At 55.5% G+C, this 51,101-nt stretch overlaps 8 protein-coding genes across 8 annotated transcripts; 5 read left to right on the forward strand and 3 right to left on the reverse strand.

Annotated features, from left to right (window-relative positions):
* Positions 1-2,710: 2,710 nt before the first annotated feature.
* Positions 2,711-17,537, forward strand: NCLIV_023390 (conserved hypothetical protein; the record flags this gene model as incomplete). Its single annotated transcript, XM_003882534.1, has 9 exons — positions 2,711-5,233; positions 5,656-7,885; positions 8,366-9,088; positions 9,389-14,044; positions 14,392-15,053; positions 15,439-15,558; positions 16,396-16,502; positions 16,775-16,946; positions 17,454-17,537. 9 exons carry the CDS (start codon positions 2,711-2,713, stop codon positions 17,535-17,537), a joined length of 11,277 nt encoding a protein of 3,758 aa, XP_003882583.1.
* A 3,503-nt stretch (positions 17,538-21,040) lies between these two features.
* Positions 21,041-25,546, forward strand: NCLIV_023400 (hypothetical protein; the record flags this gene model as incomplete). Its single annotated transcript, XM_003882535.1, has 9 exons — positions 21,041-21,392; positions 21,641-21,796; positions 22,225-22,322; positions 22,816-23,027; positions 23,643-23,792; positions 23,947-24,082; positions 24,544-24,652; positions 24,950-25,127; positions 25,492-25,546. The coding sequence occupies 9 exons, from the start codon at positions 21,041-21,043 to the stop codon at positions 25,544-25,546; spliced, it is 1,446 nt and encodes a 481-aa protein (XP_003882584.1).
* Positions 25,547-28,160: 2,614 nt separating this feature from the next.
* On the reverse strand, positions 28,161-29,369 carry NCLIV_023410 (conserved hypothetical protein; the record flags this gene model as incomplete). The annotated part of the gene is made up of 1 exon (XM_003882536.1): positions 28,161-29,369. The coding sequence occupies one exon, from the start codon at positions 29,367-29,369 to the stop codon at positions 28,161-28,163; it is 1,209 nt and encodes a 402-aa protein (XP_003882585.1).
* A 3,176-nt stretch (positions 29,370-32,545) lies between these two features.
* On the forward strand, positions 32,546-33,766 carry NCLIV_023420 (conserved hypothetical protein; the record flags this gene model as incomplete). The annotated part of the gene is made up of 1 exon (XM_003882537.1): positions 32,546-33,766. One exon carries the CDS (start codon positions 32,546-32,548, stop codon positions 33,764-33,766), a length of 1,221 nt encoding a protein of 406 aa, XP_003882586.1.
* Positions 33,767-35,631: 1,865 nt separating this feature from the next.
* On the reverse strand, positions 35,632-36,558 carry NCLIV_023430 (putative WD domain, G-beta repeat-containing protein; the record flags this gene model as incomplete). Its single annotated transcript, XM_003882538.1, has 1 exon — positions 35,632-36,558. One exon carries the CDS (start codon positions 36,556-36,558, stop codon positions 35,632-35,634), a length of 927 nt encoding a protein of 308 aa, XP_003882587.1.
* A 2,788-nt stretch (positions 36,559-39,346) lies between these two features.
* NCLIV_0234 (glutamine amidotransferase, SNO family domain-containing protein) lies at positions 39,347-43,506 on the forward strand (the record flags this gene model as incomplete). Its single annotated transcript, XM_003882539.1, has 7 exons — positions 39,347-39,460; positions 39,901-39,999; positions 40,823-40,877; positions 41,309-41,463; positions 42,161-42,274; positions 42,712-42,766; positions 43,259-43,506. 7 exons carry the CDS (start codon positions 39,347-39,349, stop codon positions 43,504-43,506), a joined length of 840 nt encoding a protein of 279 aa, XP_003882588.1.
* A 2,592-nt stretch (positions 43,507-46,098) lies between these two features.
* On the reverse strand, positions 46,099-48,842 carry NCLIV_023450 (conserved hypothetical protein; the record flags this gene model as incomplete). The annotated part of the gene is made up of 2 exons (XM_003882540.1): positions 46,099-46,697; positions 47,024-48,842. The coding sequence occupies 2 exons, from the start codon at positions 48,840-48,842 to the stop codon at positions 46,099-46,101; spliced, it is 2,418 nt and encodes an 805-aa protein (XP_003882589.1).
* A 1,852-nt stretch (positions 48,843-50,694) lies between these two features.
* Positions 50,695-50,784, forward strand: NCLIV_023460 (hypothetical protein; the record flags this gene model as incomplete). Its single annotated transcript, XM_003882541.1, has 1 exon — positions 50,695-50,784. The coding sequence occupies one exon, from the start codon at positions 50,695-50,697 to the stop codon at positions 50,782-50,784; it is 90 nt and encodes a 29-aa protein (XP_003882590.1).
* Positions 50,785-51,101: the final 317 nt, after the last annotated feature.

Here is a 51,101-nt window from a genome sequence, read left to right on the forward strand (position 1 = left end):
GGTAAAAAGGAAGAAGGGCGTTTTCTCACAGACTGGGCGCGTATACACACGGGGTTCGCCCGACCTGCACTACACCAGCGCTGTGCAACGGAGTGAGATTGCTCGGGTGGAGAGCGCAACGCACAACATCAAAAACGAATAGAAAGCGCGTGGTCGATTTTTTTGGACGGGTGTGCATGTTCCCGCGCTCTATATTGGAGAAGATTGCCAACGTATGCGTTTTTGTTGGCCGATGCGAAGGTGGCTTTACCCGGTGTCTTTAGCCTGATTTCCTTCGCCATGCGGACCATTTTCCCTGCTTTCCGCTCCTGGTGAGGTGACCCAAAAGCGCGGCGTATGGGACGAGTCTGTGGACCGAGAGTGGGATGTGCTGAATGGAAGTGTTGCGAGGACGGGCGCCGACGACGCGGGATGATGGAACAACCTGTACCTGTGGCTGAGTGCGAGCGCGTCGGAAAACGGCAAAAAATCCGCAAGTGGTGAAATTGAGAGTGTTCTGCCGTCGACCGTATACTACGTATTTCGCCCCCGTGCCGTTTTTCGTGTTTCTGCGATTCAGGCCTACCGCTGAATCCGCTTTGGACTGCGTATGCCTGTTGCCGGATCGTCCACGGCTTTTTTGTACAGACATAGTTTCCTCGTTTTCTCGGTCGCGTTTCAGGAAAGAAATCGGAGGGGCCGAGAAAGAAAACCTCGCAGACAGAAGGGAGAAAAAAACTGCCGAGGCCGCAGCTGGAAAACTGGCGGGCCGAATTCCCTCGCGTCCGTTCCCCCGTCTTCTCTGACAGGAACGACTTTTTCAGTGTCTTGTTTTTCCTCGTGTCGCTTTCACGACCGACCTCAACAAAAATTCCCCTCCCAAGTTACACTGAATACGCTCGTGAGTTTTCCGGCTCCTGTTTTTCTGCCTCGGGCACGTTGCGCAACAGAAAAAGGAAGGCGCGGAATGTGCGGGCCCTGAAACTTCGAGGTTCCGGAACTGTGGCGATTTTACTCTAGATGAATAAAAGTAAATACTCCTCCGTGAGGTCTTTTCAATCGGAACTTAAAGCCATCGGCGGACTTTGTAGTCCCCCTCGTCTTCTTTTCCTTCGTACTTGTTCCCTTCTGCTCGCTCCGCGTCTACTCTCTGCCTAGTTTTTGCCGAAATTCCCCGTTGGCGTCTCTCAAGCTGCAAGAACCCCATAACGGTCCTCATTTTCTCTCTGCTCAGCCTCCGTCTTTTCGTTCCTCACACTCTGATGGAGTTTGTTTTCTTCCCGTCTTCGTCCCAATCCTTTTTGTTCGTCTAAACGCGTTTGCCGTTGTTTGTGGCGCTGCTCTCGTGCATCGTACACGAGTACACAAATTACATATTCGCGCAAACGGACGTGTGCATCTGTCAGGGAGAGGAAAAGGGGAAATGGGTCGGAAAGGAGATGCATTCTCGAGCTGAAACCTTCGCCTTCCGCCCAAAAGAACGTGTCAACGAACGGTGCTGGGGCGAAGCGAACGAGAGGGCAAGTAGCACTCAGGAAAGCACCGATCTGGAGGAGCAGCTCACTCCTCTGCCGTGGTGGCAGATCCACTTCCACCTGAAGGCAATTTCCGTGTCCCGTCCTCCCTTTTCAGACGGCAGCCTCCTCTTGTTTTTGTAGCGTTTTAACGTAGGCTGTGCCACTGTTCCGAATTTTGTCGTCGGCCTTTCTTCGCGCACACACACAACGGCCAGTGTGCCAGGTATACGTACAGCTCACTGAACACTCCGTTTCCTCGTCTGCCGACTTCGGTTAGCGAGAAGTTCTCTTCCGCCTTCGCGGGTGTTCACGCGAAAACATCTCCCCCAGGCCGCCCGAGGGATGTGCGAGAGCCCCTGAGAAAAGCGTCCAGGGACCAGATGCGGGAGACCGCGGCACCGATGGCCCCTCGTTTCTGCGCCTCTCTTGTTTCGAGTCCTCGAGGGATCGATTTTTCGCGCTGGCGTTGTTTGTTGTGCATGTCCCGTTGTTTTTTCAGCTTTTGTTCTTTTCATTCGTCTCTTTGTTTGGCTGTCAATCCTCAGTGGCGCTGGAGCACCTCGCACCCTTTGCGTCTTCTGTGAGGCCTGTGGGCCCACAGAGAGAGGCGGACAGGAACCGGAGAGTTGTTTGCGTCTTTCTTGTCGCGGACGCCTCACCCGCGACGGAGTCTTTCCTGTATTTCCTTGTCTCCTCTCTGCGGGGTTGTTTTCTCGACTCCACCACGACATTGTCTCTCACAGTCTTTAAACGAAAGCCTTCCTCGGGCCGTCCTCCCGCCACCTTAGAGTTTTGTGTTCGTTTCGCGGACAGACATGCAGTTTGCCTGTGCGCCAGACGTGTCCTTGCATTTGCAGATTCCTCGCTTGGCGAGGTTCGCGATCAGTTAATCTTGCGGTCTCTGTAGCTTGTGCGTGGACGTTCCTATCTTTCCGCGCACACCCACGCACAGCCTTGTCGCATCAAAGGCTCGCTCATCGCGCGTCGTTTCCTTGCCTCACTTTTCCTTCCTCGTCCCCCGTCTGCGACAAAAAGGAGCTTGTCTCTTCTTTTTTCCTCGCTGCATCCACACTTTTGTGCGTCTTGGCCCCTGCGGCGTCCCTCGCCTCTTTCAACTTCGCCCTAGCCCAGAAGGGACACGCACCTCAACCGGCGCGTCTACTAGTCTGCGCAGCCCTCCTCGTGTTCACCGCCTCCCGCTTCGCGTCCTCCCGATGCCGGCGCCTTCGCGGTCGCCGCGGGTGGTGTACTCGGCCTCTCCCGCCGATCGAGAGGCCGCAGAGACCAGCCTGCAGTTTGGCCCCGTAGGCTCGAGTGCAGTGAAGACCCGAACCCCCGCCGCGATGCGCGGTGGACGCCGAGTGGTTCGGCTGTTGCCCACCCTTCCTTTTTCGCGTCCCGTATGTGCGCCGGCGGATCCGTGGTCGCCAGGCATTTCGCCGCGTTGGTCGAGTTCGTCGTTCACGTCTATAGCAGCCCCGCCGGAGGGCGCAAGACCCGACGAACCGCGCTCCAGCAGACCGGGCCGGAGCGGCTCCAGGGCGCGTCCCGCCGTCGCGGCGCCCGCTCAGCCTGTGCATGCGGGCGCGCCGCTTCCTCCACCGGGGCAGCCCCAGGACAGGCCTTCGAGTCCCGGCTCTTGGCACGCCTCGCCGGTCGCGGATTTTTCACCGCTGAACACGCCTCTGGCGGAGTCGCGCGCCTCGTCCACGCCTGGGGAGACCCGCCCGAGCCCCGACGGCTCGCGGCAGTTTCAGTACCAGCCAGTGCAGGCGAATGCGCCCGATCCGTTTGCGCGCGTTCGCCGCTCCAACTCGAGTTTGTCCTCTCTCGAAGACGGCCGGAGTGTGGGCAGTGCTTTGACGCGGAAATCGGACAAAACAACTGCGACGGTCCACGACCCGCCGGCCGACGACGACGGGTTCCACAGGATCTTCTCCAGTGAAGGTCCGCCCAGCACGTCGAACGGCAGCAACACTTCCTCCCGACGCGACACAGGCGCCGCGGGATCCGGAGACGCAGTGTCAGCTTCGGCGCGGAGACGGGAAGACCCGACGACTGGACCGATCGGACAGGTGGCAAGTGACGGGGAGGCCGGCGCCGCGGAGAGGGCTGGCTCCTCGTTGCTCGGGAGGTTGCCGGGGACGTCCGAGAAGGGTGATGGAAACCGGTCCTCTTCTCTGCCTTCTCGGCGACTGAGAAGCGGCGAGCGGGCCGGAGGGCGCGAGGGAAGTCCACGAGACAGACACGACGCGCCGGTCGAGTCGTTTCTCGGCGGCGCCCCTGCGGCACATCCGGCCAAGAAGAGGCGCGAGGGTGGGGGGACAGAGGAGACGCTTCCGGGGGGCGAGAACCTGTTGACGGACGGAGATGACTCTTCCTCGCCCAGTGCGGCGCCGTCGGATAAGCAGGCGAAAGCAGGCGACAACGGCGGGTTCAGGAGCTACGGATGGCTTCCGACGTACTTCCGGAAGAGCCGGAAGCGGCGTCTCGTCCTACTCTTGCTCGTCCTCCTTTTGCTTCTCCTGGCGATTGGGCTGCCCGTGCTGTTTTGCCTGGTCGCGCCCCGGATCGTGGCGGAGCAAGTCAGGGCGTCGAAGGTTCGCGTTCTCTCGACGAGCATCGAGAACCCCGATCCGTCTGGATTCCTCGCGACGATCGTTTTTGAGTTTCTCTCCTCGAGTCCAGTCACAGCGCACGTCGACGACTTGCCTCTCGACATCTCCTGGCGAGACCAGCCCGTGGGCCGGATGACGGTTCCGCGCTTCACCTTGGAGCCTTCGACGCGACACGTCGCCTTCTCGGCGGACTTCCGCGTCACCGACCTCGCCAACTGGAACGCGTTTGTCATGGCCATGCTCCGCGAGGGGAAGAGCGAGTGGCGGATTGCAGGCAGCGCGGAGATCCACGCGCTTGGGCTGACTTTCCGGAACATCCCCTTCGACAAAACCGTCGCGATCGACGGCCCGCCGCTCCCCGTCGCGGCTTCTCAGCGGCAGGTCGCCCGCGGGTTCCGAGTCGCGGAGATGGATTTGACGAGCAGCGACGCGGAGCGACTCCGCGTGCGCGCGACGGTCGTCTTCGACAACACTAGCACCTCGTCGATCAACTCTCTGGGGGAGATCCAGTTCCTCATGTTCTTCAAGGACACGCCCATAGGGTTGCTGCGGTCTCGCGGCCCCGTCCTCCTGCGGCGCGGGATCAACACCTACGTGTTTGACGCGGAACTGCATCCCGCAGTTCTTCCCATCGCCCGCGAAATCGGCCTTCGCCTCGGCGGCAGTCCGGAAACGCATGCCGCGACGCTCGCCAAGCAGTCTGGCCTCGACGCCGTGGACAGGTTCTACGACACCCGCAGCTCGGAGCACGCCCCGTCTCCGGAGGAGGTTGCGCGCTTCCGGAGCGCCCTGTCCGAGATGATGTCGGCGTCTCTCTCGGGGTCTGCCGTCCACGTCAAGACCGTCGGCGTTTTCACCACGCAGCCGCTGTTCGCTGCGGCGGTTCGCGCTCTGGCTGTCGAGACACCTGTCGACAATCTGTTTGGCGACGATGGCGGTGCGCCGCGGGGCCGGTCCGTGGAGACCAGCGGCAGAAACGGCTTGGTGAAGGAAATGCGCTTCGACCACTTCGATATCAGCGCGGAGTCCCAAGTCGAGAACCGCGCACGGGTTGCCGCGAAGGTCACCGTCCGATTCGTGAACCCTCTGGGGCACAACTCGCCCCTCGAGATCCGGAAGGTGAGAGAACGGGAGCGAGGAAAAGAGGGCCGGGGACGCACTGTTTGGTGGGGCCGAGCAGGAAAGGCCACGCAGCAGCGCTCCCGGGCGCACGTCGAAGGAACGGGGACAGGCAAAAGGAGGAAAGAGACTTGCAGGAAACCCCACAAAAAAGTGAAAGAAACGAGGGAAATGGACAGGGGGAAGGAAGGAAGGTTAGGAAACACCGAGGTAGGCGACCTACGAAGACAGTCTGAGGGACGCAAGTCGACGAAGCCGCGACAGCCGCTCGACAAGAGAGGACACCACGGTTTACAAACGAAAGAGTGGAGCTGGCGAGTAGTTTGCCGCTACTTGTTTCAACCTTGATTCCTGCGTAGATGTGTCTGACTCTCACCTTGCGTTCACGCGTCGCGGATCCGGGCGTCTGTGTGCACTCGCAGGTGTCTCTGAGTGCGTCGCTGCGCCGAGGCGGTCTCCAGGGGACTCCGATGGGCGTGATCAACGGGCTGATGCGGGCCACTGGCCCCCCCCGGAGGGTGGACCGTCCAGAGATTCCCTTGAATCGCGAAGAAGGCTCTTCTTCAGCCGAGACCAGCGACGGCGTCTGGGAATCCCAGGAGGCTCGGCCGGAAGAAAGGGCGGACGTGGCCGCAGTCGAACGCGAAGAGAAGCTCGTGAACTACCCTGAAGCGGTCCGTGCGGAGGAAGAGGAGCCTGGCGCGCGCACGTTCCTCGCACGCTCCGACACCTACTCGCGGCGGGCTCCGGCGGAGTCGTCTCCGGATGAGGGCGCCGCCCCACGCGCGCTTTCGGCGTCCCGCGAGAAGCCGGTCCTGGTCAACTCCTCCGTGATGGACGTTTCCTTCGAGATGGAGGGTACGATTGATCTCGAGGACGACGGCGTGCCGTTTTCAGCTTTTATTCGGGAAATGGTGTCGGAGCCTTCGCCGTTCGTCGTCCTCGCCTTCACGGAGTCGGACGTGGAAATCCAAGCCATGACGGCGGTCGGGCCGCTCTCCCTGACGAAACTGCCTCTCGACCAGACACTGCAGATGGCGTCGATGGGCGACATGCGGAATGTGGAAATCGAGAGTTTCGAGGTTACTGGCGAAGTCCCTGGTGCGTGGCTGATCTCGACCGTGGTCATTTTCCCCTCCAAAGCGCCGACCTCGGTGTACCTCGGCGACTTGGGGCTGAACTTGAGTTTCCGCGGAGTCTCGATCGGCAGCGTGGTTGCGCGGAATGTCCACATCGCACAGGGCGCGAACAAGCTAACATTCACTGGGCGCCTGCAGCCGCCCCACGACGCCACAGAGACGCTTTCGGAGTTTTTCTCCAGCGCCATCTCGTCCCCAGCGCGAAACGCCTCGAACGCCGCCGAGTCTTTAGGGCCGAACGACGCGCTGGGGCGAACCACAACGCGGCCAGAATCCGCAGGAGTCCCCGTGATGGAGGTTGTGGTCACGGCTACGGCCAGGCGTCTCCTGGACTCTCTCGAGGCAGCCGAGCAGGAGAGAAGGGGCGAAGGAGACGCCGAGGCCGGCTCTGACTCGGGCGCGAACCGGGCGAGAAAGCCACTGAAGTGGGTCCAAGAGGGCCTCGAGGGAGTCACCATGGAAGTCCCCGTTCCCCAGGTCGGCACAACGGCCGATCTCGTCCGGTCCGTTAACCTAGCTGGTTTGCGCATGTCCCTCGACGCCGAGGAGGGGTCGCGCAGCCTCGACGAGGCCGTTCCGATGCGCGGCTACATCGAACTGTTCCTGAACAACCCGCTGGGGCGACACCTGCCTCTCAGGTTGTCTGCCGTCTCCCTGAGCGTCGCGCTCGTCGTCGCGCTCCCGAGCGAGGCGAGTTGGGTTCCCACGCCGAGCGGGCTCTACCGGCCGGTTGTCGCCGCAGGAGGGGCTGGCCGGCAAGGCGAGGAGGCGGAGACTGTGGGGAGCGAGAGTCCGTCAAGCGGCAGGGTCGCCACGTCGAACGCGCCGCACAAGACCCGACGCATGACCGTTGGGCGCCTCTCGACAGAGCTCCGAGACCTCCGATCCGAAGCGGTCGGGCACTTGTTCTCGGAAGGAGCGGAGGGGCGTCCTTCCCTGTCGGCTTCGCCCTCAGCTTCGGGAGTCGACGCCTCCGTTTTGCGTCTCCTCTTGCCGCTGGAAGTTCCCCTCGAGCTCGCAGGGGATGGCACGGCCTTTGCGGAGTTTGTCGGCGCGTTTTTGGAGCGCGAGCAAGTTGAGGTGTTTGTCACGGGGCAAGCAGAGTGCACAGTACAGACGGGATTTGGAGACGTCAAGATTCGGAACGTCGACCTCGAATCCGCCATGCCGCTCGAGGGCCTCAACGGGCTGAAGGGGTCAAAACTGCGCAAATTCCAAGTCCTCGGCTTCGGGCCCCTACGCCCCTTCCTCTTGGGCGAGACGGAGACAGCGGAGACGGGAGAGACAGCGGAGGCGCCAAGTCGACGCCCAGGCCTCAGAGACGACATGCGCCTCGAAAGCGAAGAAAAAGGACTCCTTCTCGCCGTCTCTGTGCAAATGCGAAACCCGTCAGAAGCGACCGTCGACATGGGAAGCATTGAACTCGAAATCCTCCACCTCGGGACCGCGGTGGGTCGCATGCGCGGAACGCACATCTCACTCGTCCCCGGAGAGAACTTCCTCGATCTCGTTGGTAAGCGGAGATAGCAGGAGAGAGACCCACGCGCATCCATGCATATTCATCCATGCATATTTATATATATCTGTGTTTCTGTGTCTCTGTCTATATGTAGATATCGATGTTTAACTGTCTATATATGTACATATGCGAATATCGATTTGTGTCTTTGGCAAGTGGAACGGGAATCTATTTCGGAACACCAGCAGGCAGCTTTCTGCAGCTGGAGATCGGCGAATTCACGGTGGACCACGGATCCCCGCGGAGACGTCTCGACGCACCGGCCTCGCTACACTTGAAGAAAGAGGCGGCATTGTGCGGCAAGACACCGAAGAAAAAGCGTCCAACCTACAAAGTTTTTTCCTGGCGCGGAAATGTGTTTTCGAATTTCAAGGAAAGAGCTCTTTTCACGTTTTTGCCACATTCTCTACACACCCTCGAAAGGACGCCCTCACAATCTGCTTTTTTGTCTTATGCGTCTTTGTTTCTTTTTAGGGGGCATCATTCTGAATCGCGAGACAGAACGCGCAGTCTCGTCGTTGGTCTCTCGCGCCCTGTTGAATCGGGATTTGGAACTGTCGGTGGCTGTTGCGGATTCGACGAGGAACGCGCCGCACTCGCGGGTTCCCAGGTGGTTCGTGCGGGCGATGCGAGGCGCGAAGATTCTGCCGGTGATTCCACCCTTGGCCGAGTTGCTGCCGGGAATGGACGGTCGTACGCTCCTCCAGGACATCTCCTTCGACGCACTGACTGTCTCTGCCGCGCCTTCCCATCCCGACTTTGCCTCTCCGTCGCTGCGTTTCCACGCATCCACGACGGTTCTCGCCACAAATCCCCTCGGCCAGTCCGTCCCGGTCCTCATCCAGGCTGTCTCCCTCTCCGCAACAGTCCTCGATCTCCAAGGCCGCCCAATCGGCCATTTGGAGCTTCCGGAGACGCCCGCGACCAGCGCGCCCCACGCGGCTCCAGGATCCGCGTCGCTGGACGTCTTTGTGAAGTTCGAAGACGCGCGGCTCTTTCTCGAGCGTGACGGCGTCGAACTCGGCCGCACCATCCAGGAGTACCTCCGCAACCCCTCGGAAGCTCTGGGTCTGCTTTTCAACGGCCACGCCACAGTCAGCGTACTCGTCGGCGATGCAGCGACGCTCGAGATCCGTGGCGTGCAAATCGAAAAAGAAGTCTTCCTCGGAAACCGCGCGCAGACCGGCGAAGAAAAAGGTGAGGAAGCGCCCCGCACGCGACCAAACAGACCCGAGAACCCCGAGGGGCTCTCGAAGAGAAAAAAGGTGCGGTTCCCGTTTTCCAGAATCGGCGGGTTCTGCCTGTTCGGAGTTTCGTGACTTCCCGGCTGTCTCTGCGTTTGCGCGTTTTGCCCCCGTCTGCTCGTTCCTCGCCCGTTCTTTCCACGCTGTCGGTTTTACGTTTTTCTTCGCGCTTCCGCGCAAAAGGTGATCTCTCGCTCGCGCGCCGTTCGTCTCAATGTCGGCGCCACCGCTCCCTCGCGCTTTGTTTTTTCAGATGCGGCGCGTCCTTCCTCGGCGGTTCACGAAGACCTCGGCGTCTTTGCGCCTCGCCTCGAGTCGTTTTCCTTCGAGGGTGTCCACCCCGAAGGCGGCGCGCGGCTGTTTGCAGTTGCCTCCATGCAGAACCCCGCGTCGGTGCGGCTGCTGCTCCCGCGGCTCTTCTTCAACATTTCTTTCAACGACTCTCTCCTCGGCCAGGCGTGGATTGCCGACGACGTCGTGACCGTCGAGCCGTTCCCGCTTCGCACGTCGCTCCACGTCCGCGGCCGGCTGTACAGACAGACGACTGCTCACGGGCTGAAGGCCCTGAACGATCTAGTCAAGGCCGTGGTCAGTCAGGTGACCATCGGGGACGACAGCGAGGCAGATCCGGGCCAAGACGCCTCCACGCTGGCTCCGAAGAAGGACGAAGACAGCGCCGGCGCCCCATCTGCGCGCGTGAAGATCCACGTCAACACGGGCGACGGTCGGGGCCTCGTCTCGTCCCCGTCTTTTTTCTCGAGCTCGGAGACGCTTCCCACGTGGATCGCCGTGGGGCTGGACGGCTTGGAGCTGGAGGCGCCGGTAGATGGTCGGCAGCTGCTGCCGGTCGACATGCTGAGGCGTCTCGTTTTGAAGGAGATCCTCGTCCGCGTGCAGCCGGGACTCGCCGCCCCGCTGTTGCTCGATTCCTTCCTCCATCTGCGGCTCCAGAACCCGTTCGGCACCGACGCGTTGCTCGAGGTCGAAGACCTCTCGATTCGCGCGGACTTGCGAGACGCGCGCAGCAACCGCGTCTTTGGCCGACTAACGTCGTCCGCGGAGTCGCGGGGGGACTCTCCGGAGACGCATGCGCGCGATATGGCGGAGGCGAGCGCGCCGGCGTCACCGAGCTCCGCGGCAAGGCACGTGTGTGTGCCCGAGACGCAAAGTGTCTCTTCGCTCCAAGCCAGCGAGGGGACGCCGACGGCAGCCTCGGCCAGTTCAGAGACAGGCGGCGTATGCACGCTGGAACTGCCCTTCGCGGGAGCCCTGGCGATCACCGACGCCGCGGCCTTTGCAGACTTTGCGACCGCCAAGGAGACACCGGAGACGCCGTTGTCGGCTTCGGCCGTGATTCGCGTGGAAGGCGACGCAGGCGTGACTGTGCATACGCCGCTGGGACGCCTCGTGGTGGACGCCATGGCGCTCCGCCAGAATGTCCCGTTCTCGGGCATGCGCCCCGTGCTCGACAGCCTGACCGCTGGGGTCCTCATGCAGGCCTTCCAAGTGAAGCAGGTGATTTTGGACGGCGCCGACGGCCTGGACAGAATCGTCTTCTCTGCGCGCGTGCTTCTGGGGGCGCAGCCGCATGCCGCGCCTGCCGCGCGTGGGGACGCGTCCCGAGAGTCGACCGATTCGGAAGCACTGGAAGTGCATGCAGGGGATTTGAAGTTGAATTTGATTTCCCAGGGCCAGGTGATTGGGACGGTGGCGACGAAGGACGCAGTGATTGGCGGGCTGGGCGGGGCGGGAAAGCGCCAGGAGATCACGGTGGAAGGCGAGCTGTTTGAAGCCTCGAAGGTCCGCGGGACGCCGGATTCGCGGCTCCTGAGTCTCATGCAAAGTGCAGTTGGCGAGGCCAACGTCGATCTGCTGATTCAGAGCCACCGGGGCGAGCAGACGGCAGCCCGCCCCGCCTGGCTCCTCGACACCATCGACCGCATGCAGCTGCGGCCTGCTCTCTCGGGCCTCGACTCTGTCTTGCGACTCGTGGAAGGCATGCGGCTCAGGTCCCTGTCGATCGCCATCTTGGACTCCACGCGTCTCGCCACCGACGCCATCGTCTCGGTGGACACACGCAGCCCCCTGGGTCCGGACGTCGAGCTCCGCATCGACGAGGTCGCCGCGGAGATCCGCCTCTTCTCGCCTCTTTCGAACTGGAAGGACGCATCTGTCGAATCTCCCCACGCAGCCAGCGAGGCGCGCGGCCGGCCTCTCGCCGCGCCGGGGCCGATGGCCACGCTGCGTCTCGCGTCTCGCGTGCCGGTGTCGCAGGTCCAGGAAGGCGACTTGCTGCGTGTGGAGCTCCTCCTGAACCACGTCAAGTTCGGAGACACTCTGGAGCTCGCCGGCGACGGCGCGCTGTTTGCGGAGTTCGTGGCGGGTCTGGTGAACGGCGAAGTCGCGGCGATGCCCTACGAGGCCACAGTGCACGCGAGCGTCTCGACGGCGTTCGGAAACTTCGGCATTTCGGGGTTCAAAGTCCGCGCCGCCGTTGACTCGCGCCAGCTGGCGGGCGCTGCGCAGAGGGCCGAAACCGCAGAGGCCGGCAGGGAGCCCGAGCATTCGGCGGACGGGGGAGACGCAAACCGGACGGGGGACGGCGCAGGAGCGACGCCCAGAGGGCTTTTGGAAGACTTCACGTTTGACTTGCTGGATGTGAAGTTCCGCGGAAAAGGGGAGTTGCCGACGCTGGACTCGGGCGCGGCATTTGACGCGACGATGGCGCTTCGCCTCCCTCTCGACTTGTCTCTGTCCCTCGGCTCGCTCGCCTTCCGCGTCGAGGTACCCCGGACGCCAAACTTTGAGAAGCCGGAAAAGGCCGGGCGCGCTTCGGCGCCCGTCGAGTCTGCGTATCTCGGCACGCTGAGCATCCCGAATCTGACCATTCGTCCAGGGACTTCGACGATTGCGGTGTCCGGACACCTGGACCCGAGGCCCACGGACCTCGAGGTCGTCTCCGAGTTCCTCTCCCGCGCCGTCCGAGGCCTCTCGCCCTACGTGCTCGTTCTGGGCGAAGGCGTGGAGCTGTCGGGCGCGGAGACTCCCCTCTGGCTCGTGGAGACAGCTCGGGCGATGCGGATCTGGGCCCCGATGCCCGCCTCCGGCTTGGACAAATTCGTCGCGGGTTCGTTCGTCAACATCGCCCTGCGGAACGTGGGCATCTCGGCGATTGCGCCGGCGGTTCAGGGCCGCGACGACGCGGTCGCGCTGAGTGCCGACGTGCGCGCGAAGATTCTGAGCCCGTTCGGCGAAGGTTCGCGCCTCGTGGTGAAGGCCGTGGACCTCCAGGTCGACCTGAAAAGGAGGCGCGAGGACGGCGAGACATTTCGGCGGGGAGCGGAGAACGCAGAAAGGGAACGTTTACAAGACGGAACCGAAGCAGGCACCGGCGACGCCGCGACGGGAACTGAGCCGGAAGGACGGGAACCTTCGACCGACGTTTCGAACCCAGTGCGGCGTCTCCAAGACAGTTCGGACGAAACCGTGGCTTCGCCTAGCACGCGCCCTTCGCTGGTCGCACGCGAGGCTTCGGCCCAGGCCCTCGAGACGGTCGGCCGGCTGCGTTTGCGGGATATGCCGCTGCAGCAGGTCGGGGATGAAGTTCACATCCACTTGGAGGATGTGGTGCTTGAGTTTGAAGACCGCGGCGATGCGTTCGCGGCTCTCGCGCTGAGTCTGATGGAGTCTGCGTCGGCGCTCACGGTGTACGTACGCGGCGCGGCGACTGTGGCGGTCGACACCGACTTGGGTTTCCTGACTCTGCGCGAAGTGCCGCTCGCCCTCGAGGTCCCAATGGACGGTTTGGAGATCTTTGGAGGGAGGACGCTGGAGCACCTCTCCGAAGGCGCGTTGGAAAACTTGAGAGTGACGGATTTCGAGGACGAGAACGTCCCGGGGTTCCACTTGTCCACGCGGCTGGTCATGGAGAACAACCACGACGTCTCCGTCGATCTCGGCCCCATGGCGTTCGACTTGACGTACGAGGGTACCGTCATCGGCGCGGTCGTTCTGCCGCACTTCGCCATGTTACCGGGCCGCAACGAAGTCCGCCTCGAGGGCGCAGTCAAACCCGAGGGCCTTGACGCCTTCAGCGAACTCGCGACGGCCTTCTTCCTCGAAAGCCAGTACACGATTGGCGTGCGGGGCGCTCCGACGAAGCGCCTGTTCTCGGCGTCGGCGGGCGAGGCGAGCGAAGCGGCTCGGCTCGCGATCGCCCGTGCCGGCGTCCAGGGTCGCGCCCCCCGGTGGCTGCGGGAAGTTCTCGCGAACGTGGATTTCTCAGTGCCCATATCGAGTTTGCGGTCTGCGGGTCAGTCCGAGGCGCGCGGCCGCAGTGCGGAAGAAGCCGTGACGGAGATGGTGAAGAAAGTCGAACTCGTCAACATCGACGTGGACTTTAGCGGGCCTCGAGACCCGTTTATCTCCGGCGAGGTCCAGGTCTTGTACGCGCTCCCGGACAAGTTCAACATCCGCCACCAAATCGAGACGGTGTGGAGCAAAATGACAATTTTTCACCACCACGGGGACGGTGACCCTACGCCTCTTGGCTCGATGGACTTGGTGGACCTCGCCCCTGCGGCTCTGCCGGCGGCGCGCCCTGCGTCGCTCGCCGAACCGGAGGCCTCCGCACTCGTTGCGCGCGCTGACGCGGTCGTGCCGGCGTGGGAGACAGAGGAAGAGAAGGAGCGCGGAGACCCAGTCGAGCTCCGGTTCTTCGTCGACATGCTGCGCCTGAGTGTGCGCGAAGGCGCCGAAACAGCCATGGCCGACATGCTCGCAGAGATCGTGAACAAGTCGGGCGACCTTCACATCCTCCTGAAGGGCCATGCGCGCCTCCGAATCAAAACTGCCGTCGGACCCCTCCTCATCGGCGACGTCCCCATCAACCTCAAAAAGAGCTTGAAATGTAAACACAGAGAAAGAGACGCTTCCTGGATAGATCTGCAGCTTGCATGCTACATCTCAAGCACCAACTCTCAGAAAAAAAGGATTCTAGAAACATACGCACACACATGTAACTACCTATATCTCGACCTCTGTCTCTCTCTATATATCTACATCTATAACTATATATATATATATATATCTACCTATATATATATATATATATACATGTCATTTTATGTGGATTTATGTAGATGTAGAGGTAGAATTTCGCGTTCGACTCGGGTGAACTTGAGAGAGTGAGAGATGCGCGACTCGAGGGGCAAAGCGTGGCTGGGGCATCCTGTCTCTGCGACCGTCTCTCTTCAGGCATCGGCGGCCTCGATCCGGAGACGGTGAAGAATGCGTTTCAGATGGAGGATTTTGGGATCCAGGCCGGGAAGGCGCACGGGTTGTTGGCGTCCGCGAATTTGCGGCTGATGATGCCGAAGGCGGTCGAGAACTTCACGGTGCGTCTCGGGAAGGTGACCCTCGACATGTTTACGCCGATTTCCCAGGCGAAGCAGGAGCAGCTCGGAGACTTCAAAACCCTCTCGCCGCCCGCCCTCAAACTCGTGCAGCCCCACCCGCAGTTCGGCTATGTGATCCAGGCAGGCATGGTCCAAGTCGCCGACATGTCGGTGCCGTCTTCGCGGCCGCCGCGCCCCGGAAGCCTGACGCCCGGCGCAGAGAGCGCAGTGAGCGAGGGCGACGTCGACGGGGGAAAGCACGCCGCGAGCGACGGCTGGCTGATAGGAAAGGCCGTCTTGCTCCGGCCCGTGGTCGACGTGGCCGGCGAGGAAATTGCGATCGGGACTCGCGACATCATGAGCAACTACATGAACGGCCGAACCAGCAAACTGGTGATTCGCGGCTCTGCTGACAGCTCGACAAACCCCGTTCTCGCCAACTTCTTCGCCAAGATGGAAGTCGTCGTCGATCTCCCGGGCACGACTCAGCAACTCATCAAAGGCATCCAAATCTCGTTCCGAGTAAGTCAATCGCGAGGCAGGGGAACCCGCGGCGCGTGTGCGCGCACGCCGCATGCGGAAACGGGCCAACTCTTTTCGAGATTTTTCGAAGAAGCATTCAGAGAGACAAAGAGACAAACAGCAGTCAGCGGCCGAGTGGTTTCTGAGAGGTGATAAACAGCGATGCCGAATGTTTATATTGTGATGCAGTATGTGTGTAGATACGCGCGAGTGTGCGTGCGTGGATCTTGTGCGTGGGGAATTTCGTCGCCAGAAGTAGGGAGAGTTTTCTTTGGGCTTGAGAGCGATCTTTTTAAGAAAATTGACAACCTTTGCTGAATATCGGGGATTCGGCCTCTGGGCCTTTTGGCTTCTCTGCGCTTTGTCTTGGACGCCGGAACCACAGAATGGAAGTGATAAGGTGAATGCAGTCTCCTCGTTCCTCGAAAACATCAACGACCCGCAAATCCTTCTCCAAGCCCTCCCGGACTTCACTGGCTCTTCTCGCCTTCGCGGTCTCCCTTCCGTAAGTACAGTGTCCCCTCGGGGTGTCTGCCCTTTCCTCGGATTCGGATTCCCTGGAAAAGATGCGCAGCCCTCTTGCTCTCTGCGCGGAGTTGTTTGCGCGCAGCCCGAGGAGGCCGAGCCGATGCAGGGAGAGAGAAAGAGGTGGGGAAAGACGAGCGCATTGCAGTTCTGAGGGCTTTCGACTGTGTATCGACAGGTCGCCGGCAAGTAGAGAGGCGGGAGGAAGCGGAGTGAGGAGCGTTCCGCTTCCTTGTTTCTTCCCTTGGATAGCGGGAGCGAAAGTGGAGGCGGGAAAGCGTGTTTGTTCGTAGTCGTTTCCTCGGCTCGTTGGCCGTTCGGCCTCCCGACAGCGACTTTCCGTGGTGTCCGCGTGTAAGAAAATGGTGCGCACTGGATCTCGCTTCTCTTCTCCGTCTTCCTCTCCGGTTCCTCCCCCCTCGCTCCCGGACCTCTGAGCCCGCGTCTGTTTCGTGGAAGACAGAGACAGGAAAAGAGACGTCTCTTCCGGAATTTGGAAGGAGCCCAGCGAAGGAGAATGGGGAACCGCGCTTGCGACATTGGACCCTGGAAGGAGGAGCGCGACGGCTTTTCTTCCGGTCCTGGAGAGAGACTGTGGACAGGAGACAAGACGCTTGTGCGAGAGGGAGCGGAACAGCTGGTTTGGATGTGGACACGCCTTTTTGAGGAGCTGAGAGGACGCGGATCTCGCTCTCGGCTTCTCTCTCGGAAAGAGACGATTTCCAGTGCCGACTTCATCGAGGGACGGGCCAGAGATTCGGGCAGTCTGCGCAAGTGAAAAAAGGCGTCTTTTTGCGGCTGTTTTTTGCGCTCGCAGCTTAACTTCTTCGTCCCCGTCATCGAGGCCGTTTCCATCTATGAGAACCCCGTCAGGGTGCCGATCAAACTGTTCTACGCCGACATGGAGACTTTCTATGAGGGGCAGTAAGCAACGCGAGGAAAGAACAGCTAACTGTTTATTTCTCGACCTAAAGCCGGTTCTTCCTCTTCATGCGTAGACCGAGACATCCTGGCGGTACCTTTCCGCGAGGTAGAAACGAACGGCTTTGGCTCTCCCCTCTCTCCACACTTCTTTGTGTACGACACACTCTTTTTCACCGAAAGCCCACCGGCTGAAATAGGCGTGGGTGGAGATGTGTGTGTTTATAGCTCCTGGGGCGACGTCCTCCCCGCGCGTTTTTTGTGGTTCTGTGTAGATCTTTGGGAGGCATGGTCATCGACAAGAACGACAAACCAGACGTCATTCCTCCGATGCAGGTGTCGCATTCAACTCCAGTGCGCATCGTCCCCAAGCTGCAAAACACCAGCGCAGCCCTCGCCATCGTCCGAAACATCATCTCGGGCAGTCGCCGAAACGTGGCAATCGACGTAAGGGACTCGGGTCTCCACGCAACGAACCTCACAGGAAATTTCCCTCGCGAAACCGTGGTCCTCCCATCTACATGTATATATATTTACACTAGATATAGATAGAAATATAGATATGAGTAGACCTGCATTATTCACGTGGCTAGCATGCATGCATGTAAATACACGTGTATGTATACTGTACATACATACACATATACATATATATATGTATATATATGCTTATGTCGGTGATAAGAAGCGGTGCAAAAATACTCGAGTGAGGAGTGCCGACACTCGAAGACACGTGCCATTGCAAATGGTTTTTTAGGATGCTTTTTTCTTCCTGTTCGAGGTGAAGCGACGCGGCGTGAGTGTGCCTCGAACTGATCTATGGAGGCCCTTTATCGCTGTGCGCTTCGGGAAGAATGAAGAGTGCATGCAGGGGAGGCTGCTTTCTTTTTCTCTGTGAAAGCCCTCGCCGTGTGCTTTCAGTCGCAGCAACTTCTCTCACGTGTGTCCTTTCAGGCCAAAGGCGAAGTTCGCATCGGCATTCAAGATTTCCGCATTGGGCTCGATGTGGACATGGAAGGCATCCAAGTCGCCTTCTAGGCTCGCCTTCTCACCCTCGTCTTTTCACCATCGACTCGCGTGAATTGATCCAGAGATATTCACTCACACATTTAGCTCGAAAAAGAGACACGCGCGCCGTTTATATATATATATATATATATATGTATATATTATATATGTATATGTATATAAGCGTTGAGGCGGGAGGAGACAAGCGGGCGAGAGCCAGAGGCGGTGTGAGATCCGAGGGGTAGTCGTGGGGGATGTGTTTTTCTCTCGGGAGAGAGAACGCGTGCGCGCCGGAAGTTGCTCAGTGGTTCATTGCATGTGGTGCGGACTCTCCAGTTCTTGTTCGGTTCCTCTCGCGTGAGTGCATGCGATTTTTTGTGAGGGCGGCGCATGTCCGTCGTTTGTGTGTTCGCTCGCGATTCGCGTCGTTTTGCAGCCTCGGCTGGTCCTCGTTTCTTTTTTGGCGTTCTCGTTTCCCTGCTGGTTTCCCAGCAACGAGGCGGATCCACGGGGCATGGGAAGGCGTTTCCCGGCGTTCGCCTGGCGCGCGCGGTTCTCGCCAGCTTTTTAGCAGGATATCTTTTAAACCACGCATCGAATCGGTGTGTAGTGAGCTCTCAGGCTATAGCTATGTGGGTGGCATTGTTCCGTTTGTAGAAAACAAGAGATAGACGCAAAGTTGTCTCAGAGGCGTTTCTCTCCAGGGGTGAATGGAGCCTGTCTTTTTCGGCGACGTTAGTCGAACACTCTTTCTGTAGTCCATCGCCACACGAAGTCGCGGCACATTTCCAGGTGTGTGTTTTGTGCGTCGTTTGTTCGTTTCTGCCTCCCGTGGCCACGCGGAGGGGCGGGAGAGGCGCCTGTTTGTCCCCGTCGTTTCCGCGTGAGGGGATGCATGCGCAGGAGGAGCATCCGCGCAGTAGAGTGCGCGTAGATCGTTCCTCACTGTAGCGAAATGGAGTCGGACATGTGGAACCATCCTCTTTGTGGAAAGGGTCGTTGTACACAGGAGGTCGAGTCTCGCGAGCCGGTGAACCTCCCGCGCGCGGTTCGCATGCTGCGCGTCTTTTCCAGATTTACGGCGTTTTTTCTCGTGGGGGAAAGAAGCCTTTTCAGCCTGGAGGCGCCGGGGCATCTGTGCTTCGTGTCCACAGCCGCGTCGCTGTCGCGCGGTTCTGTCTTCCCGCTGCCACGAATGCGTCGATGGACGGCTGTGTGACGCGCGCTCCCTTTCACGGGTCCCGGCCCGATCTCTCACTCGGAGACACCCAGAGTCGGGAGTTTTTTGTGAAGATGTGAAGAACGAAAAGACTGCGGAGACGTTCGAGGCCCTCTCATTTGTTCACGTGGAAAGTGTTCGCGGCAATTCGTGTGGGTACAGGTGTCCGTGCGTGTGAATGTGGGAAGGGGGGTGGAAAACTGAGTTTTGAAAGCAGCAAACGCTCGAAACTGTGTGTCGCAGACACCGGAGACCCGCGTCTTTCGCGAGAATCAGAAGAAAAAGAGACGCGAAAGGTTCCAGTTGAAAACGGCTCCAAGTTTTAGACACGGCGACACGACAAACGCGGGAGCACGCAGGCACACAACTTGCGGGGCGCGAATCGGCCGGGTAACGAAGAGCTGGGAGGCGAGGAGCAAAGATCTAGGAAGGGATGGGAGAGAAGAGAGGCAGAAAAGGAGAGAAAAAAGAGCTCGCGGAAAAAGGGAGGCGAGAAAGGGGGACTCTCTAGAGAGACAAGGACACGAAAACCGACCGAAACAGAGAGCGAAGTCCTACCAAAAAACCCCACGGAGACCGTTTCAGTGACCACCGCAAGCAAAGGTGCGTATCGATTCTTGAAAGTGAAAGCCTGAAGATTTGTTCTGCCTCGCAGCTGGCACTCCGCTGCACACACTCGGTTGTTCAGGCTCGGGGCGTGGCGCACGTTGCAGAGTTTCCCGAGGTTTTCCCAACAGAGGAAGATGCCCATTGCGACGAAGGAACTCTCAGGTCCTTCCACCAACAGTGTAGGAAAAAAACTCCGGGGGTTGCTGGGATGAACATTTCTTAGTTGCCGCAGGCACAACAGTGAAGCCAGCAGCCGGGGAGAGCGTTTTTCTCTTAGGCACCTTAAGAAGAGCAGATTTTTCAAAGGAAAAGAGAACCACCTGACCGCCGGAACTCTCTCGCTTGGGATCGCGCTCTTCGGATGTACTCTCTTTTTTGACTGTTTCTGCTGTTCCCGTCATCTCGCTTTCTCCGTCTTCACTCTCACCTTCATGACTCGGGACTCTTTCTCCCTTTTTCAAAGTAGGAGCGGCCGGAAGACACCTGAAAATACAATCACTTCCCGCGACTTCTTCCTGTTTCACCCCTCTGCGGTACAAATACCACGTTAAAGCCTTCTATGTATCTTTTCGTTCTACGATATATATGTATATGTATATATTTGCCTATGTGTATATGCATAAAATATATACATATATATCATATACATTATAGATACTATATGTATTATATAGATATTATATATACATATATATATATATATATGATGTGTCCAACTTTTTATATAGGGTGATACGAAGATATATATATATATATATGTCTTTGTTTCCCTTCAGTTTTTAATGATTTCCTTTTATCACGAGAAGAGCAGACCGGTTTTCGGAAAACTGAAGTCGCCGATTGGGTTTTTTTTGTGTTGCTTGCGGCGCGAGCTTCTCTCCGCAGGGAGGACCAGCAAGTCGAAAGACAAGCGACCTTTGCTCACGTTGCATGCGGCGGGAAAAAACCGATCAGAGCCTTTGTCGAGCCCAGAAACGCCTAGAAACTCAGCCGCTAAATTTTCCTTGCCGCTACGGAAAAAGGAGAAATTCCATGTTTTCGACTCCGTCTTTCTTTCCTCCCGTTTCCGCCAAAAAAAGGAAAACCTCCGGACGGCGGTGAAAACGCGCCTGTGACGCTCCATCGGTTCGTTATCTCTTGTCTGTCTTCGCGCTTTTCCTTCCTTCTCAGCTTCTTTTTCCTACCCCTTTTCCCTTCGTCTTTTTCTCTCCCCTGGAATCTCGCCTCTCTTCTTCTGCTGGTCTGCCTCAGCGGTGTCCAACCTCCCGTCGCTCTGTGTCGATTCTCGCGTGCTCTCCGTGTTCTCCCTTTTCCTTCCTTACGTTTACCTCCAGATTTTCATGTAATCCAAAATTCCTCTCTCTCCTTCTCTGTCTTCACATTACCTATCGAGTGAACGAACACATACGGGCGTCGCGTCTCGGTGTCTCCCTCGTGTTTGCCTTTCTATTGAGAAGATACCCCCGGTGCTATTTCGCTCTCCTTCATCGGTGCTTCTCTGAGACCGTGCCGTACTGGAGGTGGTGGGAGGAGAAAGGGGGGAAGAGAGTCTAGGGCCTTCTTCTCCCCTGGCCTTCTCTTCCTTGGAGAACCACTGTTTCCATTTCCTTCCTCTTTCCTTGTTCGTCAACATACTCCTATCTCTCTCCTTCGTACTCCTCGCCTTTTTCCTCATCTCTCTCATCTTTCTCGTGATCCCTCCCCTATGACTACGTCCGCCTCTCCTGTGCGACCCTCGCGGTCATCCCCCTCTTCCTCTTCTCCCTCTCCCTCTTCTTCCTCATCTTCTTCCTCGTCTTCCTCATCTCCTTCCTCATCTTCTTCCTCGTCTTCCTCATCTTCTTCCTCATCTTCTTCCTCGTCTTCCTCATCTTCTTCCTCATCTTCTCCCTCGTCTTCCTCGTCTTCTTCCTCTTCTTCATTTTTCCCCTCTTCTTCTCCCTCGCTTCGGCATGGGGGAGCTTTGGGACAGAAGCCTCGTCGCTCTAGAGCCTACGGGAGTTGTCGGTCAATCTCCGATTTTGAAATCAAAGAAGTGATTGGCGAAGGCACCTACGGTGAGCTGCTTCTGAGTGTCCACGTGTTTTGTGCTTTTTGTCCCTCTCCTTTCCTCTCTCTATTCCGCGCCTGGCTTTGCTTCTCGCCCTCTGCCTGCGCTGTGAAAGTGTGCTGTCTCCCCATCTGTCCCTTTCTGTCGCTTTTCCTCGCTGCATTTCCCCCTCCTGCATTTGGCATTTCTTCCTTCCGCACGGGGGCTCTCGTCGTGCCTCAGTCGAAGCGTTTCGTTTCCCGTTTTTCTTTTCAGGCAGAGTGTGGAGAGCCTACGACAAGCGCCACGATGTCGTCGTCGCTGTGAAGCAAATGCGCCTCGCGCAGCAACAGAGTAACCACGAAGGTTTTCCGCGAACCGCCGTGCGGGAAATCGGATTGCTGAAACAACTCCAACACCCCAACATTGTCGGTGAGAACAGAGGCTCAAAGCGAGGAAAGGGAAAACACAGGGCGGAGAGAGGGGAAAGGAGACAAAGGAGAGAGGACAGGGAGACGCCGAAGGGGAAGGCGAGGGAGAAGAACCGGAGCGAGGAGGCTTTATAACGAACCAGCATAGCAGAGAAAGGATACCGAGAAAAGACCCAGAAAACAGTAGACCAGATACGAGAGTAGAGAGGGAAGAAAGCACCCAGGAACGCAAACAAAAAAGATAAGTTGACCGAAAGAGGACTGCGAGGCGGGGAGAGAGAGGATGAACGATGCGATAATCGGCAACGGCCACGTTCTAGCAGCTCAGGAAACCGGAAGACGTCCGCAAGTCTTTATTTTTATGTTCTGGGATACTCCAGTGGCATTGTCCCGCTTCAGCTGTCTGGTGTGCATGCGTTCGGTTTCCAGAGTTGATGGAAGTCGTGTGTGGACCTGATTTGACGCTCAAGCAAAAAACAGGGAAAGCGAGCAGCCAGCCTTACTCAGGAAGCAATTCCGTTTACCTCGTAAGGCGCTACCAGGAAAAAACGGTCTAGGCACACCCCAGCGCATGCCTCCTCGACACCAATCGTCCCGAACCATCTACACGCAAATACACACATAATATATATGTATATGTATATATATATATATATATTTAGCGCTCGACCAGTCTGATTCAAACGCCTGCGAATGTCCGGAGTCTGCCAAGGAGCACAGGATTTCTTGAGAAGCACCACGTCCGCATCTCCATTTCTATATATATATATATGTATATATCAATATGTATACATAAATATATATATATATATATATATATATGCACCTATGCATATATGTATGGGTATCGAACAAGAAAGCTTCTGCCGGGCTGTCTCGGTGCGCATTCTTGCTTGCGCGTGCGGAAGGAAGCGGCCGGCGCCTGGCGTTTTGAGAACCTCGTTGGAACGTTTCCTGGTGAATCCGTCTGCCAGAGAAGTCTTCTGAAAAGGCGTTTCGCTTTGGGTCTTTTTTTCTCAGGTGTTTGAGCACTGTGAACGGGACCTTGGGGTGTTGTTGGACACGCGGTCGCAGCCTTTTTCAGCGAGCGAAATCAAGCACATCATGCGACAGTTGCTGCTGGCTCTGCATCATCTCCATTCGAATTTTGTGATTCATCGGGACGTGAAACTCTCAAACATTTTAATCAGCTCGAACGGTTCGATCAAACTCGCGGACTTTGGCCTCACTCGGTGAGTACAGCGCCTTTTTTAAACTGCACGAAAACTTTCGGTGTTTCAGCGTTCCAACCCACACAGCACACAGTCCCTTTTTCTACGAATCGTCTCTTTTAGTTTTGGGGAAACATGCGCGGAAAGAAAGGAAAGAAAGCGATGAAACGATGTCCTCACGCTGCGCAGAGAAGAGGGATTCGCAGCACGCGAGAGGAAGGCGACACGGGGCAGGCCGCACGGACACATCGAATCGAGGAACCTCTCCCCTTTTGGAAAGACGAGCCCTTCCCAGAGAAAGAGAGAGAAAGCGGCGTCTCCAAGGGCTTTTCATTCCATCCAAAGCCTCCTGTGAAAGCGACTCGCGTACCTCAAAACTTGCATGAGCGCCCAACACCTTTCAGTACACAGATGCAGATTTGTATTTACATAGCGTGAATACATATATATATATATATATATATATATATCTGTGTGTAACCGGTGGTACATTTCTGTATAGATGAGAAAGAGACGGATCGAGTAAAGCCTTTTGGGTCGTGCCGATGTTGGGTGTTTGTGTGACCATTGCGTGTATGGAGATTGGATGAGAGGGAAGTGTAGGCTTGAAACGCCACTTTTTTCTTTCCTTTTCAGGACATTCACCGAGCCTGGACATGCCATGACAGACGGCGTTGTGACTCTCTGGTATCGGGCGCCGGAACTGCTCTTTGGGGCCTCGACCTACAACGAGAAAATCGACATGTGGGCCGTCGGCTGCATTTTTGGAGAGCTTCTGCTGAACAAGTGAGCGCTTTCCCCGAAAACCTTTCCCTGTTGTCTTCGCGACATGCACGCCTTGCCATGTGTACTTGCGGTCCACTCTGGGGCGTTTCGAGGCCTTTTCGCTTTATAGGTTTTGTGCCTTGTCTCTCGCGTTTCCCCTCGCGGTGTTTGTCAGTCCCTTTTTGCCAGGAAAGACCGAGCAAGAGCAGGTGAATTTGATGTGTGGACTGCTGGGCGTGCCCGACGCTGCCACGTGGCCCGAACTGGGGAGGTTGCCCGGCTACTCGCAGCTCCAGCTGCCTTGCTCTCCCGTAAGAGACGACACTGAGGAAGGAACCGGATATAGAGAAGGCAGAGACCGGACAGGGAGAAGAAGAGAGAGAAGACGAGAAAGCGACAGGGGCAAAATGGGTTGCGAAGCCAGAGCAGGGACGGCGAGGAGAATGGGCGAGAAGGAAAACGCACAAATTTGGACCAAAATGGCGAGGCTGCGAAGCTTAGAACCGAGCAGGAAGAGGAAAGGAAAGAGAGAAAAAAGAGGCGTGACAAAGCAAAGACAGAATACAGAGGTGTGGGGAAAGGCACCGTAAGAAGGGAACCAGAAAGGAACGGTTGCCGTCGTTTCCTCAGCCTTTCTTTTTTGTGTGTTTTTCTCTTGCTTATTTATGTGGTTCAAACGCTGTGTCCTTTCCACCGTGTCCCAGTCGTTGGCCTCACACCCTCTTGCCCCGCTTCGTCTTCCCTTATCCTTCTTTTTGCCACGTCCCTTCAGAAAACCAGTTCACTTCGAGAGCTCTTCCGGAAGGAGACGCCCAACTGCGTCGACCTGCTGAGCCGCCTTCTCATCTACAATCCCGCAAACAGAATTTCTGCTCGTGATGGTGAGCGTTCTTTGCAGGGGAAAGAGAAAAGCGGACGCGCGTACCAGTTTTTTTCAGTGTCTCTCGCCTTCTTCAGCCGAGCACCTCTCAAAGAGAATTCAAAAGGCTCCACTTCCGGACTCGTTTGTATTCCTTCTGTTTCGGGCAGTTGCTCGCTCTTTCCGGCGCCCTTCACTGATTTGCCTGCCTCCCGTGCGTCTCTCGTGTGTTTCCTGTTTGCCTTTCTTTTTGAGCGCCTGACTTCTGCCCCGTGTCTCACTCCTGCGTTCCGGTGTCTCGCTGTCTGGCGGCCTTCAGCACTGCTTCACCCGTACTTCACCGACCAGCCTGCGATGAGCTGTGTGCGCCTCCTCTCCACGAACACCCAACTGACGGCGCTCCAGAGACAAGACGGGGCCCGAGCGAAGCGGCGCTGGCCGAATGCGGAAGTTCCGAAGGAGAAAGCTCGAAAAACGCGAAATGCTGGCTCGGAAAGGTACGGGGAAATCGGCTGCTGCCGTGGGGCTGTGACTGTCTGTTTGAGAAAGAAGAGGGCGGAGCACGCACGCACACACAGACGAGAGCGGGCTGTCGATAGGTGCCAAATTCACAACGGGATGTGTCTTCACTTTCTGGGTAAAACACGGGAAATACCGAAGAAAGTTTTTTGCGGAGGGGTTTATCGCAGCGTTGTGGCGGCGCCCTCGCCGCCGTCACACGTTCTGCCTTCGCCTGTAACCGAGGCAGGAAGAAAAACTGCAGCGGGTACCTTCCTGTGGAGGTTGGCGAGAGTGGCAAAAAATGTGTGTGGAGGGGAACATGTGGACTGGAGTCGGTTCTGTGCCTGTTTTTTCTCTCAGGGAGAACCTCATTCTGGAGGCGAAGCGCATCCACAAGGCGTCGATTTTTGACTAACATGCCAACCGGGTGTGCTCTGATGAGTGCTGCGCTTCGCATGAAGATTTTGCTTTTTGCCGGGGTGGGAGATTTTCGCCAGGCACGTCTTAAGGAAATGCTTTTGACCTGGGAAGTCTCCTGTCTACAGAAAAGAACGTGTTTTTGGCGTTTTCCAAGTTCCGCCGTGTATATACACAGTGCAGGCGGACGTCTACGTCACTTCGGACCAGGCTCGTGTCGCCAGCCTTTTTTCGTTTGTTCCCGAGTGTCATCAGAGAGAAGCTCTAGATTTAGCATTCATCTACAGCTACGGTAATTGCTGGGTTTACATAGCGGTTAACCTTTCCTCTTCCTTACGTACTCAGGGCGTTCCGAGAATATCTTACATATACAGTTTGCCGGCAAGTATGTAACCGCTGTACGAACTTCCACGATAGTCACTTTGGTAATCTCCTTCCTGATGTTAGTCTGTACGGAATACTTAGGTCTATCTATTTACATCAACAATAACGGGTTTGATAATGGTCCTTTTATACTTACTGGTATACATTTCAGGCATGTCATTGTTGGTGCTATCTTGGGATATTCTCTCCGCGCCTGGTTAGGTCCGTTGCCGGGGCGCCGCCTTCCGTACCGACGGCGTCTGCTTTTGAGACGCGGTTGTCCTGACACCATCGTTCCGTTCAGTGCGTACAGCATCTGCCTCGCGGCCACTCCCAACCTGCTCTTAGTTCCCCTGTATGCACTTCCTGTATCCCTCACAATTACTGAAGACTGCACGGCCCGCCCAGACCACTGGAAGCACAGCAGACCCTCTGGGTGACGCACACAACCTGACGGCATAGACACTACAGATCGCTTTTCGCGCTAGCCACCGAAAAGCGGTATGTACGGTTTAAAGAGCGTCCGAAGACATCGATTCATGCGACGACTTGTGCGTTTCATGACGCTCCTCACGGATGCGTCACATAGCCGCGACAGAACCACGACCGTGAAAGATGTCCTCGTGGCGAAGAGGGATCTCAAAACCAAAAGTGTGCCGGTGTTTTCAGTATCCACACGAACCGGAGTCAGTCGAATTCCACTTTCGAATTCCTCTCGCGCCGCGTAGTGCTGTTCCATCTTCGCAGTTCCGCGCGCACAGCTCTGGACGTCACACGAGCTTTTGGCGCCGACTCTCCACAGTGTAATCTGGAAATCCTTTCCGACACGGAACAGACATCGAGTCTTTGTGATTGTTCTTGAGGGCAAAGACAGCCAGCGCTCGGCTTTGGGTAGCGCTGCAGATAGTTCTCTGTGCATCTCTCCAGTGACAGCGGCCAACCGGGACGACAGGAAGCGACGTCTGAACCATTCTCCGATTGCGGCGAACTGGAGTGGCTAACGTTGTGCGCGCACTGGGTGCCAAGCAACTGACACATTGCGTCTGTGTCTCGCAACACACTTATGCGGCCACACAGCAGTAAAGATAATAGACCAAATATGTAAGATATAGTTTTTAGCTCCTGCGAAAGATCCCATAAAGGCACATGTACCAAAGAAGTCTCCGGACATATCTTTACTGTAGAAGATAAATCCACCTACAAGCTGTAAACAAAGGACTCCTTAACTTAAACTGAGGAGCCAAGCAGGTAGAGGAGAGGGATGTGTGGTACGAAGGATGTGCAGGCACATCTGGACCGTCCTCTGTGTTTGCATTAGCTGTGTGGACAGTGAAGCCACCAGTGCTCGTTCCACCACAACTCGCCTTCTGCAGACTTTTGGTGCCTGCCATGACTACCCTTTTTGCTGGTTGCTGATGCTTGCCACGCCCCCTCGAAACAGCTGTTGCCACCGCACGCACTGGGGGCGGTTGCGTTCAAAAACCAATTAAAGGGCGTGCAGTGAGTTTCTCCCGTCTTGCTTTAGATACAAGTTTCACTTTGTAAACAAGTAATTAAAGCCAGCAAGGAGAAAATGCGCCATTCGACACCCAAACGGCTCACTTGCTCTTCCTCTGGATGCACGTTTCCCCCTAACAAAAAAAAATTCAGCTTGTGCCTACATCCAGGCTCTGTTGCATCTTCTATACGGAAAAACACCAGTGAAAAGGAATCCATGTGGCATTCCCGTGCATCGCTTGAGAATCACACGCACACGCGGGGTGCCGACCTCGGATGGTCTAGAGGAACTCCTGACCATGCACTGAAACCACGTGATACATAGGGGAACCCATCGGAGCCGCGTAGACGCAAACGCCTACGGATAGAGAGGGAATGCTCGAAAACGGGCACATGAGTCCAGCTCCACACGACAAAAAAGTGAGTTGGCCGTTCAGAACCAGCGTGTGGGTTGTTTACCCGGCCGCAGCAAAACAATGGCATCTGAGCAGCTACGTGGTCCTCATCTCGTTGCCTCTCATTCGCGTCTCCCTTGTGGAAGAATCCTTGCAATCCCCTTTTTTTCGTTCTTCGCAAGCTGCCGCTTGAGATTCGCAACCGCGTCACGGTGCTCACTTGAGAGAACGCCTGGGGGTTACACCCGAGACTCGCACCAGCTGGTAAAGCTTTTGAGCAACCTTCCCGATTCTTGTCTTTCTGCTCTCCAATTTTCATCTCCGGAGTGATTGAGCGGCTTTCTACTCCTCTTTTCGCTACTGGAGTGCGTCGTTGGACTCTTCCTCAACTCTTTGTTCGTGCGACGGCCTCGTGTTGCGCTGCGGCAGAGCGTACACAGGGGCGTATGCGTCAGGCTCGTCATTCGAGGGAGAGTCTCCTGTAAGGAGCTTCAACCACGTCCTCATTTGTCCGTGGCGAACCCCAAACCGCGAGAGAAAGTCCCCGTATTTAGTTTCAATGGCGGAAAGCTGTTCCGAAGACAAGCGTTTGATATCATCGATCGCTTGAGAAACCACGTGGCCCTCTGCGGATGCACCAACATGGTTCGCTTCCTCTGGACGCACGGGCTGCATAATGTTCTGCGGTGCCCGCCCGTCTCTCGCGATCGGGTCTGATTTGGAAGCCTGCGCAAGTGTCCTCAAGAAATGTGAAATGAATGGGACTACACCCATCTGCACAACGCTCTCGAGCAACTCGTTGCTGTCGAAGGCTGCGGCAAAAGATGCGCCGACAACCACCAGCGCAACAACTATCTTTTGAAAAATGTCTTTGACACTGGGGTGAGAGATGTTCAGTTTCCCAGTCGACTGCAGCATCTCTAGACAGACGTTCCAGTTTCGCGCCGTTTCCTCGGTGGCCAACAATTGCCGGAGCTCATCCACAAGTCGGGCCGAGCTCAGAACCTTCAAAATGTTTCCGACCGCCGGGAGAATTGCGCTGGCAACCACCGCAGGCTTCGCTGTCACGCTGGCCAATAACGTCGAGTTTGCATGGTTCAGAATGGCGGGTGCGGCGGCCAGCGCCGCAGTTCCTGCTCCTTCAGGGAAATACTGCGACAACGCACTCAGTTGCTCTCGCGACTTGCTAAACGCGCTGGAAATGCTTGCTTGCGACGCAGCAAGCATTTCAGACGCTGACGTCGAAAGCGCACTCGCTTCCGGAAGCCGTTCTCTGAGGGCTTGGTAGTATTTCGGAATGCTGGACAAGGACGGGGCTGTCCACAGGCGGGCATACAGAAAGCCTTCTTCCTGACTGTCTGCCGGCGCAACGACCGACTCGCTCGACTCTTCGAGGGACGTCTCTGCGGCTTCATCTTCGTCTTCCACTCGATCCGATCGCCAGGCATCTGCGGAGTTCCGGCGGACCTCGTCGGCGTGCCGTGCGCCGCCCGCGGAGACGACGTCGGAAGCGGCGGGCTGGAGAAAGAGCCCGACCCAGCAAGCCGCACACAGAAGGAGGCGCATCGAAAAAGAGGGAAGGAACGGACCTCGGTGCGGGCGGAAACGAGCATCCGAAGAGGATGCCTGGGACGGTCGGGGCGGCATCATGAGCGTTTACTCGCTGCGAATACCCGACGGGGGGTTGGGGCGAACCACACGCGTCTCCAGTTGGGACGGGCCAGGAAGGAGAACAGCATTCACCGGTCCCTTCCCTCCGATTCCGTCCAGATCTGTCCGAAAGGAATGTGTTTTTCGCTTTTACAGGACACAGGGAACTCGAAGTTCCAAAACAGAACGGCTCTGAATCGACGGGGCGGACTGGGTGAGGTGAACCCCCCCGCTCCGGTGGAGACAGCGTCGCTGAACTCGGTGAAGTCCCGCCCACGCCGGGTATGAAGTGTTGCGTTTACAATTCACCAGACAGGAACCAGACGGGAACGAACCCATCCAACTGTTTAAGGGAACTGCGAGTTCGCGGATGGTGAGACGTTCACGCCCAGAATCCAGTGCATGCATTGTTCCAGGAAACACCGTCCTCCGACTTCATGCCGCCGTACTCGCCGTACTTTGACCCCAAGCCGCGGGTCTCGATGCACATCGGGCCTCGGCGCGACGAGGGGACGAAAGGGGTTGGTGGCACCGCGCCGCCCGAAGGGAAGAGAAGCGCCTGAGGGACTCGTGGAGCTGGAGCGGAGAAAAGCTCGAGACGGCTGTGTTTTCTGGCCATCACTTTCGCGAAGAATTCTCTGCGACTCACCTCGGATGTCTCGGCTTTCCTTTTAGTCGGAGACAAACGCGACGCTCCAGCATACGCAGTCGCAGGGTATCTCGTGGAACGAAACAGGGGAGCGCTGCCTCGACAGAGTTGTCCCCGTTCAGTGTTCGGCACGAGCAGACTCGTTTTTCTCTGGACAGAAAAACAGTTCGAGTACACCACGACGAAAGCGGGGCCCGGGCCTGTGCCATGTCGCAACATTGCGAGCTCGCTCGGCCGTTCGTGGGCGAGCCGGCGGGGAATGTACACTTTCCACCCACCCGACTGGCAAGCACGGTTTGGCTGTGGACACGATCTCCGGTTAGCGACGTAGCCTTCGTTTGAAAAGCAAAGCGGCAGTGTAGGCTTCCGTTTTCGGACGGAGGGAGGAACGGAGCCCGAGAAGACTCCATACGAACTGCGCCGAGGCACCCTCGTCCTCGACGCCCTCTCACGCTGCATTGAAGCCGTGACCCTGAGCGTTTGGCAAATACGCCAAAGCGGAAAGTGCTGATGGAATGCGAACGCTTGTGACCTCGAAGACAAAACAGACGCCGTACCGATTCTCAGGTGCGGCCTGTGTTACCAAGGCACGCCTGTATCAGAAAGGCTGCACTCCTTCTCGCCTCTCGAGTAGGGAACCACTGAAAACACTTGTCCAGACCCGATTGTCGGATTTCGCGTAGGTCCCCATTGTAGGCGGGAGGGCGCCTGTGAGGGCATAGCGTCTGTAGTCTCAGCGTCACAGACGCCGCGTTTTTGAGAGTTCGTTCTGTGCACTGCGCATGGTCGACTCTCTACTTGGTCCTGGTTCGCACCTGTACGTATTACACTTTTAGCGAATGCTGGGACACTGGAGAGGTACTAGGGCAACTCTAGTCGCAGTTTTCCATCCCTGGATTCCTGCCAGAGGCGCCTCCTCAGGGCGACACGGGCCACGCCCGTTAGCGAACCGCCTCAGATCGCTTGACCGGTATCAACGACCGCTGCAAATTCCCGTCGCAGCTGACCACTCAGTCACCAACCGTCTGACCTGTTGTGGAATAGACTCTGTTGTCGCATTCGAAAAAAAACGCGTGAGATCATCACTGCTTCCTGTATGTCCACGTCCGGGCCGCGTTTCCGTGAAATTGTGGAGAGATCGGCAGGTGACTGGTAGTTACACCGCCCTCAGATATTCATTCGGCGACGCAGCATCGGGAGACATCAGGACACGTGGATTCCTCTTGGGTCAGTGCCTCGCGTCTCATCATGAAAACTGCACCTTTCCGCACTGGAAATGTCTCCGTGCGCTAAGCCTCTACGCAGTCCGGGATAATCGCTGTTCCGTCGCCTGATCCCTCGTTTTCCTCATTACCCGTTCCTCGTACCTTCTTTACTGTCAACCGTTTCCCATCTACTGCTTGCCTGCCTCTTTTCCCTTCTTGCGCGTGAAAGGCAAAGTCTTCGATTGACCGTTTGAGTCGCCTTTTGATTCTGGGACGAAAGAGGATCCCTCCTGGTGGGACCACGCAGGTGTACGTTCTGAATGGGTTCAGAACCCACTCTGTAGTATCGCTTCATGGGGATTCGCGTGAGGAAAAGTTGTTCTTAAGGGGATCGCGAAGACGTGAGTTATCTGCGCTGAGTCCGTTAGCGGCTGAAGATCTCGTCTCTGCTGGCAACCATGGTGGCCAACGGTATGACAAATCGTGAATGCTCAAGCACCCTTTCCGTGCCTTGCCTGTCTTCTTCCTCGCGTCAGCTGGAGGAGAAACTCAGCCTCCTATCGCGATAGATAGATGAGCAAGGTGGGAAGCAGTTAGCGGGGTAGGAGCAACAGCAATCGATCGGCATCGCGGTCTTGGGCGACTGCGGAGAAAATCTCGTGGGCTGTTTTTCACGCCACAGACGTCCGCCCCACTATCGTGAGCGCTTCCACCAACATATATTTCCTTCCTTTTAAAGTGAAAATCTCCATTTCTTTCGCCTGCTTCAGGTTTTGAAAGTCGTACATATGCGTATTTTGTTCTCGTAACCAAAAGCCTTCCGCCGATACAGGTCAGGTCGGAACTGGTATTTTCTGAACGGATCACATCTTGAAACTGAACAGGTGGTATCCGGAAGGCAAAAAGACTGTAATGAACCTTCATGATCGACAGGCTCGTTCCCAAGCCGACGGCCACGGCTGCATCAGTTACGCTTCCCCAGTGTAAGTCCACGAATCGTCCATAACTATCCTCACCTGCGCTGCAGTTAAGGTCTCTTTGATTTTCTGCATGGTTTCGTACCTCCGGCCCCTGATCGATCGGTTTTTTCCCTCTTTGTATAGGAGCCAGCCAGGGAAACTGTGTACATACTGGTCGACACGCCTGGAGTGACGCCTTTACGTAGGAATATCTACATACTGTACTCTTTCTCTGCCGCCGCATCAGTTGTCGCTCCTCCAACCTCCGCTAGGACGAAAATGAAGGTTGTCGGAACCCCCAACAAAACAGGCCTCTCTAGGTCAGCTATTGTTGCTGGACTTCTGGCCGTGGCCGGCATGTCCTCCGGGGCATCTGCCGACGTGCCGTCTGTTGCATCTAAAAAGAGCCAATTTCTGGCGAAACACCCTATTACGTACTCGACTTCGTTCGAACACAGCACGCCAGTCGAAGTCGTGACAGAGGACACGAGTTCGGCAGAACCGGAAAATGCTGGGTTTACGGGCAGCATGGCTCCGGGTCATCTGGTGAATGCGGCATTTGATCACGGGACTGTCGACGATGACACACCCGGCGAGGAGAAGCGGCTTTCCGAACATCTGATGTATGATATGCACCAGGACATGAAAGACCGGTTCTGGCATTTGAACGACCAATCCATGATTGAAAAGCTCATTAGTGAAGGGCGTTTGGACCCTTCGTACGGAGACCAGTTCGACATGAACTTCGTACCGACTTACCAAGACGATCTTTTCGAAGACATCTTCAGCGAGGAGCCGTCTACCGATGAAATCCCTGATTCAGCGACATACGCAGAAGGCGAACTGCTCTCGGACGATACAATCCCGCCGGAGGGAACAAGCACAGATGTCTTACCGCCCGCTGTTTCGACAACCGAATCCGAACCCACCGCTTCCACTGCAAAGCCGGTGCCTGATGAAACCAGCGAAGTAACGGAAGAGACGCCCTCGGAACCCTCTCAGGCTCCAGAGACCCGTCCTGAGCCTGCGACTACAGAGGCAACCGTTGATGCTCCTAGCAAAGAGGACGACTCCACAGAGGAGGCAGACGAGAGGGACAGAGATGCAGAGGACCAAGCGCCCCAAATTGTTCCTGAGCAACCGGAGACATTGACAGATGGTGTTGCCACGGAAGATGGCGAAACAGCAGTTGAGGGAGACAAGGAAGACACCACGGCGACCCGGCTGACCACTACTACGACTACAACTACTACAACCACCGCTCCAACGGCCACCGCAGCTGCCACGAAACCTCCAGTGGAGGGGAATGAGAACGAAGTGGCAGGCCACGAGACGCCGGCTGAGGCAAATGAATCCAAGCAGGAAGAAAGTGGAACTGAGGTGGAGCCCGCCACAGCGGGGACTGAAGAAACAAGGGCAGGTAGTGAACACGAAGGAACGGCGAAACGCGCCGCTGATGCGCCCCATGCTTTCTTGCGCTCTGTGGAGACCCGCCACTAGGGAACAGTCTTCTGTTCCTTGAAGGGAGGAAGCCGTGGTAGTCAGTTGGCCCCAGAGGCATAGACATTTCCCATAAACGTAGACCCTGTCTGTGCGACATTCGTCTCATCGGGCTCTATCGGAGGTCCTAGACTCCACTTTTTGGTGCCGTGCGCTGACAGACCAGTCCCGAGTGCGCCTCGCGTTGCCACTCGACCTCTGCTGATGATGGACTCTGGAGGCGTTCACAAGGCTATTCCTATTTCTGTGGTGTTGCGTCGTAGCCCGGCCTCGTGGGTACACCGCGTTATCGCAGTGAGAGACCGGGAAATCCCGAGCAGAAAAGCTCCCCAAGTGCGCGAACGAATCAACGGTTTCCGCCTGTTTACCAACGCTTTTGCCCGTGCCTGACGACTTCTGTGTGAAACTCGAGCGCGTTAATGCGTCTCACGATCTTAATAGCTCACAGTGGAAACACAGTCCAGACCAGGATTTTCCACCCTAGCCTGGTTTGAACGGAAAACCCTCAGCGTCGTGGACAAAAGACGTGCGTCTGTTCACTGTTGGGAAATGTGCGTTGACGCAAGACGCGTGTCTAATTGGGAACTGACGTAAACATAGTTTCCACGGTCCCAGACGCGATGCGCAAACAGCTCCATGTAGGACTGTCCAAATCGCGGCGCCGCTAGCCGGGGCATGTGCAGTGAACGAAATCAGTTACTGATCTATCGCGGCTGTGATCCTTGACCATTTTGTTACAGGACGAAGAGATCACGCAGATCCCGGGGGTTGAACTCGCCGCTGCATAGGCGCTTCTCACGAATCCCTTCGTGGTTTCTTCTGAGAAACGGTAGAACTGACGGTGCCTGTGGTCACCCCCCGCTTGAGGCAACACAAATCCGGCGAGTTGTTTTGCGGCCAAAGACACACCGAAAAGGAGCGAGATAGATATAACCTCTCGTCCCCAGCGGTGGCTCTGCACCAGGCCATCTTCATTGGCGTCCAACGCCGTACTCGTGTTTTCGCCCCCGATTGTAAACTCACGCAGTCTCCTCAGCGACGACATAAGGCGGGAAGACAGCGATTCTGAAAAGGGAACTTCTTTTTCAAACGCGTGGCATTGTGAACTGACGGATCGCCGTCGCTGTTGCGATGTACGAAGGACGGTTTTGGGCTCGTGAGTCTCTCTCAATAACTCGCCGAGTGCATGCACGCTAACTATATCAAGGCGTTACCCATTCAGGTATGCAGCATTTCCTATGCCCCCCCAGCTTCAAAGAGTCGGAGCCATGCTGCTCTAGAAAGCCGTACAGATTCGAGTTTGAGGGAGACCGGCTCTAAAGAGACTGCTGCGGCGCCGCGCAAATTCGCGCCGCGCGGGAGATAGACTCGAAGCAGTGAGAGGAACATACCCACTCCTTACACGAATCAAATTTACCGCCACTGACCCGCCTGTCAAGTGCACGAGCAAAGACACTTGCGACTTCGCTTGCGGCGGAAATATGTGGGTCTCGACAAGAAAACGTGATCTCCCCAGTCTCGTAGCGGAACACCAAATCGATAGATCGCGACTCCACTGGAAACTCCCTTTCCACCGAGCCAAAAGCGAAAATTTATTAAACTAGTGCCCGTCAGGAGTGCGCGAAACATGACACTTCCCTTTTTGCTTTTTTAACAAGATATGTGCGTGTGGAGCCGCACATGCGGCGTCCTTCAGCCACTCGTCTCAAGTTTCCCCTGAAGCTTCTCTTTCTCCCCCTCTCTCGCGTTTCGTTTATCCTCCTTTGTTTCTCTTCTGCTTCGTCTGCCACGTTCCATCCGCGATCTGCCTTTCCCTGTGCGTTTCCTGCTGAGAAAAAACCGACGCCCCAATCCGATGCCTTCTCTCACTCGAAGCCAATGAAGGAGAGTTGTCCGTCGTCTCCTCCGGCGACTAGGCCGTGCACAATTTCCCTTCTCTCTCGTCCGGTGCCTAGCCCGTCCTGTTTGATGCCCACCGCCGCGTTCTCAGGCGTCACGACAGCTCGGAGGACTTGCACGGCGCCGTTCGCGTCGCAGGCGAGCTTCCAGCGCAGGCCGCGCATTTCGAGCGCATTGACGCGGCTTTCTGACTTCCGGCTGTCTTCTTTGTCACCGGCTGCACTCAAGCAGTAGACCGCGCCATCACCAGAGCCGCCGCACACCGAGCCGCGGCCTGCAACCTCGCCGCACAAGAAGCCGTGCTGAGGACCTCCCAGGCAGATTTCTCTGAGCAGCGCATGCGGCGCCGCGCGGGTCGCCGCTCGGGTCTCTCCCGGCGCGGCCCCGGCAAAAGACGCGCTGCGCAGATCCCAAAAGCGGCAGGCTCCGTCAGCGCCGAGAGTGCAGGCGTCGGCCCCTGCGTCGGCCATGAACAAAATCTCGTTCAGCGAGCCTGCATGCGCATGCAGAGTCGCCACGGGGCTAGAGAAGGCCCGCAAGTCCCAGACGCACAGCTGACCATCTCTGACGCCGCCCGAGAAGAGCAAGGGGACCGGTCCGGTCTCCCCACACGCGGGCGAGGCCCAGAGACGGAGCGAAGCTACCCCGCCGGCGTGCCGGCCAGCCCGCGGCCTCGAGAGCGAGGTACAGACGAGACGCCCGGCATTTACGTCCCAGACCTTCAGATCTCCAGCCTTCGAGCCTGCGCAAGCAAACGCATTCGCCCACAGAAAACGGACCAAAGGAGAAGGCTCCAGGAGCGAGGCAACCGGCGAGACACTCGAGAGAGCAACGACTTCGCGAAGCGTTTGAAGACTCCACAGGCGGAGAAAGCCATCATAGCCTGCGGTCATGCAAAAGCCGGAAGAGCCTGAATGCGATGCGTTTCCTCCTGCTGAGCCGTCCAGGAATGCGCGTCCCGAACAAACAGATGCAGTACACTGAGCTCTCCACGGCGACACCTGAAGGCCGCTAATCGACGCCAGATGCGAGCCTCGAAATTCCCGCCCGGCTATCTTGTTTGTGCTTGCTCGACACGTCACTGTTTTTGATGCACTCGGAACCTCCCGTCCTTCCGCTATCTCGCCGTCGTCCCGAGGGTCGGCGCCTGCGACTCTAGCCTCCCAGCGGTTGAGGCGGTCTGTACACGCTGATTTGCGAGAATCGGAGAGCGAGGACGGCGCGTTTCGAAGGTACTTCCTCGTCTCCCACAAAAAGAGTTTTCCATCCATGCCTCCAGAGACCACACAGTTGTCGGAAGTAAACGCGCAACACGTCACCCAGTCTACATGGCCTTCGCGAGTCCGCATCAGCTCTCCAACCAAGCCGGGAGATCCGCGAGTAGGCAAACGGAAGAGACGAAGTGCGTGGTCAGCGCTGCCCGACACTGCGAAGTCGCCTGAGAAAAAACCGCGCGAAAACGCGGAAAACGCTCACACACGCAACGGGATCCAAGCAAGCGACATAGAGATCCGACACCACGAAATACAAACCATATTAACAAAAAAAAGGCACGCGTTTTCACTAGGTGTTCGTGCCGACACCGCCCCTTGCCAATGTTTCGTCTCCACTCTCTCTCCTTCATTCTACCTCTCTTCCGCTCTCTATCTACCTCCCTACCTCCCTCGTTCTGCCTCTCAATCGACACAGCTCTTTCATCTATCACTCCGTCTCTCAATCCAAATGTGTATCTAGCTTTCTTTTTCCCTAGCTCTCTCTCCCGTTCGGCGCGCATTCGTTGCTCGGTTCTTTCTCTCTCTTACCAGAGGGATGAACATCGAGGCACAAGATGCTTCTATCGTGTCCGTTGGGGATCGCTTGCCGCACCGGCGCGTGCTTCGTCTTCGCCTTGCACAGGCGCCGCGAGGGCGAAAACTCTTCTAGCCATCTCCACACACTCTCCCGTCTGTGTCCCTCTCTTTCCTCGCGTTCGGTTTCTGCTCGGCTGTCTCTTTCGCCTTGGGCGTTCGCTTGGCCTCTCATTTGTCTCCGCCCTGGCGCCGCCTCGGCGGAGAGACGGGAAGTGGAGCCAGGCAGGCCTCTTCTCGCGGTTGAGACTTCGTCGGAAGATGTCGACGCGGACTGAGAAGAGGATGGAAGCTGCCGCGAAACGCGCCGTTCATCGCGCCAGCGCTCAGCCGAAGACGCAAAACCCGGCGAATCTTCCATTCTTCTCTTGCCTTGGTCGTCGTTCTCGTTTCTTTTCGCGTTTTCTTCTTCTCGCCCTTACCTAGGGCGAGGGAGGGTGTACCCTTACATGCACGCTAAGGGCTGATGTTTGAAACTGGGCACGTTTCCATACTCGGAACTGCCGCCACGTGTCTCTCGAAAGTCTGTTAGGGCTTCAAGATTCTTTCAGGGCTCCAAGATTCTTTTAGGGCTTCAAGATTCTTTTAGGGCTTCAAGATTCTTTTAGGGCTTCAAGATTCTTTTAGGGCTTCAAGATTCTTGACACCCACACACACTGCCGTTGTTTAAGCGACGCGGGGGTTGTCTCTCCGGGACGGAGGCGACCGAGAACCTCTTCTCTGGAAAAAGCTGTGGAGCCTCAAGAGAACCCCCGCACTGCGCCTTCTCTCGGGCTCGACTTGTTCTCTCGCCGCACTCCGCCATGTGTGCGAGTCTCTCTCTGGGTGCACACCTGCCCTGCTGAGAAAGACAGACCGAAAAGAACGGCGCGGCGACAGAAATCAAGAATCGATGAAGACTTCGCTTTGCTGTTGGGTGCGATGGCGCCGCTGAGACCCTCTTCGCCTCAAAACGGATTGCAATCAGGATTTGAAAGGTCCGTGATCCGTGCACGACCAGCCCGCTTTTCCGGCGCTGGCGCATGCAGCGTTTTGAGGTTTCTTCGGCATGCACACTCAGAAAAGAAAAGACAGCTAGCAGAGAAATAGGGAAAGAAACACACCGACCTCGGCGGACGGGAGAGCAGAGCCTTGTCGGATTTTCAAAAAAAGAGTCTTCTTGCGTGCGAATCGGCGATTTTCATGCACCGGGCTGTCGCGGGCTCGCCGCGGCGTACGTACAGGGCGGAGACAAGACACGCGGGAGGAAAGAGGAAACGAAAAGAAAAGAAGAGGCAAAAACGGAGAGAAGGCAAGAAGAAAAGCATTTGGGACAGAAGCAGGAGTTCAAGTTAATGCTAGAAGACGCGGAAACTGAAACGAAACGCTGGTGCCTTTCTCGTGACGCGTGTGCCTCGCTGGCAGACGAGATCCTCGGGAAACCACCAAGGTGCTTTAAACGATTTTCTTGCCGCACTTTCCGTTTTGGTTCCTCTGTGAGATCCTCTTGTCACTCCTGTTCTTCTCACTCCTTTTCTCACGCGGTCTTCTCTCCAAATCGCCGTCTCCGCCCCTCAGTGTCATTCTCTTCTTCGTCGTCCTCTCCTTTTTCTTCCCTTCATCTTCCTCCTCCCCTTCTCTTGATCCTGTTCTCCTTCCTCCTCTTTTCCTTCGCCTTCCTCTTCTTGCGAATCTTCTTCCTTCTCGTTTTTTCTTCACCGTCTCCAAGGGTTCCGTGCTTCTCTTCTCTGTTCCTTCTTTTTCTTCGCGCTCTGCATTTCAGCCTGAGGACTGTCGCGACGAGGGTTGGCATGCGTGCAGCCTTTAATTCTCTTTTTTGTGAAGGGAAGAAAAAATGGGAGAAGAAAACGCCGTTTCCGTGGGTGTCCTCGCCCTCCAGGGCGCCTTCTTTGACCACATCAAGGCCTTCCAGCGCCTGGGTCTAGGCTCGCGTCTCCGTCTCGTTCTCGTGAGGATGCTTTTCGAGTTTCGTGTGCCTTTGCATCCTTTCTGTTTTCTTTTCTGCGTCACGCAAAGGCCATCTGCGGTTTTAAACACCCGACATTTTCGCTGTACTTTGACCGCATGTAGAGACACTCGTGCCGGGAAGAATTAAACTGCCGTGTCCACAGTCTATTTGCAGCGGGAGATTTCCAGATCTGCCAACGAATCCGCAGCAATCTTTACTTATTCCCTCACAAGAACCAGATATATTTATATATATGTATACGTGTGTATATGTATACTACGGCACACGCATATATATATATATATATATACGTAGGGTTCTGCCTATCCCTTTACTGTGCTAAATAAATAAATATATGCATCTACTGATCACTGCTGTAAGTTGTTTCTTATCACTGGTGTCTGTGTTCGAGTTCTGTTGGGGTTTTGCTTTTTTTTCAGGTGAAGAAACCTGCAGACTTGGAGGCGCTCGACGCTCTGGTCATTCCAGGGGGCGAGTCGACTGCCATGCGCATCATCGCAGGAGAGCAAATGATGAGTGTACGTACACCCGCGGACAGGAGACCAGCAACGTCGCCGTCCGAGCTGCAGCCGGAGGAGGAAGCTAACGCGGAACGCATGCAGGAGGAAGGCATACAGGAGGAACGCATGCAGAAGCGAAGAGGGCGCGGAAAGGGTCCGGAGGCAGAAAACCTCAGATTCTCAACCGAGGCGCGCCGAATCAGCCGCCGCAGGAGAGCCTCATAGAGACATGTGGAGCAGAGAAGAAGTGATCAACTTAGTCGACGGGAGAGCCCGAACGAGGATGGGAAGAAGGGAAAAAACAGGAGCAGTGACAAAGCGACGGGCATTTGAGGCAGGCAACCGCGCTCCACCCCGAGAAGAAAAGAGCTCGCAAAAAAGAGGTGTGGGGAGAGGGGAATTGCAATCCCAAAGGGCGAAAGGGAAAGTGAAACGCGAAAGAAAGAGAGGAAGAGAAAGAGGGAAAGTGAAACGCGAAAGAAAGAGAGGAAGAGAAAGAGGGAAAGTGAAACGCGAAAGAAAGAGAGGAAGAGAAAGAGGGAAAGTGAAACGCGAAAGAAAGAGAGGAAGAGAAAGAAAGAGAGGAAGAGAAAGAGGGAGAGAGAGACGGGGACAAAGAAAGAGCGCGAGAGTGAACGGGGAGGGAGAAAGAGAGATGGAGTAGGAGATCGCGAAGAAAGAGAGACAGAGAAGGGGAAAAGTCAGGAAAGGAACTGACTGTTGGCCACGGATGATTTCCGGGGAAGTGGGGTGTATACGTTGCGGTGTCGCGGCGACTCCGTCTCGTCGCCAAGCGACTGACGTTTTCGTTTTTGCTGAATCTCCCCCGCGGTTCGTGCAGGCTCTCAAGGCTTTCGTCCATGAAAAGAAGAAGCCGGTCTGGGGGACCTGTGCAGGTGAGCTCGGAAAGGAATGTCTCTCGGAAAAACGTGTCTCAGCTCTTGCGTCGTTGCCTTGTTTTTCTCCTCCGGCCCACGAGATCCGTCTAAGTTGCCTTCCTGTCGCTTTCCTTTTATCGCTGAACCGTTTCCTTCGCCTCTGTCCCCGTCTCTTCCTGCGCTCTGTCCTTTTCTTTGCCGGCTCTTCTTTTCATCGCCTGCCCTCACGTTTCGCCTCCTTTTCTTAGACCTCAACCGTTTCTCGTTCTTTCTCCCGCTGTTGCCGTGTCCAGCCTCGCGCCGGCGTGTGGGTTCCTTCGAGTTCGAGTCTCTGAGCGTTTCAGCCCCCTTTCTTTTTCCCGTTTCTTCCTACGGTGTGTGTACACTCTCCAGTGCATGCATTCGCGCGCTTCCTGTCTCTCCGTTCCCCCCCGTTTTTCCTACGACAGGCTGCATCCTGCTCTCAGACGCAGTGTGCACCCTCGAGGCGTCTCCGTCTTCTTCTCCTTCGATGAGGTTTCGGGAGAAGGAGAGCGACGATGGGTACGGAGACTTCATCGGCGGCGCCGCAGTGCGAACGTGCCGGAATTTTTTCGGAAGGCAGGTGAGCAGAGATATCTCTGTGTTGAAGGATTTGCGACCAACTGGCAAAGATGCAAGTTGACAAAATCGCGCATCGCAAACCACCGGCAGATCGGAGAAGAACGGGGACCTCTGTGCGGCGGCTATCTGAGAAGCGTCTCAGCAAATAGTTCTGGATAGATGATGAGGTTATACAGAGATAGAGACATAGATATATCTCTGCATATCCTTACATATACTCACAGATTTATGAGAATATATATATATATATATATATATATATATATATATCTGGGTGTGTGTGCATGCACTTCGGGCATCTTCCAAGCCGCACAAACACATCAGTATATATTTTCGTGTGCATGTATACATAGTTGTGTGCCTGTATGCACGGGAGACGCGTGTGCAGTGAAGTGGATGAGGAAATGTGTTTTTCGTCTCCGTTTCTGCGTCAGCTCTCCGGTTCGTGTGACCTCGTTTCCTCGCTTTCTCATCACTCTTTTTGTCTGGCCGTTTCCTTTCCTCTGAACCTTGATCTCTCTGTTCACCTCTTTCTCTCTTCCTCACCTTCATCTTTCTCTTTTTCCTTTTCACTTTTGTTCTCTCAGTCCCCCGTGTCGTGTGTGCTGGTTCGATTTCGCCTTCCTGGTCCTCGTCTCGCTATCCTCTTCTCCACTTCGCGCTGTTTCCTTTCTCTTTTTCTCCTTTTGTTTTCGCAGGCGGACAGCTTCGAGGCGCCTTTGCGACTTGCCGGGAGGCTCCAGACCGCGGCGAATGGCCTGTCGGCGATCTGCATTCGCGCGCCAGCCATCCTCGAAGTTTCGTCGCCTGAGGTAAATTTTCGCTCTCTCAGCTTTGTTCCCTTTCATATCCTCCTCTTTGCTCTGTTCCCTTTCTTATCCTCCTCTTTGCTTTGTTTCCTTTCTTATCTTCCTCTTTGCTTTGTTTCCTTTCTTATCTTCCCCTTTGCTTTGTTTCCTTTCTTATCTTCCTCCTTTCTGTTTCTCCTCGGGCGGCGTTGTCTCGATCCTTCCGGCGCGCTTGCCTCGACACTTGTGGTCCTGGCATCGCTGACGCTGCTGTGCCCGGAAAACGGGAACGTTTTTCTGAGAAGCACCAACAGACTTGGGCGTTGAGGACTCAGCTCTTCAATGTAAAAGGTCGCGCTTCATCGAGATCGGAGAAGGATTTGAATCTGGAGAAGCGAATGGAAGTTAAACACCTATTGCATGCAGCTTTGTAGATCAAGGATTTGCGTTCCTGCTTTCAGGTTGAAATTCTCGGGTATATCGACATGCCCCAGCGGAACTGCAGCGTCATCGCAGGTGAGGGCCTCACTCACGACGCACCGTTTTCGCAGAGAGATACTTCAGACACATTTTCCCGTTCTCTCCCTCTGCATTTGTCTCCTCAACGAAGCATCGGTATCAAGGCACTCCGGCCCTTTTCCTTCTTTGTTGTCTCGCTCTTCCGCTTCTTTGTTTTCTTCTGTGTCTCGTCTTTTCTTTTTCGTATGCCTTTTCTTCGTCCGTGTGTTTTCTAGCCAGGGAGACCTCTATCCCGCGTCGCGCCCTCCCGCTCTTTGCGTTCCTCGCTCGCCACGTTTTGTCGCACCGAGCGGGATTCTTCTCTCGCCGCCGCAGCTCCACCTTGCGCGTTTTCGCTGGTCTCAATTGCATGCGTTTTCCTCAAACCAGACCGAGTCTCTCAGCGATGTGTGCATGCGCTCGCCCTCCACACGTTTCCTTCTCGCGCTGCTCTCGGCAGTCGCTGCCGCAACTTCCTGCTCTGCCGAGTCCGTGTGTGCCTCCTCGCAGCGGCGGCGCACGGTCCCGTCCTCCTCACGATCTTCCATACAGAGCTGACTGACGACACGCGCCTGCATGCGTTCTTCCTCGAGCAGTTTGTCTTTCCTTCTCTCGCTGCTGGGCCTCGCTCCAAGCAGCTCGCGTGTGGAACGGAGACGCCTGCCGAGAAAATGCAGAGAGACTCTGGGTCCGCCTTTGCCCACATAGCCAGGGACGGCGACCGTCCTCCTCACCACTTGGGAAACCGCTGCGCCTAAGAGCGGAGTGAACCGAAGAATCTCGCTAACCCGGTCGAGCCTGGTGCCACAAAGGTTTCCGGACGCTCTGGCGTCTCCGAGCTCTCGGCCCGCCCAATCGAGGTTCTCGTCACGTTGATGCTGCACACAACCAGCAGCGCTCCATCCTCGTGGGCATATGTATATATATATATGTATATATGTTTGTATGTACCATGTGTATGTATATATATATATATATATGTATACGTATGAGCATATGCGTTTATGTGCATACCCGTGTGTCAATTGGTCTGTCTCGTTTCTGGCGATGGGCTTGTCTGCATTTTCCTCATGGCGTTGTATAGCGATTCGCAGCTCCGACTGCATGCAAAAACCCATATGCATGCGCTTTAGTGGCCGTTCCCCCGGGACAAACCTGCTTTGGTTTTCAGCCGACAGCCAGTTGCTTTTTGGCCGATTAAAGGAAACCAGCTGCGCTCTGGAAAAAACTACGAGTTGTGGAAACACGCATGCACCAACAGGGGAAGTTCACAGTCGCCCTGTTAGTGGCCTCGCGCTCCACCTCAGAGAAAAAGGCCGAACACTCCTCGACAGAAAGCAGAAACGTCGCCTACGTACACGCAGACGTACATGTACACCTACATAGACACACCTTCAGATATATATATATATATATATATATATGTATATATATTTATATATATATGTATGTATATATATATTCATATATATGTATATATATATATTTATATATATAAATATGTATCTTTATATATATATATATATGTATATATTTATATATATAAATATGTATATATATATATATATATATATTTGTATATATATATATATATATATTTGTGACACTTCTATTTCCTTTCGTTCCCCTCATGGGACACACACACACGTACAGGCGTCTATCGTATTTATTCTATATCTCGTCTAGCGATCGATTCTATATATCTATGTCTATATCCCTCTGCAACTCTTTATGCACATCCTATCTATCTGCCTATTTACATATATATATATATATATATATATATATGAGAAAGAGCGCTTTGCATGCATCTACTAGAGTGAGCTTGGGATGAGGTTTGTCGTTTGTGGGCGGTATTTGGATGATGGCGTCTGCCGACAAAAAAGCGAAGGGGCGAGGCAGAGTCTCGTGCCCGTCGAGTTTCGCTTTCCGCCCTACGCTACGAGAGTCTCGGCGAAAACTGAGAGAAGAGACAAAAAGAACGAGAACGTACGTGCTAAGATCTAAAGCAGAGGAGAAAACACGAGAAAAAGGGCGGGACAACGACAGGCGAGCGCTGAAAAGAAACCTCTCGAGGAGAGGCATATGGGGGCCGTAGGCTGGGCGCCCTCACTGCACATGCATGCCTGTCTCTCGCATGCATGCATGTGCACTGAGGTCCCGTTTTTTACAGCCAGGGAAATCGACGGCGACGTCATAAAGATGGAGCACTTTCCCTGGAAGCACTTTGCGTTTGTAGAGCCGTCCGCCGCATGCACCGAAACGTTTGAGCTTCACGACACGACATGCAAACGAGGAGCAGTTCATGTCGTGCATGAAAGAAAACGACGCATGCACCGCAAAACCACGCTGTGCATGCAGACAAACCTATGGTCCGAACACGAAAAGGAAGGTAGGATCCTCCATGATTTTTGATATACTTCAGAAGCATCCTGTGCATTTGCTAGCGTTCAACATCTAGTTAGAGGAGTAGCAGCAGGATGGGAATTTAGGATGTTGCATTTGCTACAACTGCCTCTTTCGTATTCTTGTGTATTTTAACTCTCAAAAGACTCGAGGACCGTATAACTGGAGTTATAGTTATTTAACCATCGATTGGATGTCTGGTTTAGTTTTATATCTACTTACTATAGTCACTGCCTTCCCAACACTCAGTTTATCCATGAGTCTATTCCGGGCACACCATGTCTTTTATCGGTGTACTCTAAATCTAAATTCATCTTGGAACTGTGGTCTTTTAGTTGCAAAGACCTTTGTACTCCAAAGCATTACAGGTATCACTCTAGCATTTAGATATTTTTTATCTATCGCAGGTTCGGCCTAATGTCCCGTTATACTATATAGACCACATGGCTTCTGGTACTTTGAGATCATACTAACGGCGAGAAGGGAAGTGTGTTTCAAAGAAAAGGGAGGGCAGCGTCTAAAATATATAACCGAGTATCAACTTAGATGCACAGATGGTAATTAATCCGAGACTGAGTTAAAAAATACAGGGCTGAACTGTGTAAATATCTTTGTGTTATGGTTCTATCGCAAACCATTGAGATTACGAAGTTATGGTTTTGGGCTACCGACTATAACGGCATGCTCCTGAATGTAACGGTACACGCTGTAAAAAAAGGACTCCTTAACTTAAACTGAGGAGTCAAGTAGGTACAGACCGTACAAGGATCACTGCAAATGCACAGCGTCGTCTGCCTCCCCTGTACGCCGTCGGCTAGCCGCAGAATCTCTCTCGCTTCGCCTTTTCTCCTGTGCAAGTTTGCGCCATCAGCTGTTCTCTCCTTTCTTTTCTGCCTTTCCCCTCTTTGTCGCTTTTCTCGCTGCAGTAGTTTCCGCTCTATCTCTCAGTTGACCTCGTGTGTCTCTTGCCCTCGCATCTGTCTCGCTCTGTCGTGTGAGTTTCGCGTTCCTTCCTCCTTGCTGTTCGTTTCTCTGCATGCGTCGTCGATGGCGATGACTGTTGACGCAGCTACAGCGGCATCACAAACCATGCGGGCGATCTTTAGCGCCATAGGCTCTTTTTCGACATCGAATTCGAGAGATGCCACAACTCTCCCGCCTCCGTGTCCTTCCTCTTGTTCTCTTTCGTCTTTTTTTTCTTCCTTTTCGGTCGCGTTCTCTGCCGTCTTTGCGCTTTGGTTGTCGCTCGTGGGGTCGGCCCGGTGTCGCGTACGGTCTGCCTCTTCGGCGGTTTGGCGTGCGCGCCAAAAAAGGATCTTTCTGACGGGTAAGACAAGCCGAGAGCTGGAGGAGATGAAGGCTGCCTTCCATTGGTCTGTTTCGCTCAGGCGCCAGATCGGAGCAGTTTCTGAGACAAGAATATCATGCGACCTCAGCAGCTTCAACACGAGCGCACGCACTGTCCCAGGGAGACAGCGCGACGCGTCGCCAGCGAAGAGGCGATTCTGCGCAGCGTTGTACGCGAAAAAATTGCTGCTGAGACCTAGACAGGAGACAGCACAAGCAAAAAGACACTGGCTTAAACCTACACAGGAGAGAGCAAACAGACACAGACGAAAACCATCAGACGTCACAGAGAGACGTGAAGGACAGGGGGAGAGATGACCGAAGGAACAAGAGACGGGAGTGACCGAGAGAACGCAGAAGAGATGGAAGGAGAAGAAGAAGGAGAAGAAGAAAGCGAAGAAGAGAGAAGAGAAGAGGGAGACGAGAGAAAAAGAGGAGGAAGAGAAGAGAAAAGGAACAAACGCTGTAGAGAGGAAAGACGAGAATGTGTCTTTCGCGTTCGTGATTCCAGTCTGCCCTCACCTTCGAGGATCTCGTTCGCGTGATTCATCATGACAACTTCCTCAATTTTCTCTCCAGTTTCCCTCTCGACCTCGCGTGCGCAGGCGACCAGTCTCTCTCTCTCGCGAAGCCAACTCGTCGATTTCGTTTGCGCCGCTTCTCGGCCTTCGTGCTCCACAGCCAAGAGAACGCAGCCGCTCTGTCCCGCCTTTCCAGAACCAGCAGTCGAGGCAGAAGGCGACGCAGAGTGACATCCGCGAGCGGGAAGAGACGCAGAGCCCTCCAGCAAAGGCTCCGCATAAACAAAGAGACACACGACAGGAGAGGAAGATGAGGGAGAGGAAAAGGAAGAAAAAGACGAAGCAGAGGAAGACGCACAGAGAGGAGACAACGGAGAAAGAGAAGAGAAGGCAGAAGGCGCGTTGGCTAGCGATGTCTCGAAGGGCTGAATCGGCGACGTGGAAGGAATGGTAGCTTCGAGAACTCGACATCTTCGCCGTTCCGGCGCGGTGGCGTCTCCACCGGAAGCCGGACCCGTGGAGTGACATCTGTTGTCCCCATCAAATCGACTCCTCGGTTTCACTGTCGTCCAGTAAAACAGAGCCGTATCCCCTTCTCGGTGAGGCCGCACGCGAGGCGCCGTCTGTGAGGAAAGGCTGTTTCCTTCCTCGCTCGTCACGCCCGCTTCCTGGATTGCCTGTTCGCGCTTCCCTCTTCTGCCTTGTTTCCCTACGTCGTTTTCTCCGGCTGCGTTCCGAGTCGCGTTTCCAGCGCCTGTAATCTTCTCTGTCTCCTCTCGCGCGCTGTCTTCGTGGGCTCTTATCCTCCTCGCTGCGTCGCCTTCTGCGTTCCCCTCCCCGTCCGCCGCGCTTTGCCGCACGCAGACCACCCGTCTCTCCGGAAGGGAGACAAGTGCTCGAGGAATCTGCGCAGGAAAGAGCAGAGTGAGAACCAGCGAGAAGCGCCAGTCTGAAGATAGCTCAGAAACAGGTCGATCGGAGAAAGCGCGCACAGAAGACGCGGAAGAAACGGAAGAAGCACACGGAGGGGAGGAAGAAAGAGAAGAAGAGGAAGACGGAGAAGGAGATGATGAAGATGATGAAAAGGAAGAAGGAGAGGAAGAAGAGGACGAGGACGAAGAAGCTAACAAAGACGAGGAGTGAAGACGACGAGCATATCGTAGAAGGCTGCGGAAGCTGTCTAGGGCTGCACAGGTGATTTCCTCGTGTGATGGAAGGATGCCAGGTACGCACTGTGGTGGGATGTCTGTTTCTTCGACTTTCCCGCCCTCGTTTCTCCCTCCCTCGGGCACCGGAGTGCTTGCAAGGCGAGGCGCCAAGCTGTCAAGCACGCGCTGAGTTTCCTTGGCGCCCCGAAATGAAGCGATGAGCCGGTCGAGGTGAGAAGGAAGAAGAAAAATTTGAGACCTGCGAGAGACCGTGCGGCAGACCGTGTACGCGGCCGACGGAAAGAAACCGAGAAGCGCCTTCTGAGAAAGCCAGATAGGGGAAGAGGAAGAGGGGGAAGAAGAGGAAGAGCGGGAAGGGGACGAGGGAGAAGAAGAGGAAGAGGGGGAAGAAGAGGAAGAGGGGGAAGAAGAGGAAGAGCGGGAAGGGGACGAGGGAGAAGAAGAGGAAGAGGGGGAAGAAGAGGAAGAGCAGGAAGGGGACGAGGGAGAAGAAGAGGAAGAGGGGGAAGAGGAAGAGAGAGAAGAGAGCGACGACAGAGGAGGAGAGGGGGTTTGCGGGTCGGAAGCGACACTTTTGTCTCCGGGGAGGCGCGTCTCTGCCGGCTTCGTCCCGGGTCGTTCTGGGGCCTTTGCAGTTTCTCGCGCCATCATGCAGGAGACGCTGAGCCAAGCGAATCCGCAGGCGAACCGGTTTTTTCTTGCAAGAAAAACAAATCCTTCTCAGAAGGATATCTCATTCACGTGACATCTCCTCCATTAATCATATAACCTGTAATACACCTTCTCCATTCAACCCATAGTGTACTATAGAGATATTGCATTAAATGCATAATGGAGTATTCACCTTGTACATTTACAACATTGTCGATTCTGCACAGAGTGCGCTAAATATGTGATCGAGGATACACCCTTCAATCCATCATCTTTTGTGGAGATACCGAATTCACTGTATCATATATTATACGCCTAGTGCATATAAATGTATGATTTCTTGTAAGACAGGTGCATGCAAATCCGTAAAACGCGCAGGTACAGTGGCAATTTTGTGTGTGGAGTTTTTGAGGGGAGACGCGGGCGATGCGAGACAGACGAGAAGATCGCGTCTGTGCTGGATGAGTTCGTTTCGAAGCAGGAAGTTCTTGACGTCGGCGGCGGAAAGGAAAAGAAACCCACGCACACTTTTGTCTCTCACTGGCTGACGGTAATCACGTTCGTCCCTCGAGGATGCAGAATGCTTCTCCGAGACGAAAAGAGTGCGCCTGAGGTGACTTGAGAAAAGAGCGGCTAGAAGTCCAGCGAGGACCGCCGTACACGCCGCAGCGCGTGCGCAGAATTCGAGAAATGTCACGAATGCCCAGACGAGGAAAAACGCGATCTCCTCTTTTTTCACGGCTCAAGCAGAAACTGGCCAAGAAGGAAAAGAAGCACGGCGAAGCACGGAGGCAATCGAATTTCGGGAGACAAAGAAAAAACAGAGACACAGTGTGCATGCGGAGCTGTGTCTCGTCTGGTGCATGCACCCCCTGTACAGAGACTGCGCACTGCGGTCGATTGAATTCTTTCTCATCTTTCTCTCGCCACGAAACATTCTCGGTCTTTCAAGGACTTTGCATATCTTCTTCTTGCCTTTTCTTTTTCGTCTGATAGTCGCCGTCTGTCTCTAGACCCGAACGCAGCGGCTGGTGGTTAGAAGAACAACGGTTTCCTTTCTTCTGCGCATCGGTGTCTTGTGTTACGTGTCTGCTGCCTTTCTTTTGCAACAAGAGGCACGCCGAAAAGGAGCAGTTTCGATAATTGTGCGTCTTCTGAGGAACAGAGAGGTCGTGCCCAAAGGCTGTCCGCTCGCGAAAGTTTCCGGCAATTTTCGGAGAGCGTTAGGAGTCTCTCTCGTGCTTCACACACTTCTCGCCCCGCCCTTTTCGCTTCTTTCCTCTCGTGGCTCTTGCTTCTTCGACTCGCCTCTTCTCTTCTTTTTTTCTTCTCCGTATCCTCTTTCTCCTTCTTTCTGTTTTCTCTCTTTTCACGACAGTCCGCCTTTCGTTTCCTCGTGTGTAAGTCCTCTGTGCAGTTTCTGCTGTCGTTTCGGTTTCCCCAGCTCTCCCTGTGCCGCCCTTCGCCTCCAGTCGCGTGCTGTCTGCTTTTCTTCTCTCTCTCCTCCTGCGCCTCTCTTCTCAGTTTCTTCGAATTCGGACTTGGTTGCAACGTCCTTGTCTCCTTTCGTCTCGCTGAAGTCCTCTCTGCAGTCCATTCCTGGGGTCTCCTCTCTCTTTCCCCCCTCGGAAGAAGTGCTCTGCAGCGCCAATAGCAGGTTGATTTCTTCTGGATTTGCCGCTCTCGTCCGTCTTTTTCGTAGACGTTGCGTCCTTGAGTGTCCGAATCCAAGGCGGATGCCACGCATGGCCGAGCTTCTTGAGAAGCTGTGACGTGCAAACCAACGACGAGGGTTTTGCGACCCCGGCGCTCAGACAAAGTGTTTCCGAAAACGCAAGGAATCCGACAAAAAATGGAGTCCGTTCTCCTTCAGCCGATCATCTCGTCGAACTTCAACAAATGCGACGGGAAGCCTGTTCGTCTCGGTAAGGGAAACGTTTGAGGGATACAGCAGATCTTTTTTCCAGGCGGCATGCACGCGTTGCTCTCCCTTCAGGCAGCTCTGGCTTCGTTTCTCAGCATGCGGTCTCCCTCTTCTCTTCAGTTCTGTTTCCTCCCCCTAGTATTTCTGTCTTCACCTCTTTCTCTCGCTCTCCTCATTCTTCCCCCTCTCATTCTCCCCTTCCTCATTCCTCCCTTTCTTCTCTTTCCCCCACTTCGCGTTTCCTTCGCAGGCATCGACGAGGCAGGCCGTGGCTACTGTCTTGGGCGCGATGGTGACCGCCTGCTTCTTCTGTCCTGCTGAGATCGAAACCAACT

This window comes from Neospora caninum, chromosome VIIa (genome assembly GCF_000208865.1).
Source record: "Neospora caninum Liverpool complete genome, chromosome VIIa".
Taxonomy (NCBI): Eukaryota; Apicomplexa; class Conoidasida; order Eucoccidiorida; family Sarcocystidae; genus Neospora; species Neospora caninum.